This window comes from Malus domestica, chromosome 08, assembly GCF_042453785.1.
Source record: "Malus domestica chromosome 08, GDT2T_hap1".
NCBI classification, from domain to species: domain Eukaryota; kingdom Viridiplantae; phylum Streptophyta; class Magnoliopsida; order Rosales; family Rosaceae; genus Malus; species Malus domestica.
In genome coordinates, this window is record NC_091668.1 from 22,665,548 (window position 1) to 22,737,636 (window position 72,089).

Genomic DNA, 72,089 nt, shown 5'->3' on the forward strand with positions numbered 1-72,089 from the left:
TATGGTTATGGATAATCCCCGATGGTTAATTTTTGGTTATGGATATGGTTAAGTTTTGTGGTTATGGGGATGGATATAGCATTTCCGTCCCCAAACCGAACCGTTGCCATCTCTATTGACAATTGACCCATAGATAGGATCTCACTGGGCGATTATTCAATTTTATATTATTATATTTTTATAATGACGATTGAGTTTGGAATCTCTTTTGACATTGAAAAGATAAAAAATATCACAAAACTAAAAAAATGAAAACTGCTATGGTTAATCCGCCGCCCTCATGAGCAATCTCTAACCTTTCATGCATGTGAAGTGGAGTTTACCCGCATTAATATGCCAAAAATGCGTGAACGGTTGACTGTAACACAATTTAATCTTGAGTGGAGCAAATAAGAAGGGCAATCAAGGTGGAACACCTCTAAGAGCGACTGATCTGAGTGAAACATAGGGGTTCAAATCATTGACTAACACGTGATTATAAATTTAATTTTTATTAATTTTATCGTCATAAACTTAATATATATCAAACAATAATTAGAGTCATAAAAACGCCACACTCATTTTAAATGCGGAAAATTTTATCTCGACAACGAAGGACATTCCTAAATATGATGTCCTTCTCATAGATAAGACCTCCTCGACTAATTTCAACGAAACAGGTCAGGATTAATATCAATCAGCTGTCGCTATAAAGTAGTTGCAATGTTAAAATGCAATCAACAATATCCATACAAAATTGGGAGCTGAAGAGTGAGTACCTGGCATAATTCGTATGGATAGATTTAGAAAAAGAATATTATGATTAGTCATTTTGTGTGAAGAAACTCGGATAAAATACAATAGCTTTGACATTCTATAAAAATAACAGGTTTATAATTTAAGTGGTTATGACTTAGAGTACTGTTCTCTACCATCAATTGATGTTATTATTTTGCAAGGCTTTCGATTTCACGAGATGCCTACTCGATAGATGTTATTTTTAGATACGAGGTAATATTCCTCACAAAATAAGAGGTTTATAATTTAAGTGGTTAAGACTTATGAGTATGGTTCTCTGCCCTCAATTGACATTACGCTTGTTGTTCACACATCAACAATCCTTTTTATACTATTTTCCAAGGCTTTCGATTTCTTTAGTGTAGGCAGCTCTTGGTAGATGTTATTTCGATTTCTCTAGTGTAGGTTTTGCTCGCCCTCATTAATTCGTGTGCAACCGTATCCCTTTAAAAAATAAAACCTGATTAGTTTAATAGTTCCTTTGGAGAAGAATAGGGGAACCATTTGGAGAAGGCAGCAGCTGCTACTTTGGTGCTCTCTTTTGGCTGCTTCATTTGTGCTTTCGTTTGAGCAATCATTAATATTGATGCTACGTTCTATAGCTTTTGGGAAAGAAATTTGTTATATATTTTCGTCTTCACACAAATTAAGAATCAATCTAAACCAATATGCCATTGTCGATTAACCGACTTGATCGGTTTTAGACCCAGTTTAGTCGGTTTCGCTTTGCAATTTTAGCCCAACCGACGAGATTTGTTTGGTTTTGGTTTTGACCCAAAACCAACCCACGCCCACCCGTACTTTTAAGCACCACTACACAATTACATAAGGAGAAGACGGGTTGTTAAGGCTACACCATAGTTCAGGAGGGATGAAAAAAATTTACAATGAACCGATGTATAGGATGCACCTCTGCATTGGACGATTGGATTTGCACTATTAAATTTTGACAATCTCAATCTAGTTGTTAAAACACCAATACATTGTAAGAAAACCCGCTAATTTGATATTTTATTTGGCTTATTATATTAACACTCCACAAATTGTTGAATAAATCTCACATACTTAATACACCCCACATTTGTTTTTTTTAATTAAAAATTATCTTAATACATCCCACTTACTTCCCCATAATACCCTCACACCCCACATTCTTAATATACACCTTACATTTTTTATATGTACCCCATATTTTCTATACACCCCACATTTCTCAAATCTTATAAAGCTTTTAATTTGGACAAATAATGCCGACTAAAATTTTGACAAAAGATGCCGTCTAGGATTTAAAACATATGTGGGTTGTTTTCAATTCCACCATTAAAACCCATGTCGTCTATTTTTAATATTTGGCAGTAATTTTAGGTGTTTAATTCTTCATGTAATCCCTGTGATCCCTAAAAGATGAATACGAACATAGAAGCTTGAATATCGCATTCAAAGAAAAATTAAATAATTATCGATGTCGTCAAAATCACTAAAACAATAAATAATATGAAGTCTTACCTTATGTGAAGGTTCTTAAACATCAATTTCGTGTTTCATTCGTCAAAAATAAATTTTCTCAATCAACATGTTTGTAGTTTCATTGGTTGGAGTTTTGTTCAACAATGGAGAGTCGGAGGGGGTTTGATAGTTGAAGAAGATAAATAATGTGTTAAAAGTGATTTGGAGTGTATGTATAATTTTTTATTTATTTTTAACCTAATAAGGTCAAAATTGTGATTGCATAGTAGGATAAATAAGTCATTTAATATTAAATTTTAATGTGGGGTGCATTCAACATTTTGTAAGGTGCTAATATAAAAAGCCTTTTATTTTCATTAACAAATGTTATTCTTGGTCCTATATTATATTGGGAGGGTTACATGATGTTACAGATAGTACCGTGTTACATGCGCGTACGTATGTCCTCTTCTACAATCCTCCTCCTCCCTCTCCCTATTTCTAGTATTTTCCCTTCCATCTTGTGGCTTTAACTAGTTGACAACCTGAAAACCACAACCACCACCTCATTCTTTGGACTCCTTAAAAGCTAAATCCTTCTTTTTTCCAGTTGAAAGGACCAAACAAGGGGTTGAGGCTTTGAAGGCTCCGGCGAAAGAGGACGAGAGTCGAACTCTTGAGTGCGGGTGTGGAGGGTGAATGCGCTCCTCCACGCACCCTCTCTCTCTCTCTCTCACATGTGATGTTGATGATCACAAACGAGGACAAGCCTTGAAAAAGCATAAAAGTTTTGCTCTGGTGTTGGGGAAACAAAGCAAATCAATCTATCTGGCAGGTAAACAAAAAACTTACAACTCTCAAAAGCCACGATGTATATTTTTTGCTAAGAATAATTGTGTCCGTACAGAAACTTATCGAACTGCACGTCGTGGTGGTTGCTTTCTGCAATAAAGTCCATATCTTTGGTGGTGTTCTGGGGATTTGGGATTGTTTCTGAAGTGGGTTGGTGTCGAAATTATTTTGGAGTTGTCTAATGTGTTCGATTCGTCTTTTGTTGTTTTGTGTGACAGAGGAGGACAATATAATCTCAAAGCTTCCACAGAGAAGCTGCAGCAGATACAACTCTGGCCGACGAATCAGACAAGTTTTCTGGAGCTGGGGCAGGCGTTGGTGCTCACTTCTCTGGCCCTCAGCCCTGTTTCAGGTGGCCTCGATTGCAGGTGTGGTGGCTTCCGGTTGATTATGGTTAACCCTTGATCCAACCATCACTCTATGTACAGCTGCAGCATTCAATCAGACCTTTGGAATTGGAATGTGAGCTCAGTTGTGAAGATAACAGCAGGAAAATCCACATACTGAAATTCGGGTTTCGGTCCATCTTTGAGGATTCGGAGTTTTTCATATCGAAAATGGCAAAATTGAGTTGCTTTTCTGCAATTGTTAGGGGGAAGAAGAAGGTTAAGGTGAGAAAATCTTTTTGGTTTCTTTCTCATAATGTCGTGTTCGATTTGTGAATTGTGATGATCTGCTGATTTTTCGGTCACTTTTGTTTTCGATTTTAGGGAGATGAATCTACAAGAAGTGGTGAACTGCGCAAGGCAATTGAAACCCTGCACGTCAGGCTTCAACAGCAGCCTGTGAAATCGTTGGAGAGGGATGGGAAATCGAAGCCGGAAACTTTAGGAGTCCTAATACCTTATGGTGTTGAGAAGAAGTACTCTTCACCTTCTAGTGGCAATACAAGGAGCCCGAAAAGTCCTATCGGGTGTGTTGAAGCAGTAGAAGCAGCGGCTTATGAAGGGGAATACGAGCACGAAGAGAGCCCCATAGCCAGGGGAAACTCTTTTAATGATCACTCTGATCTGCAACTAGATGAAGCCAATTCAGGTGAAGTGACTCCATCAAGAAAGTTGGACTTATCCGAACCTGATTCGAGCACTCGAAGTGTTGATAGGGTTCAAAGTGGGCATCTTAGCGATCCCGGGGTTGGTAAGGCGGAGTTTTGGGCATCACCAAAGCTTACCAGATCATGCTCTAATTTGGAGACTCATAAGCAAGTGGTTAAAGAGATGTCCTCCAAGATGCCTGCTTTGAAGTCTCCGTCTTTCGAAGAACTGCAGGAAATGGCTGATAGTGTGAGGAAGGATGTCGATCCAGGCAGCCCTGGTTCTGTGTTAAGCCACTACAGTGCTGATAGAGTGATGCTGAAGAAGCATTCTTCAAGCCAAGTTCTGCCTTCGCGAAGTCGAAAATTGTGGTGGAAGCTGTTCCTTTGGAGCCACAGGAATCTGCACAGAACACGGGATGCCAAACCAAAGACACTTAGTCCCATTTCTGTGAACAAGCAAGGAGGGTACTCTTCAGATACACTCGAACCAAATCGAGCTATGCAGTTTGGCAAGACAGAATCACCACTATCATATGGTGGACAATCCTTGGACAAGGGGAAGAACATTGTAGATGACAACAAGAGCTGGGGTGGTTTTCACATTGGTGCATTGGACTTATGGCCTCAGAACCAGTGGGTTGCCTTCTCGACAGAACCCTCATCATCTTCAAGGGTGCAAGAGTGGGTGAAAGATCTCAGAATACAAACCTCCATTGAAAATAATGAAGATGACCACGAGGGAATTGTCTCCCCACAAACACCACCCACTCCTAAGACTCCAAAGTCTCCCATGACTCCTGAGACCGCTAGATCGAAAAGCGCCACTTACTTTAGCCGAGGTCTTGAAGAGGATACCTTACATGCTAATACTGTGATCCAGTCTCTAAATTCTTCCTCAACAGTGGCTCACATATCTGGTATGGGCATGAAAGCTATCCCCAACATTTCATGCTTCTGCAGCCTTCGGTCTGTCAACTTGTCGAACAACTTCATAGGTATACTTTGGTAGAAAAGAAATAAACTGTAAGAGTTAATACTTAAAACATACTGGTTCTTATAGCTAACCAAGTTGCCTGGCTACTTGTCCTTCTACTTTTGCAGCCAACATTACTCCAGGGTTGCTGCCGAAGAGTCTTCACACACTCGACTTGTCCAAAAACAGGCTCAGCACCACTGAAGGACTAAGAGACTTAACCCGATTGCGAGTACTTGATCTCAGTTACAACCGAATTTCTAGAATTGGACGTGGTAAGCTTAAATCCTTCTGATTTTCAACCCTCTAGTTGACATCAGAATACAAACTTTCCCTAGTAAAATGTATCATTCCGGTCACTGACTCGGTGGATTTTCATGATGCCAGGGTTATCAAGCTGTAGTGTATTGAAGGAGTTATATCTTACCGGGAACAAGATCAGTGATGTTGAGGGCCTGCATAGGCTACTGAAGCTAACAGTTCTGGACTTGAGCTTCAACAAGATCACAACAACAAAGGCGCTGGGCCAGCTGGTGGCTAACTACAACTCACTGCAGGCTATGAATCTATTGGGGAATCCAATCCAGAACAACATCGGCGATGAGCAACTACGCAAGACAGTTTGCAGTCTCCTCCCAAAGCTAGTGTACCTGAACAAGCAGTCCATCAAGCCACAGAGGGCAAGGGGGGTAGTCACAGACAGTGTTGCCAAAGCAGCACTTGGGAACAAAGGATGGAACCCTAGAAGAAAATCCAGCAAGAAGCTTAGCCAGAGAAGCGCATCGTTTAAAAATACTCATGCCTTGCCATCGAAGAAAAGCTCATCATTTCCTACCCACGGGCACAACACCGGGGCAAGTGTTGTACAGCAAAACCTAAGCAAGACGAAGAGCATGGTCAGAGTGTCATCTGAACTCCCCTCTTCATCGCATTAGAATTTCCAAAGTTAGGGGACTAGCAAATATTTTGACATAAAATTTCTAGGTGTGTTTCCCTTGCCTGATATTTTTGGTGTTTCTTCAAAAGCTGCTAGGGCTACAAAGGATCTGGTGGTTTTCATGTTTCAGTTTTCCATCGTTAATATATTCAGGCTGCTTTTTGTCCCAATTTCCGAATCTCTTTTAGCATGCGATCAGATATTCATAGGCTATATTTGAAACCAACACAGATGCAGCTACCTGAACCTACTACATGATACATCCAAAACAGCTAAAGAATTTGGAAAATGAATATCCGGTGCTGGATGCCAATCTCTAGTACCTGGTAGGCTGGTTGTTTTCGATAGTTTGTTCATCTTCTGTTGATAACAAATAATATCGACAATGTACCAAGCAGCTCTAGAAAGAGTTTTCGGATTTAAATGATGCAAGCAAGTTGGAAAAATCCTCGGATTTAAATGATGCAAGCAAGTTGGAAAAATCCCAAGCGGGGTGTTATTCCACATACTGTTTGTGAGCAATTTAAGTAGTCCTCAGTTTTCAAAAGAATAAGAAATAAGAGAGAGAAACAGAGCAGGGGTTTGTTATTGGAAAGGTGTCAAATTCCTAATCTCTTATCCATCGGTTGTTCCAAACACCGAAATGGAATTTTTATAACCATTCCGTTCTAGGATAGTCCTGGAAATGAACTGAATTCTTATTCCCACTCTAGCATTCCAAGCAATCAAACGAGGCCGTAAGATATAGGTAACAGTTGAAGAACATTCACAGAGCTTGGCACATTATTGAGAGACAGCTCAGACTAACAGTTGGGAGATGATCATTTAGGCCAGCATTATTTATGTCCCACCAAAGATAAATAATTGGATCACAATTTGATGTGGAAAGAATTGCAGGAAAACATCGTGATCATAATGCTTGCAAACAGAAACAAATCTTATCTTATGATGTATCAAATCTTTATGTAGGATTTGACTACTCAAACAACAACAACAACAACAAAGCCTTTTCCCACTAAGTGGGGTCGGCATATATGAATCCTAGAACGCCATTGCGCTCAGTTTTGTGTCATGTCCTCCGTTAGATCCAAGTACTCAAGTCTTTTCTTAGGGTCTCTTCCAAAGTTTTCCTAGGTCTTCCTCTACCCCTTCGGCCCTGAACCTCTGTCCCGTAGTCACATTTTCGAACCGGAGCGTCAGTAGGCCTTCTTTGCACATGTCCAAACCACCGGAACCGATTTTCTCTCATATTTCCTTCAATTTTGGCTACTCCTACTTTACCTCGGATAACCTCATTCCCAATCTTATCCTTTCTCGTGTGCCCATACATCCCACGAAGCATCCTCATCTCCGCTACACCCATTTTGTGTACGTTGATGCTTCACTGCCCAACATTCTGTGTCATACAACATCGTTGGCCTTATTGCCGTTCTATAAAATTTTCCCTTGAACTTCAGTGGCCTACGACGGTCACACAACACGCCGGATGCACTCTTACACTTCATCCATCCAGCTTGTATTCTATGGTTGAGATCTCCATCTAATTCTCCGTTCTCTTGCAAGATAGATCCTAGGTAGCGAAAACGGTCACTTTTTGTGATCTTCGCTAGATTGCTCCGGTCATTAGTGTGGATAAGTATATAAATGGATAGAGATAGGAAAGCAAACACAAGATGTATGTTGTTCACCCAGATTGGCTACGTCCACGGAATAGAGGAGTTCTCATTAATTGTGAAGGGTTTACACAAAAGCAAACACAAGATGTACGTGGTTCACCCAGATTGGCTACGTCCACGGAATAAAGGAGTTCTCATTAATTGTGAAGGGTTTACACAAGTACATAGGTTCAAGCTCTCCTTTAATGAGTACAAGTGAATGATTTAGTACAAATGACATTAGGAAATATTGTGGGAGAATGATCTCGTAGCCACGAAACTTCTAAGTACCGGAGTGTGGTATCGTCTTGACTTGCCTTCTCTGTCTCATAGGTAGATGTGGCATCTTCTCTGGAAGTACTCTTCCTCCATCCAGGGGTGGTATCTGTAACTGGTAGAGATGCACAAGGTAATGTATCAATTTCACTTGAAGCTTACTTGTAGTTTCATGTTTGGTCAAGCGCGATACAAACCATGTAGTAGGAGTCCCCCAAGTCGCCGAGCTAGGGGATCTGCTGAAAGAGGTGACAGACAAGGTAAGCAATCAGAGCTCCGGCTGATTGTTCACATTCTCCCTATCTTGCAGGCAGCATGAAGGATAAAGAGAAGAAAAATGAGGAGAGATGATATGGGATACTTTTGCTTTTGAAGAAGTAACTTTCCACAGGCTTATTCTTGAACTGGGCTGGAGGGTTTTCTGGTTTCCTCCAGAGTATAAGGCCGACTGAAGAATTTGAGGGTTAAAACAAGTCCATCAAATCTAGAGTACGTTCGACCCTGCTGATATGGGATACTTTTTCTTTTGACAGAGTAGTGGATGTATCGGCACGTGTGCTGTTACGCTTGTCTCCACATGCTTCCTTGTATCCTTCTCACTTGCCCTATTTGTTCCTCAGGCAGATGCGGTATCTTCCCTGGAAGCATAAGATTTTGAAGATGAGTACTCGAGAGCAATGCCAGGTAAGTAATCAGGTAAGGGGTTCCTGGCTGGAAGCTTGATTCCAAGTGCTGACTGATTGCTCTCTTTCTCCTTGTCTTGCAGGTAAGAACAAGGCCAAAGGAAAAGACAGGGAAAAAGCATGATATGGGATATTCTTGCTTTTAACCCTGATGATATGAGATATTCTTGCTCTAGTATAGCTTGTTTACAGAGGTATTATCGGGGGGAAAGAAAGCTGAATATTTCGAAAGGCTTCGTTGGGAGTGCCCTCTCAGATAAGAGAAAGGGTTGAGCATTTTTGCAGGTCTGCCTGTCCGTTAGGGATGGAGGTCGACATATATAGGAGTCTCCCTAACATCAAGTAATAATGCTATTCATTTACCCTGCTTGGTTATAGCACGATAGTGGGAGCTGTCAGCTTCACATGTTTTAACCCTGTCAGAGCACTTTGAAAAAGTGGTCTGTGGTATCTGGAAAGCTGATGTTGCGTGTGAAGATTACAGACAAGCTTTATCCAAGGAGATCCAGCTCTTGAAGTTGGGAAAGTGGTGCCTCTTCGATTTTCGAACAAGCAATCCTGTCGGGGATCTGGCTCTCGAGATTCGGAGAACGATGCCTCTTCGATTTTTGAGAAAGCAATCCTGCTGGGGGTCTGGCTCTCGAGATTCGGAGAGCGGTGTCTCTTCGATTTTTGAGAAAGTAATCATGTTGGGAGTCTGGCTCTCGAGATTCGAAGGGCGGTGCCTTTTCGATTTTGGAGCAAGCAATCTTGTTGGGAGTGTTTTCTCGAATGTGAGTAAAGGTTGGACGTGTTTGCTAGTCTACCTTGCCACGAAGCACAGAGGTTGACACACAGGGACTTTCCAATTATCCAGCAGTGGTACTGTTCCTTTACCCTCTCTTCGATTTTTGAGAAAGTAATCATATTGGGAGTCTGGCTCTCGAGATTCGGAAGCCGGTGCCTCTTCGATTTTGGAGCAAGCAATCTTGTTGAGAGTGTTTTCTCGAATGTGAGTAAAGGTTGGGCATGTTTGCTAGTCTACCTTGCCACGAAACACAAAGGTTGACACACAGGGACTTTCCAATTATCCAGCAGTGGTACTGTTCCTTTACCCTCTCTTCGATTTTTGAGAAAGTAATCATGTTGGGAGTCTGGCTCTCGAGATTCGGAGGGCGGTGCCTCTTCGATTTTGGAGCAAGCAATCTTGTTGGGAGTGTTTTCTCGAATGTGAGTACAGGTTGGGCATGTTTGCTAGTCTACCTTGCCACGAAGCACAGAGGTTGACACACCGGGACTTTCCAATTATCCAGCAGTGGTACTGTTCCTTTACCCTTGTGGGTAATAATATGGTAGCTAGACCTTCAAAATTTATGTGTTTAAACTTTGTTAGTGTTGTTTCTTTGCAATTCTTTTACCCTTCTTGGTCAGAGCGATGTAGTGGGAGCTGCAAGCTTCACGTGTCTTAACTTTGTCAGAGAACTTTGGCAAAGTTATCTGTGGTACCCATGAGCTACTGTTGCGTGTGGGAAGTGGGTGATTGAACAGTACGATTCATGTGCTTTCTACTTCGTCAGAAATTTTCGACAGAATGCCCATAGTTTCCGCAAAGCTGAGTGTGCGTGTGACAGATGCTGACAAGGCTGGAAAAGTAGGTGCCTCTTCGATTTCTGAGATCGGCCCTCGTGGTCTCTGAGCATCCCAGCTTTTGAGAAAGCAAACCTCTTCGATTTCTGAGATCGACCCTCGTGGTCTCTGAGCAGCCCAGCTTTTGAGAAAGCAAACGCCTCTTCGATTTCTGAAGCTTCGTCGAGTGCAGATTTTTATAGGGGCTGACATTAAGTTCCAAAGCACACTTGAATATCCACCAGTAGAAGCTCCATTCTTGCACTTCTAAGATCTTGATTTGTCCGACCTCTTCTCTCTTCAACACCTTTGAAAATGTCTGGCCCCTCCGACCGTCGTTTTGACTTGAACCTTGTTGAAGAGGCAGCCCCGCCTTCTCCAGACAACATATGGCGCCCATCCTTCGTCTCCCCTACTGGTCCTCTTACCGTTGGGGATTCCGTGATGAAGAATGATATAACCGCTGCGGTAGTGGCCAGGAACCTTCTCACTCCCAAAGATAACAGACTACTTTCCAAACGGTCTGATGAGTTGGCTGTTAAGGATTCTCTGGCTTTCAGTGTTCAGTATGCAGGTTCTGTGTCTAATATGGCCCAACGCCTATTTGCTCGAACCCGCCAAGTTGAATCATTGGCGGCTGAAGTGATGAGTCTCAAACAGGAGATTAGAGGGCTCAAGCATGAGAATAAACAGTTGCACCGGCTCGCACATGACTATGCTACAAACATGAAGAGGAAGCTTGACCAGATGAAGGAATCTGATGGTCAGGTTTTACTTGATCATCAGAGATTTGTGGGTTTGTTCCAAAGGCATTTATTGCCTTCGTCTTCTGGGGCTGTACCGCGTAATGAAGCTCCAAATGATCAACCTCTGATGCCTCCTCCTTCTAGGGTTTTGTCCAGTACTGAGGCTCCGAATGATCCTCCTCCGGTGCCTTCTCTTTTTGGGGCTCTACCGCCTGCTGAGACTTCTCCTAAGCAACCTTTGTGAAGGCTCCCTCTTGTTTGTTTATTTTGACTCAAGTATATGTACATATTTGTAACTTATCGGGGATATCAATAAATAAGCTTTCCTTCATTTCAACGTATTGTGTTAAATACACCAAAGCCTTCTTCGCTAAGTTCTTTGAATTTTCTTTTGTTGAAGCTTGTATGTTGAAGGTTTGTGAGTGGAGCATATAGGTTGAGGTAGTGTTCCCTTAATTTCCCGAGTGAGGAAAACTTCTTGGTTGGAGACTTGGAAAATCCAAGTCACTGAGTGGGATCGGCTATATGAATCTTAGAACGCCATTGTGTTCTGTCCTGTGTCATGTCCTCCGTTAGATCCAAGTACTCTAAGTCTTTTCTTAGGGTCTCTTCCAAAGTTTTCCTAGGTCTTCCTCTGCCCCTTCGGCCCTGAACCTCTGTCCCATAGTCGCATCTTCTAATCGGAGCGTCAGTAGGCCTTCTTTGCACATGTCCAAACCACCGTAACCGATTTTCTCTCATCTTTCCTTCAATTTCGGCTACTCCTACTTTACCCCGGATATCCTCATTCCTAATCTTATCCTTTCTCGTGTGCCCACACATCCAACGAAGCATCCTCATCTCCGCTACACCCATTTTGTGTACGTGTTGATGCTTCACCGCCCAACATTCTGTGACATACAGCATCGCCGGCCTTATTGCCGTCCTATAAAATTTTCCCTTGAGCTTCAGTGGCATACGGCGGTCACACAACACGCCGGATGCACTATTCCACTTAATAATTTGACATATCATTGGAGATTCTCGGATAATTCATAAACACAACAATACCCCAATTACCTGAGACTAGCATCCATGACAAAGCCCTGTTGGCTCTGTTGTTTTCAGTGTCTCTTCAAGGTCTGAAGGGATACAAAAACCTGTTGACATGACTATTGTACATCTTTGGCTTCACTTGGCTAAGAGATTCCAACTGCCAATCAATGCTACACCTCTCTATGAAGCTCATTTTCACCAATCATATAGTACCCGAAATCTAGTGGCAAAGCAATTACGGTAGAACTTGACGGCTATTGAAGTAAATCCTTGTTCGGTATTACCCGACTGCCCCAGTTCACATAATTCCCTGTTGAGCTTTTCGTATGATCAATGATCACTTTAACTCTAGGTCCAGTTGATCAACAAGAAATGAAGACTCCTGCTGCAACTCAAAGCTAAGAGGCGTAATTTTCACACACCTTCATCTCAAAATGCCAGTATATGGATTATCATTGATGATATATATATCCAAAAATCCACACAGTGCCCCAAGTTTCATATCACATGATTTCTCTTATGACTTCAAAAACCTAGAAACACAAGACACAGTCCTGTCAAGGACCAGCCAAGATCACTATGATGCATCTGAATTGCCGATTTTGTTGTAGCCCCAGGGTTCCTCAAGAATGCTACTCCCCCAGTACATTATACAACATAAAGTTTGGGCCTTTACCCAATTTTCCTTGAAGCTCAAGCAAAGAATGAACTCACTCAAATTTGCCTAAAACCCTCTCATCACCTCCATTGATCAATAAATCCCTATCCCTTTCCTTCATATCAGCATACTTGTACAACTTCTCATTGAAAACCACCTGCGGATCTTTCTCAATCAAAACCCCGTCTCGGTCATAAGCATCTTTCAAGAAAACAACCCAGTTCATCTGCGTCCCGGCCAGATAAAAAGTTCTGGGCTGCTTCAACAGCATCTGATAAGTATGCTTGGTCAAGCTAAACTCCTCCTTGAACTCCACAACATGGTGTATGGAAGCCCTCTTCTCCAATGTCAAGCTCAAAAACTCATGCAACACTCCCACCCGGTACTTCTCCGCTTCCAGACTCCAAAGGTCCAATCTTGATCCATCCGAATAAGGCGAAACCAACGGAGGAGAATTCAACATGTTCAATTTCCTCTCATCCTCTATCTCCAGGCCCAAATCCTTCCCATGCTTCACTGGAAACCGAAAAGCCCTCTTCACTCTCTCCTCATCCACCATAAACTCCCTCTCCAACGCGCTCACCGCCATCAACGGATCCCAATTCACCAATTCAAGCACTCTCTTCCCATCCTCCTCAACCACAATCCTGAAAAAATTAGGGTATTTCGAAACCCTGTCCCTAAAATCTTCAGGAATTCCAAAAATCGACCTGCAATGGTAGATTTTACTCAAAGGGATACGCTTGTTGGTGGACATCATGAGCAATTTACGAACCTTATTGACTCGGTCCGATTCCATGAGTCCATTATGAATCGCTCCTCTTCGAGCAGAGCTTCCATGAGGTCGGTGAATCCGATCCACATTTTGTTGTCGTCGTGGCGGTAGGTTTGGAAGATGAGGGGGTGGCGCTGGAGGGATCGGGCGACTTTTCGGCCGCGAGGGAAGCCGAGTTCGCGGTAGAGCTTGCCGGCGTCATCGAGGCGGAGGACGCGGTGGGGCTGCTTGGAGAGGAAGTCTTTCGATTTGGTGAGGAATCGGAAGTAAGCGTCGCGCTCGACAATGTGTTCGAAGTGGGGGATGAGGTTGGGTTGAGTCTGGACGAGCTTGGTTCGGGGGCTTTCGTCCTTCTTGCGCTTTTTTCTGAATTTTTTTGGGGTTTTGGTGATAAGAAAGGAGGTGGAGAACAGTGAGGTTTGGCGGAGGAGGAGGAGAGGGAGGAGGGAGGGCGGCGAGTGGTTAGCGTTTGGGAGGGGAGGTGAGGGTTTTGGGTTTTGGGTTTTGGGTTTTGGAAATGAGGAGGCGCCAAAACGCCATGGATGCTTTACCAGCTCAACTGAGAATCCGAGACTGAAATCTTGTGGGCTAAATGCAAATTAGAATTTAGCAACTCCATTGGTTTTCCTAAATCTTCCCTAAAATTTAGAATTTAAATAAACTTAAGAAACTTCAATATCGATTTCTCCATAATCCATAGTCAACGTATTTTGAATCTAATGAGTTATTTGATTCAATTCATCACCAAACGAGGCCAATAGGTACTTAACTCCAAATTTGAAATCTCTCTATAATTTTAAGCAAATTAGATTGTATCGATGGAACTCCCAAAATCAAATTGCATTGTACTTTACCAAGTTTTCAATGGAAAATAAGGACGAGATTTATTTTAGGAAGGCGGTCATGATCTTCGGAGAAATTATAGTAAAATAAATAATATGGGGTCTTATAAGTTTTGACACTTGATTGAGAAATACATAGATCTCAAAGTTTTTCGATCAGATATTTGAATTTGAGATCCACTATCAGAAAAGAAAGACGCCACTAAATGAAGAACTAATGCCATTTGCCACTCCTCAGAGATAAAACACAAAATGTGATTATATCAAACACATGTAAATATTGTAAAATAAGGACGAGATTTATTTTAGGAAGGCGGTCATGATCTTCGGAGAAATTATAGTAAAATAAATAATATGGGGTCTTATAAGTTTTGACACTTGATTGAGAAATATATAGATCTCAAAGTTTGAGGGTGCTTGACATATATAGATATCAAACACATGTAAATATTGTAGCCATATTCGTGATTTGTAAGCTTTGAAATGTAATTAAATCTACTATTGAGGTTGAGGGTGCTTGACATTAATGCATTGACAAGCATGTTTTATACACTATAACAAACTGACTGCATTTGTTTATGCTGTAATGATCTTCACAATCTTAATCATGTGGTTCTGTACAGTAACAACGAGAAATTACATGGAAGATTAAAAATATAATCTACACTCCTCTCTCTCACTTTGCTTCCGGACCTCAATACCATAAATAATTACATTGCCCTATGTCCTATGGCGGCCTTACGGCCGGCTCCATAGGCGTCGTGTTGTTTCTTTGGTTTCGTCTGTCCAAAAAATTTTGGTTCCCTCTCCTTTCAATGGCAGAGCTTTATGATGATTGAGTAAAATAAGTAAATGAATATGAATCGAGTGATATTACCACCGTGTATCTCAGGCTCCCCTTTGGAAACTGCTTTATTAGTTTGCTTGCTTCTTGAAGAAAGACTTTTGGCAGATGAGGAGCTTTTCATCGCTGTTGCTTTCGATTTCCACCACGCGTGCCTCCCATTTCAGCCCTGTCGTGAGAGCTCTCGCTGATTCGATGAGAGCAGCTTTGTCGTGGAATATCACCCAACCCTGCAAACAATCACTAATATCAGAAGAGTTCAAAATACAAACATAACGAAGCAAACAAAAAGCCATCCTACATAGCAACTGTAAGTGGTCTATTGTGTTTTGGTGGAACTCGAGTTAACTTTGTTGTTAATTTCCATAAACCTCGACGGTATAAGAAACTGTACAAAACAAGACAAAATTGTCTATGCCAGTTGCATCCTGACATGTAAACAGATATATACACATCTATAAGAACTGATGTGCGACTGTCCTAGAAAATCTTAAAAGTTATTCCATTCTTTAGGTTAAAGGCAAACTACCCGTACGGAAAATAAACCACGCTTGATTAGAAGACACACAAAACCAACAGCCATTATTTTTCTGTAAGAGATAAAACCAACCACCATTATCGGTACCACCAAACCAAATAAAACTTTCTTTGTTAATCTGAAGTATTATAGCTCCACAGATCCATATATGCAGTTTCTCTTTTGGATGTAACAAATCACCCACAAAACTTACATCTTGTTTAAATTGTAAACCTATGAATAATATGACTGACAAACTTTGAATAGCAATGAATTCAATCTCGAGTGCAAAAAGCCATAGGGAATTGTTATTGGCAATCCAAAATTCTCATCGTGCACTCCAAACTTTCTATCTTTAGAAAGAAATATACATATGTGAGGAGAGCACAATGAGATTTTTGTAAGGACTGGTAAAATAACCGTAGTAGATGAAATGTGATGAGAATTATTTAATATGGGTACCTCTGGACGAAGTAATCGATCAATCTCTGTGAATAGATCAAGAATGGTACATCTGCGCTGATGATCACTTTCAAGGGAAAGAAGTCCTGCTGCATGCACCATATCATAAGTTCTTGGGTATGTTGGAAAGGGTTCACACCTAGAAACAGATAAAATTTCTTGTTAAAACAAAAACCTACAAAGGAACAACGATGCAGCATTTACAACAAGTACAAATGACGATATGAGTCCAGCTTCCAGACTCCAGAACATGATGTAAAACATGCTGGAGGCAAATCAACTTTTCAACCATGATAATACCACTTTTATGTCAAATTCAATCCACTGGGCTCAATAATTCAACAGTTACAAATGTCCTCTCACAAACCAATAGCATGATGACATCCCTCAGTATGCACTGCTTTTTTTTTTTTTTCCAGATAACTCCGAAGTAACAAAAGTATTTTAATGCTGAATTATTTCCCCCATCAAGAATTTACCCATCAAACCTGTGTAAAGTCAGCATAATACAAAGAGCTAGAAGTCTTTTTTATGAAAGAAAATTCCGGTTTGGTTTTACGCCACAATTAACAAAAGGGAAGGATCACTAAGTTGCCTACTAAACATCCAGACAGAAAAATAAGTAATCTACGTTATATCCTATCCATGTGAAAGTAAACCGGTGGGCTCTTTTGAAGAAAAAAAAAAAAAGAATTCACTGCAACAAGACTTCAGATCCCAAGCAATTCTAAGCCGAGATGTGGTCTTTTGCAGGTGAAATTTGGTTAAGAGGTTCCAAGTTAAACATGATGCTTAAGAGTAATTGTAAGGAAAAAAATAAAAGGTCGTACCCAGTGCACAAGGCTCCCGCTTTACGCAGGGTCTGGGAGAGGTGAATGTCGGCTAGCCTTACCTCCATTTATGGAGAGGCTGCTCCCAAGTCGTAAGGAAAAAAATGTGAGAAAAAAAAAAAGTAGCTTTACCAATCATGCAGAACACCAACAAATCCCCTGTCTAGGATCAAGGGCAGATAATTGGGTCCATTTGTTGGGACCACATTCATGACCCATGCGGACTTTCCAGCTTCCAATAATGCAGAATTAAAACCACCAAAATGAGCATTCATGTCTAGTACGTTTCTAAGCATATTATAGGGCGGTGAAGGATCTTCATCTCCAGGTCTCTTTGGATGATCTGAGAATATCAATGGTGACAGAAGAGACCAATAATTCCGTACTGCCATTTTCCATGTCTCAGCATCCTCAGCAAGTTCTTCGGGATGTAATCCTGCACGAAAATTTCAATACACATGAATTATATGATTTTCACGAAAACAAATTAGGAGACAATAGACTAGTCAGTGGCTGAGCAATGTCTTTGTTTTCTCTACAAAATAGGCTATATCAAGAACATAACAAGTACCATATATGGCAAGTTCACTCTTGTTCGGATTAGCCCTAGAAGGCCAGGTTTTCCTCTCTTCAATAGGTATCCATCTGCGGCTTTGAGTTCCACTAATACAGGCTTTGAGTGGTCGATAATATGGAGATTCAACATCATGACCCTTGCTGCATATAGAGGGACCTGAACCTGGTTTCCTGAAGAAATAAGTAGATTGTACTACATATCAGTTTTGGCTCTTATTCTTGTGCACTAAAAGACCAAACACTTATGATCCCACATTCAAAAGAAAATCCATGTTAGTTTCCTTACCGTGAACTATAACAATTCCTTTTACTAGTCTTTTTCCATACAACTGTTTCATCTTGCTGCGATAACATCTCCCAGCAGAGATTTTCTGCAAAATCACGTACAAGGTTCCACCTTTTCTGATTCACTTTGTTACGACGAAATGTCTCGGCATTGGTAATAGGTGATGTCCAGACAAAGTATCCACCAGGTTTCAAAACTCTATCAACCTCAATCAAGAGGATCCCATCTGTAGCACATAACATAATTGTACATATGATTAATATACGGTAAACATGGACCCATCCAGATCAAGAAATTCAGAGTGAATACCAAGGTGCTCAAACTCACAGTCCAGATTCTGAGGTTATACAAGCAAAGGTTTGCGCATCACATCAACTTGTTTCTGTTACTGAAGACTTTTCTCCTATTAGTATATTAATGGTTGAGTGTGATGTTTTCAGCAATCCCACTTCTCAACAAAATTGCAAATCCAAAAACTTTGTCTAATTATATTTCTGAAAACTCTTTAATACAGAAAGAATTCTATTACAGAAAACAAGAACATAATGCAGACTGAACATTTAAACTATATGCACTTCATGGAGTACAATTAGAAGTAGTAGGTTAGTAGTGTTGGTTAAAAGGTCTGGTGTATGCAGGCACAAAAAGAAAACACTTGTTAATGAGGAGGAGCATTACCTTGTTGGTCCCAATCAATGCCACATCGTGCACAGTGCAACATATCAAAAGAGAGAGATGGATAAGGCAACTGTTTCAAAATAAAAGAACCAATCATTGCAGGAAGACCCCTTTCAAGAGTCATCTGAACTTGGCTTCCTGAAGCCTCATAGTTTGCAATGCACATAGTTAGGATCTGACTGGAAAAGAGATGTGCTCCGAAACTACCATAACCACATCCTATATCCAAGATGGTTCTCACCTGCAGAATTAATGTTGACAGTTTCATTCACCAATTCAAACATAAAAGCAGAGATTTAAATTCAGTGCAACCACCACACATCTTGACAATATGTACATAGACACAAGCGTCTACATACCATAGTCCATATGGCACATAACTGTGTTGCAGTGCATCCCAGAGAAAATACACTACAAGTGATCATAATATAACAACAGTATGCTCTATTTGTCTATGACATAATCAGATCATATATAAGATTTTCTGTAACGATCAATCATGAATCAAAAACCAATGGATATGACATGTACCCTTCTAGGTGGTATGTATGGGTTCATATGTACACGTATGGAACCAAAGCTAAAAAAGCAACTTGGTAGGATACCCTAAGGAGTTATAAAGTATTTGCAGTCTCTTTTGGAGTTAGCAATGTTAAACGTAAACGAGCTTGAAACAGTTTGAACTGGTTATTACCTAAGCTTTTGCAATTTTCATGCCAATGGTGATGTTTGACGTATTAACCCACATGTCAATTCCGACTACCACATAAAAAAAGGTGCTGATTCAATTCGTAAACTGAATATTCTGGACCGGGGGTTAGGCTAGGACCCCTTCTTGTTCAATATGATTAACATCATTAAAATAAAGATGTTAACCGCTTGGCCTAAATTCTACATAATATTCCTAACACCTTCTTGTTTAATATGATTATGTGCATTAAAATAAAGATGTCAACTGGCTTAACTAAACTTCTACCTAAATATAAGTGAAATAAACTACATGAAGGGAATCAATCAAGAGAAAGGAACAGGATAACAAATGATTCCATTGTTATGTGGGGTCGGTTCCAACAACTAATACACAAAAATTCCAATGCACTTACCCCAGCGTGTATGAAATTGGATTCATTTCTCAGTCCTATCATTTCTGCAATTTGGTGCGAGTAGTCTTCAACACCATCAAACATCAAGGAGGCTGAACGGAATGAAATTTGCTCTTCTTCCAACATCATCATCCTGTAAGCATATGGAAACTCAAAATTAATGCAAGACCAGGATAGGTTAATAGAATTAGAGCAAAGTTCGCTTACAAGACAAATCCCAGCTCACCTCTTCGTCAAGCTTCCAGAAGAAAGTACCTCCTGCGCTGTTATTTTCACATTCCCCACCCAGATGACATCTCTACCAGTAGGCCACCTAAGAGGAATCTTATAATTCACAGGTGGAAGAACCAAACAATTTTGCCTCATCCCATTCTCACAATGCCGGTCATACTCGTTGCCATCAGCAAGACCTAAGGCAAGATTCTCCGAAACATTGAAGCATGGAACATTATTTTCGTACTCCTGAGGACAAAACTCCAAGTCTCTCAACCTTGAAGAACCAAGAGAAAGCTCTCCAATATGCCACAGGTCAGAAACAAGTTGCTGTTGGAGTCGCCGGTATCCATGGTATATGTGACCTCTTGAAGTTGTTGAGATGGAGAGTGTCCACCAAAAGGATCCAGTAAGAGCTAGAATAACAATCAAAACTAAACTTAACTTCAACAGTAGCAGTGTTAACTTGTGCCGACTTCTGGGAGTACCAGCCATGAAGGGATCAGATGTAAAGCCATTTTCGGTATTTCCATGTTTGGAAGGAGAATTGTCCGGAAAAAGTACTCGAATGGGAAATTTAAATGCAAAACTATTGTTATCCGAAGAAGCTCTTCTGTCCAAATCTTCTTTATCTGTTTTATCTTTCATTTGGGAGTCAAAAAAATCATTGCTACTGCCAGACATCCGCGGCCCAGACGGACCTCGATGCAGAGGTCTAACCATTCTTTGATTTCAATCGATGCAGACCGCGGAACAAGAGTCTGTTGAAAGAAAAGATAAAATTAAAGATCATACACAACCAAAAGACATCCAGGAAAGCTCAAACAAGAGAAAAACAAGCTGAAAGGTGAAAAACAAAAGACAGAAACCCACAAATGTTCTTTAGTTAAATCCTAAGAAAATTGCAAAATTCATCATTCAACAAAGCTTTCTTTTTCTGGTGAGGTCATAACTTCATCAAATAAGCTTTAAAAAAAAGGAATGAATCAAAAGTATTCCCTGAGAAGTATGATCATTCCCTCACTAGATCCATTAACCAAGCTGCAAGACAGACCCCGTAAACGTTTCGATAGATTAAAGAGAAAAGGAAATCACTTTAACCAAGAATCAATTGGGAAGAATAAACCAGAAAAAAAAAAAAAAAAGGAAGACAGAACAATTAAGATTTGCAGAAATTAAGAGACAGAAAGCAGATGCATTTACATATAAACTAAAGATTTGGATCACTTCGCACACCCAAAAAAACCAAAAACTAAATCACCGTCAAGTACCCAAATGAACTAATAACAAAAGGGCAAGCATATTTATACTCAAATTTCAGTGTGTAAAAAAAAAGACCCAGGAGGACAAAGCGAGCAAAACCCATTTGAGATCAATCCACCGATAACAAAAACAGTGGTTACCCATTGTGCAGAAGGCGCCAAATGTAGCAAAAGTGAGAGAAGAAGTAGTTGCAGAAAAAACGGTACCTTTTTAATTAGGGAAAGAGAAGAGGGCAATGGATAAAGAGAAAGAAACAGAAAATAAGAGCCAAGAAATTGTTGGAAGGAAATCGGTCTGTTTATTGCCACAAACACTTGTGCTGCTCTGACTCCGATTTCATCCCTCTTCGCTCAAATGCTTAGCTCACAGAAAAAGAGGAGAGAGTAGAGAGAGAGGGAGGGAGAGGATTTTACACCGATCCAATCAGGAGGACAGAGCTCGTGAAAACTGAGTACTATGTAACATGAAAAGAGAAAATACACTACTATAGAGAGAGTATAAATATATATATAAATATTGATTGTATATGCTTAAGAAATTGTTTTAATATATGCAGAAAGAACACGCTATGTGTTACCATGCAGGAGAAGAAGTGCGCCGCTGCTGTAAATTCTTAATTCACACTTTTTGGGAGTCGCAAATGTGATATCAAATGCCCCAAATTCTTCCCAATTTGCCATTCATATTATTTTGGTCGCCAGTAGAGAGCCACATGGTCTTCCACGAAAGAGACCTCCTTCCGACTAGCTTCGATCTACATGAGTTGGTATCACCACTCACACTCACTAGTCTTTATCTCACCACTATAGAGGTGTTTGGTGAATTTGTTATACCGATATTTCGGAAGAAATTTCAAGGTTTTTTTTTTTGTTTTTGTACAAGTGAAATTTCGAGAAAGAAAATTTGTTATAAGATTTCAAAAACCTTGTGAATGTTGTTAATTATTTATTAAGCATACCCCTAATGAGTTTTCAGTATGTAGTATCCACTCAATTAACTATATTTATGTTATTTGAACTCTTTGACCAGACGGTGGTTTGTTTTCTTAAGTAGACTTTCTTTTGTCCTCACAAAGAATGTCTCGTTGCTTTATTATCACTTTATAACAATTTTAATGTAAAGATGTGAAATTAGAGAAATTTTTAGTTGTAACGGGAACACAAGTGGTATATCACGTGTTTTAATAGGAGTGGTGAGAAATTTTATTTTGTTAAGTTATTAACTTTTTAGCACACATATACCACTATTTGCATAGTGACACGTGGTGTACAATCCCGTGTACCGGTCACACTGAAAAATCTCTCGTGAAATTGAGAATGCAAAACAGACATTTTACAACTCCAGTGACATCTTTATTAGAATATTTCAAGAAGTAAAATTGGTTTGCTGTGAGCGTGAAAATGTACTGTCAAAGTATATTTTCATTTTGAAAAGCAAATACTCATTTTTACAATAAAATTTAAATTTTGGCTACAATACTCATATGTATTTAATATATTTAACTTTATTTAATATAGTAAAAGAACAATTTAAAACAGAATCCGGTTTGAGTTAACTTTTAAATCGTTGAACCATTTTTGAATATAATTTAACCTATTGAATCTTGGTAAAAAACCTATTATTTTAAACCAAAAACTCGTATTTTGTGTAATATTAAGGAATGAATCTCTAAGCCTATAAAAAAAATAAAAAAAAAATAAAAATTAGATTTTAATCCTTAAATAAAATGAAATTTAGATTAATTCTCGGTACAAGATAAAAAATTGAGTTTAGTCCATTGGTTCTATTTAAATGCCAACATTAATAATTCATATGATTTTTATTTTTATTTTTGGTAATTTCATGATTTTTCTTTTTCTAAATTTATACTAATTCATTATAATATTTCAGTATAGATATTTAAGTATATTAACTCATTATAAATATATTTTGGTGCAAACATTTAGGTACTCAAATTCACTATAATATAGTTAGGTACAGACATTTCGATTCATTATAATATAGTTCGGTACACATAAAAGTTCATAGATTTTGGTACAAACATAGTTCAGTACAAACATTGACGTACACTAATTCATTATAATATATTTTCGTATAGAGATTTCGGTACAAACAAGTCAATTTAATATATTTTGATATAGTCATTTTTGTACACATGTTTACATATTTTTTTTCCTTATGTGTCACTAATTTCTTTCCATGTTTTATCATTTAAGTTTATTTATAATTAGAAGAACTAAAATGTGCAAATTAATAGAATCAAAACTTTTATAATATGGAGATTTTAAATAAAAATACACATTAAATAACAAAAAAAAAGAATTTTAATAGAAATACACTTCAAAGGATTAAAATCAATATGTAATCTAACAAGGTTTTTTTTTTTTTTAATTTCAATTTTTTTTAAGGACTAATGTTCAAAAACTCTTAAAAAAATTATCTCCCCTATATCACTTTAACTCTTTGGCCTACCCTCACCAACCCTAATCCTAAACCTTTTTTTTTTTTTTAAGTAAATGATATTATCTACAATAAGAGGTAAGAGAGTAAGCTAAACCTCACAATAAGATAGCAATAATATGGTTCAACTTGGCCTTTGTTGAAAATCAAACTTAAAACCTCTCACTTATAAGTGAAGAAGAATATCACTATATCGTAATACTAAATCCCCTCTTACTTAGAAACTAAAACCCTTTATTTTTTCTTTATAACAAGAAAAATTCTCTTTAAAGGTGTGAGAGAATGGGCTTTCTGGGCTGCCCCACTCAATCTTTCAAAGAATTAAATTTAAACCTATGATTGAAAAAAGCAATTGGGGAATTTAGTTGCTGACTTCCTTTGTGTCTGTGTGTCTGTCTATGTGCAAAGGTAGATCTGAGGAGGAGAGACATTGTTTTTATGGATCTGCCAAGATATAAACTTTGACTTGCGGCTTATTTGCCGGACACTTCGGCTTGGTTACCCATTCTATATTTTTGTACTAAACAATCTTATAATTTACCCTCCCCACTCTGCACTTGCTTCACTTCTCACTACCTCCCACTCCGTTTAACAATTCAAAACCAAAGAAATACTTCAATAGCACGCTTTAAAAAGGCAGCTAGTATATTGTGGATTACGGGTTTTATACAATCATGCATTTACGGTCAGATATTTACATGCAAATGGTGATAAAGACAAATACGTATATTACCTTAGTCATAATTTCTGGAATTTTTGTAAAAGGAACAAAAAGCAAATATCACATGTGTTTGTTTGTACAGTGAAAATGCTTTTGGTTTGTGGGGTTAAAAATTGGCACAGTTGAGGACAGATTTTCAAATGTAATTCATGCAAAGCTAAAAGACAGATAATGCTTTAAGATAAGATTTACTAGCTAGGAAGAATCACATTCACAACAGTAAAAAATGTCACACTTTTTCTTTTAAAAGTTTTCACATGTTTTTTTTTTTTAAATTTATTATTCAATTGAATGAATTAAATAGAAGTATGTGAAAAACTAAAAAGAGTCTATGTTTATCTTTTAAATAGATAAATAAAAATGAGTTTAAATAAATTTAACATAATTATATTTTCGTGTTTGTTGACACAAAGTAAATTGATAAAATACATACCAAAATAAATAAATTCATAATAAAGTTGGAGAAAATAAACAAATAAATAAGTGAGCCCTTGTTTTTTTAGTAAAAATAATTTACACTAAGAAGATAGAGAGTTCGTTTACGTCACACAATAAGTAATCTAATTTGGTATCAAAGTTGTTATCCACGAAATCCACAAAATTTAAATCTAACACTTCTTACTTACAAGTAAAAAAAAAAATTATCAAAATGTAGTATTGAATAGCAAGTAAGCCCTTGTTTGACGAGGTAATGATACACTTTCGGTCAGAGAATCAGTTAAAGGGAAATCCTCTCTCCTACAGAAATGGAGCAATCTTTCTCCTCCTCGACATTTCACTACGATGACGTGGCATCCGGCAATTGGTTTAACCATGCACATTACCACACTGGATTGGAAGCCCTGAAATAAATTATACCATAGAACTGGACTTTTTTAATGGATTTTTTCTTAAAAAATTATTGAAGGGCTGACGGGGGACACATGCAAATTTTCATAAGATAAAGGGAGAAAAGCAAAGGGAGTGACGAGGAAAAGGGATCCGTTTTCATCCAATTCACTTAGTTTGGGATTCGGATTATTGAAATTTGATCTAACAGTTACAGTTATTATCACTTTTAACATGGCTCCTTATTTGTAGTTGTTGAATCAAATTTTAACGACCCGGTTTTCCGGACTAAGTGGATTAGGTGGAAAGGAATCAAAAAAGGATCAGTGGGACCCCGTTGCCGCGTTTATCTGTGTCGGTGGGACTGGAATGGTGAGGTGGCGGGTGGAGGTGGATTGGCGAGATGCGTGCGTGTCGCAGAGGATTGCAGCCTGGAGTCACAAGGGTGAGCGAGAGTTGTCCGGTAGTGGCGGTGGCGGTGGAGCGTAGACACGGGAGGTGAATAGGGTGGCTACCGGCTAGCCACGCTGTTAAAAACGAAAGCTTAGGTGAGGTGAGGCCAGAAAAACAAAAAACAGTAAATGGAAAGCTTCATTATTTCTGAGTCTGAGTGTGAGGGATGGCGCGTTTCTCTTCCCTTTTTTTTTTGTCACGGATTGAGTTATTTACCTGCGTCATCATCCTACCCATAACGGACCAGGGTTTTTGGAGTTATTAGTGGGAGGCTATCCACTCCATTATTAGGGCATATTACAAACCTCTTTAAGAATTTGTTACGAAGAGAGTCTTAAACCTCTTTAAGAATTTGTTACATAGAGAGTCTTAGTCTAATTTTTTGGCTTTTTCGATTGTATGTTAGTAGGATTTAGTTTGTAATGTTTCTTTATTTTCAAAGAACAAAATTAAATAACTAAGATGTATTGACGTGGCGAAATTTTAGTTTTTACTAAGGCAGTCATGTGTAGTTTGGATCAGTGAATGGAGAATAAGTTACATGACATGGGTATATCGGCAAGTAGTGTCCCGTGCTAATGAAATTAAGACGCATGTGGAAAAAAACAATTATACATGTCTTTATTTTATTAATATGAGACTTTACGAATATGTACTCGTGTTATATAAGTCATTTTTTCGCAAATGGAAACGATTTTGGATTGAAACAGATTAATTCACTTTGGTTCATCATTTATACAAAGTTCTTTCCATAGTGCTTTGTTTTTTTGCTAAATGACTGAAACAATTGCTTATGGCATCTTCATCAACTCAATTTTATTTGCACATATATTTATCGAAAGGTAACACAGGTTGCTGATTGGTCAATGATCTTGGTATTTGCAATTTCTGCCCAAAGTCGAGATTTGTCTTTTTGGCTTATATATTATTGCGCGAGTTTTGGCTTAATTCTCCCGTTTATATATATATATATATATTTTTTTTTTTTTTCCTTCTTGTTATTAATGAAATCTGTAAAGAGAGAACGAGCGGGTAATTTTCTTTCGGATAATGGGTCGTTACCTCACACGAGACCATAAACTATTACCTAATCTTTCTCTATTTTTATCCAAACAAATTAGAACTGGACATGTTGAAACATCTTTTGAGTTTTCTTTTGACACTCATTCTTGCAAAAAAATTTAAGAAACAAAATTATATCTAGCTTTTGATTGCCATTCATTTAATTTTTTTTTCCTTTTTTTGTTTTTTAATTTTTAACATTGAGAGCTTCTATGATAAGAATGTAGAACTACACAAGTTTTGGGAAGGGCCTCGCTAGACTTGCTGAAAGTGGTTTTGCCTCAAAAAGCACTTGAAGTGTCTCATGTAAGAAGCACCAATTATGTGTTTCTTGTAAGTACTTTTCTAAGATTCACTTATATTTTTACTTAGGATTGACTCTAAAAACACTTTAACCAAAAACATTTTTAGTTATTTTAAAAACACTTTCAAACAAAATTGTATTATTACTTACCACTACTAATGTTACAAATAATTTAGTTTGTGTTAGAAAAAACATTATTACTTTATATGGTGTGATATTGACAATGTAGACTATGATAGTAGGTTAGGTTAATTAGGTTAGGTTATCAACTTATCATCTATTAAGTATCTCTTCAAAGTTACATCGAGGCATCAACATTATAACTTTGTCTTTTATGCTACTTTTAACGTTGTCGGTTGAAACGGTGTTAGATTTATAAGTTGGGAATGCACTTGAAGTAGCGTAAGAGAAAGAGCAAAAGGAGATGTATCCACTTCTAGTTCTAGGTCGATAGTCATGAAACTAAAAAACATTGTGTAGTTACTACCAGATATCTGCATATAGTTTGTTGTATTGATGTTATTAAATTCCAACAAGATACAACGAACTATGCACTGGTCACTATGAGTTTAGCTCGATCGGTATCATCAATTTGTACTTCTTTATTGTATTTATTTTTTGGTTGACAAATGCAACCAGCACCAGTCCATTCTCGAACCCTACATATCCATGCATTTAGCATTATGGATGTCATGATTCAGTAATTATGATGCAATTGAAAAATAAAGATAAAAAAAATTAAAAATCGAGAAAGTAGGACGATAATAAGCTGGCCATTTCCCACCTTCCTCGATCCTCAATCCTCAATCGTCATCCTGAATTCCTCATGGCATGGCAGAAATATTGGGACCCTTGTCGTCCCATGTAAAATTTTCAGAGCTGTTGAGACTGAGAGCACCATATGCATGCTTGCCCTATATAATGCCTCCGTACCAAAATCTCAACATTTTCACCATACAATGTGGTCATCATTGATGAGTAAACTTATACAAGGCTGCGGCCTGCCAAGGTGGGGTGGGTGGGTTGTTCTGTTGCCACTAAACTTGCTCATGAGTAGAGTTCTTACTATTATTTTTTGACTTCTTTTTTTTTTGATGAAGATTATTTTTTGACATATATATAGTATGCCTAAATTCATAGAAATTTGGGTGGTTTTCATTAGTTAATTAATATGTCTGTTAAGTTGCATTTGTCATGCTTTATTTATTGAATTTCTGATATGGTAAAGATCGGATACTACTTACATGAGAAAATTTTCTCTTTAAAAAAAAATTACCATTTGACTAAGAGTTCATCTCTTAGAGCACTTTCACCCTTCCTTCCTTTTCTCTTTGGAAAATGAAAGTTTTTCTCTCAATTTTTCTATAAACAATAACAGGAGAAGTCAATATAGAAACTTTTCATCGGTTAGATAGATATTAACAAATTTTTAGAATCGGTCCATCAACTCAGAATTAATTAGTATTGATATTGTTCACAACTTTATTACACATACAATCCAATATGTATGGGATTTTACACCAAAAAAAAAAAAAAAAAAAAAAAACTCGATGAAATTAGTAGCAGTAGCATTCAATATAAATTGTGTATATGATTCGGTTAGGTTCCGATGTAGGAATTTTACATTCTTCAACACCCCTTCTCATATGGAACTAGTCTTTAGTGGGTTACACATGAAACCAACTCCATTTCATAACCATTTTTAATATAATTTAGGTTTAAGGATTTGATTCGAGTTTGTGATTGAGATTCATATTTTAATTCGTGGTCTCAATTTGAGGCTCTATTTGAATTTTTTCAATTCATAGTCCCAATTTGAGTTCAATATGGCTCATATAGTATGGAGGTTTTTTATTTTTTATTTTTTTTTATACTTTGGGTCAACACATGTTCTTCCTCCAAAACAAGAGGAATGCCTTGGCTCCTCAAAAGATGAGGGAAATTCCTTTTCAAACACTTCATGGTCGATTAAAGAACTTTTGTGTTTATTATAAAAAGCATGCATATTATAAATCATTATGTATTATATCATTTTAGCAAAAAAATTAATTAAACTAAGATTGTTTAATCAATTAACTATAACAAATAAATAGTTGGTTCGTAATACTTTTATGAGTTCCAAATTTCCAACCAACTACTTTTATACAATTTGATGGTTAAATGATCTCATATTTTCATTGATTTTTTACAGAAATAATCTTAACATAATAATATAAAATTTAGGGTTCTGATCATAAGCAGAAGGTTCTATAAATCGGCTGTTGAGAAATTCTCCTCATCTTTAAGGAGCCAATTGAACTCCCAAAACAAAGCAATCAATAGAAGACATGTCAGTCTACCACAGCTGATAATGAAAGAGAGACATTGATTGTGTAATGCTAAAATGGGACAATAACCCTAACTTAACTACTTTCAAGACTAAACACATATTACACTAACGCATAATGAGAAATGCTAAGTAATAAATGCAAAATACAAAACTCCCAACTAACACTGGAGCAAATAAATAGTCGGTTTGTAATGCTTTTATAGATTCCAACCAACTACGTACTTTTATACAATTCGATAACTAAATGATCTAATATTTTTATTGATTTTTTACATATATAATCTTAAAATAGTAATTGTAATATTTAAGAGTTCCAATCACAAGCATAAGGTTCTATAAATCGGTCACAATGTGTTTTGAAGGGAATTCTTCGTCATCTTTAAGGATTGAAATTGAACTCCCAAAACAATGCAATCAATACAAGACATGTCACAAAAAAGAACACTCTAACACAACACTCATAATAAAAGAGATACATTGATTGTGTAATGCAAAAAAGGAACAATAACACTAACTTAACTACTTTCAAGATTAAACACATAATACAATAGTGTATAATTTTGCTAAGTAATAATGCATTTGAAATTCCAAAATCCCCTTCCTAGATGAATGATGGTCCTAAATGAAGTTCCATCTTTTCCTACCAAAACAATAAAAAATGAAAAAAACCAGAAGCGTAAATCTTGTAGACTTGTAAATGAAGAGGGTTATAATATAATAGCATTCACATACAGGTTTATGGTTAAGTACCAACCCTAAAAGTAGATCTTAATTATAGTGGATCTTGATCCCCTGTTTGACTCTAATGATTTTAATTAACTAATGTCATTTGAAAGAAGAATTATAATATACATGGGAGGATGGCGCTTCAGTTCTATGAGTATTTAGGTCAAAACATTTCACGTGATGTCTCGGTGTGTTTCCACCTTTGCAAATCATCAACCATTTGACTTAGTACTATGCACACACTGAAACAATAAAACAATTAATGACCATGCATAATTATCTCCTAGATTAGCATTAATCGAAAAAATAATCAGCTATAGCAGGGGCAAGAAATTTTTTGGTGTGCTGAAAGCACTGGTAGGTACTTCAAATATTATAATATAATTAATTAAAAATTAAAAAAATATTTTAACAAATTATATTATGACACTTTATATACAAGACCATATTATCAACTAAAAATCTATCTGACAGGACCATCAAATAATTGCAGTAGGTTTTAGTCAACTAATAAAAAAGTCAACAGTCAAACATACATTAACAATTGTAATATCATAATACCAAGTTGTATATACATTTGTTTCCATTATATATTAAATTAATATAATTAGAGGAATGATTAATTAGTGAGAGCAGTGCTCCTCGTACGTCGATGTCAAAGAGGTGAACGAAGAAACTTAAAACGCGCTTTTGTGGAATTTGTGAGTGTTGTTTATTGTTAAATAAAAGATAATTATTGTTAGTGTATAATGTCAAGGGAGGCTTTTTCTGGGTCTTGTGATCTTATCAACCCATCTGTATAGCACTAGCATGTTAGCCACAGGATTTAGCTTATATAAAACTGTGTATTTTATATAAGGACCTAATTAATACACTTGTCATGCTTGAGATTCACTCAAGAATTTGACATATTTGAAAGGTAGCTTCTGTTCCAAGTTATGGGCTAGGGTTTTTGTTTTTTTACTTGATTGGAACTTCTATGTGAGATGGACCTGTGCATTATGTGACACATATTGTTTATCGTTTTGTCTTATTTTATCTATAAAGTATCAAAAAGTGTGTCAATTTTGTTTATATAAATAACATGTTAGGAAAATTAAAACGTCATTGACTATAGTTTAACCACCGGGATATATATCACATTCTGACCTTGGTGGCCTCACATCAGAAATCACCTCATCTCATTTTACACTACATGGCTTTGAACCCCAACTTGTCTTTCACATGTTTCAATACAAAACCCAACACCATCGCCTCACCTCACTCCGACTTTCATACTTTGATGAATACTCCCATGACCCTACTTCTAATAATCCCACTCGCATCACCCCAATACAAACTTATGGGAAAACTGGTCCTTATCATGCCTAGTTATATCATGTCGACTATGATGTTTTTGGGAGCAATATTCGTTTGTTAGAGCATCTCTAGTCGGAACGTATACGTAAATGATGATTTATATATATCACATATACATTTCTAGTTTACATATATTAACAATTATATTGACGATTAGATGCATATATTGTAGCCATAAAGAACTATAAATGTAATTTTTACAAATAAAATTCAATTTTTATTTTTTTTAATCAGAGATCGATGTAACCCCTGCCCTAAATAAATCAAACTAAACCCCAGTAAAGTTTCGAATGTTTCACTTTAAAAACCATAGAAATCGCACAAAACTAATGACACATAGCTATTAAAAATGCCAATCATGCATGGCAATATGGGATGTCGGCTGGATTAAGTTAAACGTGCACGTTCAGGACCCCGCAGTGCATGTGATGTCTTTAAATAAGGGCACTTTGATTTTCTATCTTAGTGATTTGGCTAAAGACATAACCCCCATGCACTGCTTAAATTTGGTTATGCATAATTCAAGTAGCATGTTAGCATGTGACCTCTCCACATCACTTCTTGCCTGCTTCATATGTTAGCTATGTAGGTTCGTTTCCCTTGATATAGTTCCATCATCTATGAAAACAAAAGCCCTGCAGTGACAAATTACTCTATTTAAGATACAACCACTTTTTAATGGGTAAATTGAGAGGTTAGAGACTTAAGGTTATGTTGTCAGACAAATGCTTATATTCAATACAGTAAATTTATACTTTCATCCTGCCTAATATTGATCTAATCAATAGTATTCGTCTATATATTTATAAACCCCTTAGGTTGAATCAAATTTCAATTGGGTCATCAATTATTTTTCAAGATTTATGTGAAATTGAAAGCAGCATGAGTGCTTTACATTTAGTTTTGTATCCTAGTGTTTGTTCAATTTTGACATAGAAGAACTCATGCTTCTTTGCTGGGTATCTGAGATTTAGGGAAACTTGGAGAGAGGAGAAGGAAAGAGAGCGGCAGGAAGACCAAGGGAAAAAGGAAGAAAGAGGCAACACCCGGTTTTTCTTGGAATAAGTTAAAAAAAAATTAAACACAATCTTTAGCTACACGATGCATCAACTTTGCATGAATGGCCACGATGATGTGGTTAGGAGGATCCAGATAAAAAGATTCGAAGAGGATCTGGATCGGTTTTAAAACATTATGGGTGTTCTAAGAAAATAACTGTTTTCCTTAAGAAATTGAGCAAATTGTAGCAATGGCCTCTTAACTTTAATCAAATTAGAGCAATGGTCCCTTAATTAAAAATCTATTACCATTGGTCCCTCAACTCATCAAAACGTGTAACTATGGTTCTTTTCGTCAACTTCGTCAAAATTTTGTCAAAATGAGTTACGTTGGAAGGATAATTGCTACAATTGGGTTAAAGTTGAGGGATCATTTCTCCAGTTGGATTAAAGTTGAATGATCATTTCTCCAGTTGGATAAAAGTTGAGGGACCATTGGTAATGAATTTTTAGTTGAGGGAACTGAGTTAAAATTGAGAGACCATTGTTACAATTTTCTCTAAGAAATTACTAATCTTTCATGGTAAATTTATATATGGGTACAAGACTCTTTTCATTTTAAATTCAATTAATGATATCCGGATACGAAACTTGAATGTACAAACACCCACTTAATTTAATTAGTGCAAGAAGCCATGAAAGATAAAAATAGTAAAGCCAGGTGGAACTTATAATTAACTTTGGCAGAACACTTTCACGACTCACCAACAGAAAAAAAAAGGTTAAAAAGAAAGAAAGATGTAGTATAGAGTTGAGTAATAGATAAAACTAAAATGAGTACTATTTTTCCTTGATGTACAATAGAAAACATTCTCATCACTGAAAACTGCCCAAGTGAAGAGAGAAAGAGTGCATCTTTGCTCATCCTTCTTGTGGTGCCGCTCATCTTTTTTTATTGTGGTTAGATTAGTTTGGTTTAATTGAGTTAAGATACAAATTATGAAATTTAAGCGAATATAATGACAATCAATTTTTTTTTGGGGGGGGGGAGGATTGAGAGGGTTGAGCATCACCCTCGCTTTAGTAGAGAGTGAGCAAAAATGCACTAAAAGAAAAGGTATATGATCAATATATCCTTCTATGTTTTTTTTTTTTGACAAGAGGGATAGTCCTTCATTAACAAGAACAACCAATTACAAAAGATTCCAGATGTGTATATTTTCCAGTGTTCAAGTTATTGATATGAAGATAATTCGCACAAATGCAAATAATTTTGGCAAGAAATACGTAACAACTCAATAAATGTCAATTACAAACCTAAAGTGCAGTTTTTATCAAGAAAAATGATTTATGTATACTCTTTTTATTTCACTTACTTTTATTTTATTTTAAGTATTAAATTGAACAAATTAAAATAAAAAAAACCCAACTATTATAATTACGCAGAAACTAAAAAAGAAAACTATGCAGAAATCAAGCCACTACATACATAACAAGGAATTATAGCTCAGTCTAATCTCTTGGTTAGTGACCACTGACCACACCGCAGGTTCCACCGTATTGTGTGTATACCATCGAATTGACAGTCAAATCAAACCAAGACCCATGGGCAAAAGGACACTATATTAAACATCACATTAGACGAAACCTTTGCCACCATATAATTTTAAGCCAAGCCATGCCAATTTCACAATACCATTTTCATTGACTGTCATGGAAAAAACCTATTGACTTAAAAAAAATCTAACTGAGTAGAAAATGATACAATGCAAGTTGAACATGTTTTTCATACTAAAGATGATCTATTTCTGTTTTATGCCACTAAGTTATTGCATATATTGCGTGACATTTTGTTGTGATGCATGACATATACCTAAGTTATAATACTTATGTAAGTACTAAATTCTATATATATCTATATACCCCCGCATAAACTTTATAAACCTAGCACATAGTCCACCGTTAACATCACAGATATTATTCAACTTAATCACCTATTACTAGGTGTTGAGTTTTATGACAAAAGGCATCTGTAATACTATGAATGGAAGCTTTCAATATATTAATTGTATATTATTTTGTCATATGCCAATGTGTAATTTATTTCCCAACATATACACTTTATTATATGAGTAAATATGATACGTGCACCATATTAAGTGATGCCATGCGGTGTATGAGATGATGTTTTCTTATTTTATTTTATTTTATACAAACTCGACCTATTTATTTGCACGCAAACTAATTACCCAGGAGACGATTTGGTTCGAGGATCTCCCAGGCATCATGGTAGATTTGCTACATGAAGGAGAGGTATGAACCTATGCGACAAAAATTTATCTACGACTTTTTTCCTTGGATGTGGGTCGAAAGCCCGGACATAGTTGAGTCCAATATCTATCATCTTCTATATATTTTCGTTATCTTAATAAATATCGTACATAACTACCAAAAAAGAAGAAGAAGCAATAATCAACCTTTATTCCTTATCCTGTTGAAATTGCTCCCGGATAGCCGGACCGGCCGGCCACAAGTTCATTGATTTGGCACTCTACTTACTAGACTACTAGTACGTGACTTATCAGTCACGTTACTCATTTCATAGTATTTATTTACTCTCTGCCTAGTACATTTATGACGTGCTTTAAATTGATATTGCAATTCAAAATTTGAAACCAAATATGAAGCTGCGTGGCTAGAACAAGGATATCAGAATATCTTCCCATTTCAAATCTTTTCTGCATTAACTGCATAACAAGATTTCAGACTTTGAGCTCACAATTGTCAATAATCTCTCGTGCATGCATGGCTCCCATTTCCGTGTTCGCACAAGGAGGATCAATTGGCATTGATGAAACTATCTACATACTGCATTATTTATTTGCCCAAACAACAATTTTATTCATTTGAATCTAGTTTTGATTTTTTGGTCTAAGCCACAAAAAGTTCACTTCCGTTTTATGCTAGGGCAATTTAGAATACAATTACTAGAAAAAGGGCAACAATCAAAGAGCAAACGTGGCTGTTGCTCTGGTAGCTATTGCTTAAAGTGTGATAAAGAATCAAAACATGTGATAAAAAATCAAAAGTTGTCACTCTTTAGACAGTTTATGGCGTTTCTAGAAATAGCTAGGCCAACAACAACCATACTTGCTCCGTTGTTGTTGTTGTCCATTTTTCTTGTATTGTACAATACCATTAACATTATGGTGGTTTTGTAATAAACATAAGATAGTCATGAGTTTAAAGTAGAAAATCTTTTTATATGTCAATAAGCGTTTATCTAATATCTAATCACAACATTACAGATAGTCACATATTTTATATAACCAACGACCTAAAAGTTTCTTGTATATATATAATATATAATATTACTGTATCTCATAACTAAATCAAATCAAAGATGTTTAATCTTTTGCACTCGAAATCTTGAGTTCAAATTCTTCATTCCCCAATATTGCTTGTATAAAAAAAAAAGTCTAAGGCGTGAACCCAAAAGAAATTGATATATCAAATCAATACTAGATCCATCACTGACAGCCTGAAAAAAGAAAGTAGCAATAGGAGCAACGAGATTTCTAATCATTTGTAGGAATCAAAAGAAATTTTGGAAAAAAAATAATTAATAGGTTCGTGCATGCATGTTAAATATGATTCGTTATTCGTTTTCTTAAGCCCACTTTAGCCATTTGATTGCCCCCACTCTTTTAATTTCTTGTAGTTGTAGGTCCATATATCATGCACACAGCTTCTGATCTCCAAAGTTGTCCCGGCTAATTGCTTAAGATGGACTCATATACTAATTTTAGAATTCCTTACTCATCTAAAATTTTCTTAAACGAAATAAAGATCAAATTGCATTGATGTGTGTGTGTGTATATATATTTATTGAAAGAGTAAGATATTCATTCATTGATGTGGTAAACGAAAATACAGCAGATATGGTGCCTTTATTGTGGGAGTTGATGAAACCTTGTACGAAAAAAAGCTTGTAACCTCAAGTCCAAACGGTAAATGCGTTCAAATATGAGCTACAAATTTCTTGCAACGTATTTATGTGTTTACTAAAAACATTTCGCCACCAATTTTGCCCTTCACAATTTATAAATGAGATCGCTCCCAATCTCATTTATTTGTTAATACCAGGTAGTAAAATGCTTGAATATCACCTAGTGATCAAAATTAAAGAAAACTTTGAAATTAGTAATTATTGTGTAACAATGGTGTAAAACAAATGGTAAATTGCTAATGTTATCAAAATTTTGGACTTGTTTTAATTAAAACAATCCAATCACATCCCCTTGCCAAAATAAGTTGTTTGATAGTTGGAGATTGATGGATCTAATAAATTGTTTAACAGAATAATAATATCATCAAGTTGGTGGAGAAGGACAGGCAGCCAGAATTATGGATTTAGGACCACTGCCACTGTTTAATGATATGAAATTATGAATGATCCACCTCTGATACTGGATGCAATAATGCTCGACTAACTTCCAAAATTGACTGCCTTTGTGGGGTTTAATTTCAGGTGCGAACAAGTACAAATATCAAGTTTTAAGCTACTTAATTAGTACTACGGTCTAATAATATTTATCTTTATTTGTAAGTGAGAGGTTCCAAAATTGACTGCCTCTATGGGGTTTAATTTCAAGTGCAAACAAGTAAAAATATTAGGTTTTAAGCCACTTATAAAAAAATATAAGGTTTTAGGAAAAGCCAAAAAGTTGATTTATAAAAAAATATTGGGATGTATTACGATCTAATAGTATTTATCTTTATTTGTATATGAGATGTTACAAAATTAGCTGCCTCTGTGGGGTCAGATGCATACAAGTAAAAATATTAGGTTTTAAGCCACTTATAAAAAAAATATTAGGTTTTAGGAAAAGCCAAAAAGTTGATTTATAAAAAAGTATTGGGGTGAGAGAGGCTCGAACTCTCGACCTCAGGATCACTCAGAAGCTATGAGACCTACGCGCTAGCCAACTGCGCCACCACCCCAATTGTTAAGCACAAGCCCAAAAAATTTTCTTAACGGATGCACCAAGATTGCGGGCTACAAGCTATCGGCCCAATTTGTTTAAAAGATGGTCTTGACTCGTGAGTCCATAAGGTTAGTGTATGGACCTTCTCACTGTTCTCCTTCAAAATTTCTTTCACCATTTCACTCATTGGTTCATATGTTAGGGATCTTTTGTCGGAGAACAACTTGTACGGCACATGTACACTATTACAGTGGCCTCTTGTGCCAATAACAAAAGGATACATGGAGAGAAACTAACACATGTCCTTATATTATTGACATGTGACGCTACCATAACTGTGTACTTGTGCCATATAAGTCATTTCCCTTCTGTTGACGAATTTTAGAGAGATTGGTAAGACACCCTTTATATGAGAATTTAATGATTCCAACCGTCTGTTTCCTCTTAGTTGTGCGACAAATACTTAACATAGTTGCTTGTCTAGGCTTGGTCATGTTGTGTGTCTGGTGACAATCAATCGCACAATAAGCCTAGGACCTATGCTTATGAATGTATCTCATTGTTTGACGCTTGTCAGCTTGATGTTGATGATCAGGCTACCTCTTTGGGCCTCCTTTTTGTTAGAGCTTCGGCCTAAGTTAATTGAGCTCATTCAGTCGACTTTGATGAAATTTTGTATCACCGATGAGCTACACATCAACAAGAACGAGAGACCAAAGCATGCCAACAGTGTTCATCCTGAGCCAGAATCGAACTCCCCGCAATATTATTATTTTTTATTTCTGAGCCAGGATCGAAAAAAATAAAAATACTAGTGCACAATTTGGTACTGAAAGTATAATTTTGAAGAACCAAATTTACTAATTCTGTTTAGGGAGGCTTCAGTCAAATGAGCTTTGATGGATTGTTGTCATCTAAAATCACGTGGGCCAAATTTGGCGGGGGTCCAAATTTGAAAACGAAAGGGAAAGGCCGGTGAACCATGAACCCAAAGGGGAACCTAGTTGAGAATCGAGATCGTCGAGTGAAGGATCCTAACGTGGAACCGCCGCGAGAAGTTCCATGCAATTCGTAGCAGTAACATGGTTGTTATTCCCATCGATCTATATCTCATAAGTTCCCAGGAGTCCTCAAGCTTACATTTATTGTTTGCAGAAACCTTCTAAACACTTCACCAAATTATACGATGATTACTACGTACGTGGAAAAAATTCACCTTGATAAAGTGTCAATAGGTGCGGTATTTATATCCAATGAACTAAATTAACATTTTATAAAGTTTCAAAACCTCATGAAGCAAGAATTTGAAATTATAAACTGAATTTCCATTATTGGTGTCAAAACTCGGATGGAGTCTGGATTTGGTTCAACACGTATTTGTCTTGAGTGTTGATTTCGGTCTCGGCGCCACGGAATGGTTTGAGAGAAAGAGAAAATAGGCGTACCAATGTTGGAGGTTGCCAACAGACTATGTTTGTGTTTGAATGTGTATAAAAGTTGCGCGTCAATCTGACTTCTTAACCAAATGATTATGCATCGAATGGGATGCTGGTTTGGTTAAGTTATTTTTTGTGCCTCGAGCGAATGAGGACTTAAAATTTAGTGTCACTTCGTGTATGCTTCCCTAAAAAGTAAATGAAAGCGAGGTAGAAACTAAAGCAAGAAACAAAAAGTAATCATTTCATGATGAAGTCAAGATTACAAACGTTTACAAAATTAAAATCTAGGCCAATGCGCCGAGCTACATGACTTGAAATGTAAATTAACATGAAATGTAAAGAAAGCAATGAGAACTGATTGGTGCATTATTTATCATATTTTCATATTAATTATCCCTAAGTTTTGTTAAGGAATTGATTATAAAAGAGCCTTATTACTTTCCTTTTCTCAGTTTCAGCCATTCTGCGTACTTAGAACGTTTTTGGTGATAATTCGACCTTCCAGAGGATTTTTGATGCAAGTCCAATTGGAGAAGGAAGCTAAGAGGCTAAAGCTCGTTGTGTCCAAATTTCATAATTTTCCATGGAGCCATTCGTTCCAGTTTTACAAATCAATCCCGCATAAGTTGTTTTCCCGTCAGAATTGTGCAGCTGTGGGAGAATGAAAATTTGAAGGCTTTCCCGATTTTTCCTAGTGGCGTGCGATATATACGTGGAAAGTTAAGAGATAAAGATACATTTCACATATTTTTACAGAACTTTCCAGAAGAGAAATCGACCTCAAACTTGGCGCGCAAGACAGATGACGTGTTTCCCAAGCCAAGAATGATTATTTCCTAGTTTGTGTCATTAATTGTTTTGGAGTTTGTTTTATTTTGGAGAGTTTCTCCCAGACCTTTTAGGGTTTTTCTAGTATAAATAAGGTGTCCTAAGCTCTCTCTACAGACGACCCCTGAACCCATATCACCCTACATCATATACCATTCACCATCTCCGCAATTTGTGAAGAAGAGCTTAGGGACGTGCTTTGCCATGGACTCCGGGTTCTATCTTTCTTTTATTTTTATTTCAATGTGTAACGAAGTTATTTTCTAAGTTTTATGATGAAGCCATGACATGAATATTTCGGAAGTATCTTGTTGATTATTATCTGATTGCATGCCATGTTTAGTCCTTAATCTTTGTGCCTATTCTATTCTAGTTTCGAACGTTCTTGTGATTGGGCATCTCATTGTGAACTTGTTTCTAGATAATTAGATAAATCTAAGACGATGACCAATCAATTAGGTTTATTGGAACTAAGATTAAGAAGAGTAGACAAACTAGTGAGGATGACCAATATCAAACTAGTCCTACTTGGTTGACATAATTCTTCAGTGCTTAATGTGTTTAATTGTATGCCTAACCAATAGGATATAGTTATCACGTATAGACACACGAGTTGATACCTGACCATGGATTAATTCATACCTAAGACAGAACAACCTTAAATACATGGTAATTGAATAGTAATCAGCTTGAAGAAAAGGGAATAGGATTGTTATTGGTGGATTCATGACCTTAGGCTTTCATCACATTACTTCCTTTTAAACTTTCATTCGTTGTGTGTTTTCATTATTCACATTCCTGGTTTAATTTTAAATTGAAGTTTTAATTATTTTTCATTCATTTGTTTCCTAGTTAAGTTAAGTTTCACGTAATCAGCTGGTTGAATTGGTATTAAAAGCAATCCTTGTGGGATCGACTTCGTATTTGCATTTATTTCTACAATTGATTCGTGCGCTTGCGAGTTTAATTTGGTTTAAATTAATCTATTATTTAGGTTAGTTTAAATATACATCAAGACTAGCAAGATTCAGGCCATGAAGGGCAAGATAATGCAAGAGAAGTCCATCGAGATCACTCGTATTAGATTAGACTTAGTACAAAATTACGCCTTGGAAAGGGAATTCAAGGTGGTTGGAATGACACATCTGATAAGCTCACATTTATACATATTTTATATCAAATGCACTTGTCTTTTCTTAGTTAGTTCCTTATATTTTCAAGCAATGAAGAGAAAAGAGCACAAGTGGGATTTCAAATAGCAAATTCGTCAAAAACTGCTTGTGCAGATCAGCTGACTTTGGTAGTGAGTTGCGAACAGCTCAGAATGAATCAGAGAATGAGCCTTATTTATCATGATGGTGAATTGAATTGTCATGATGGTGAAGAGAATGAGCCAAATTCGTCAAAAACCACAAGTTTCAATACTGATTGGCTCTAATTAGAATTGAATTGTCATGATGGTGATAACCATAAAACATTTTGAAAGTTATGAAAAGGAATGAAAAGAAGCTAAGCGTGGAAGGAGGGAACAAAGCAGCAAGGGGAGATTATATTTCTTTTGGTTTTTCTAATCTCTTGAAACTTATGAATTTCTTTTGTTTCTTAATTATGTATAACTAAATTTCTAGAAGTTAGGGGCTGTAATGAAGCCCTAAATATGATTGCAAGTTTGTTTTGACAATTTGTTTGATTTTTTTATTTTATGAATGGATGAAAATTAGTTCACTACCTATGTCAGGGATGAATTCTTTATGTGTTTTCTATGGATGCATACTTATTAAACATATCTAGGATTCGAATTCTATGAATATATGTGTGTCTGCCCTTACCAAATTAGGACCTACATGTGTTCTAGAGTAGTACTTGTTAATTGTGATTAACAGTGATAACTCAAACTCTTTGAATGCTTAATGATTTTTACTTGTTAAATCTATGAATACGCCATTTTAGATTGCATGCTAGGAACTAAGTTAAGTTGAAAACACAATTCTCTTAACATTCTACGTAATAAAGAGTAATAGATTATGTTCTAACATTGAACCAACATGAGCGTCTTCATTTGGAAACAAAGGAATTTGAATGAAACATAACACGCTTGCTTTAAGAGAGGATATCAATTCCCCTAACTTGTTTTCTTAATTTGTGAACTAAAATTTATTTTCATTATTTTATTTTTGTTTCTGCCTTGTTTTTGTTGGATTGAATTAAAATAGCAAACCAACTCCTAAAATCTTGAAAATTTGTGTGAGTGTACCTTTGTGTGTCTAGTGTCCGAATATAAATTTCATTGAGTTTAGATAAGCGTAAATTAGTCTAATAATTAGTTTTCAGTGGCTGATCAGTAGGAACAACAACCCATTTTTGTGGTAATTTAAGTGGTTAGGTAAGACAATCTTCTGCGAGAAAGACCCTTATTTTTATATGCTACAATTGACAAATCTTTATGTTGATAAGGAAAATCAATAGGACATCTGTGTGCTACTTTGTGGTGTACTTTTAATCTTATCAACATCAACCAAATCATACCACAAGGTGATAGAGTTGTAAAAAATTTTAGATATCGTATGCAATGTTTGATTCAAATGAAGGCATTGAATTGTGTTGATGCATAAAACCGGAGGTCTTGGTACAACGTAAATCCAACCGTGAATCTGCATGAAATGTAAATAACATAAGATGTATCGTGGTTCACCCCAAGGTTTGGGCTACGTCCATACTGAATATGTATTTATTTGAGGGAGAGAGAGAGAGAGGAGGAGGAGCTCTGTAATGTGTAAGCTTTGAGAGGGGGTGAGAGGCTTAAGGTTTGTGAGGGTGAGGAGGCCATTTTATAGAATAAGGGCTCCTCCCCTAATTACATATTTGCCCCTTTCTTTATTACATAATTACATTTAAGTCCCCCGAGTATTTATACGAGGTCTAAATACGAGGCCCTAAATATGGTATAAACAGTAGTCTCCCAAATTTTCAGTCAAGAGAGTCTTTTGGCTGGAGACTTGAAATTCAGTCCATGTGTGTGCCGAAGTAACTGGATGCTGTCTTAAACTGATGCTCGATATGAGGCAATGCTCAATCTGAAATGACGCTTAACTAGAAGTAGCACATGCTGCGAGGCTGCTCGGCTCGTGGCTTATGTTGCCTTGGTTGGCTCGGCTTGCGGCGTTTGAAGGTAAGGGAGTCCCTTTTATAGAATAAGGGCTCGCTCCTCAATACATGAATGATGGGCTAGAGTTGATGCTTTCTAATGATGGTGAGGGAGTCCCTTTTATAGAATAAGGGCTCGTTCCTCAATACATAAATGATGGGTTAGGAGTGATGCTCGTGGCGAGGCGGTTGCTCAGCTGGCGGCGTTGTTCTCTAATGATGGTGAGGGAGTCATTTTTATAAAATAAGGGCTTGCTCCTTAGTACATGAATAATGGGTGTTCTCTAATGAAAGTGAGGGAGTCCCTTTTATAGAATAAGGGCTCACTCCTCAGTACATGAATAATGTGCTAGAGTTGATGCTCTCTAATGACAGTGAAGGAGTCCATTTTATAAAATAAGGGCTCGCTTCTCAATACATAAGTGATGGGCTAAGTCCCCCATTTTTCATGAGGCCCAGTTGAGGCCCAATATATGGTACATAATGTAGTCCCCCAAGTCTTCGGTCAATAGAGCCTGTTGGCTGGAGACTTCAAATTGAATCCGTGTATGAGCCTAAATGGTGGTTGTTCGGAGGCGGTATTGGTATACCCTGCACTGAAGCTTTGTAGGTGAAGCTTTGCTAGTGAAGCTTTGAAGCTAGAGCTCTGTAAATGAAGCTTTTGAAGCTAGAGCTTGTGTAAATGAAGCTTTTGAAGCTAGAGCTTTGTAAATGAAGTTTTTGAAGCTAGAGCTCTGTAAATGAAGCTTTTGAAGCTAGAGCTTTGTAAATGAAGCTTTTGAAGCTAGAGCTCTGTAAATGAAGCTTTTGAAGCTGTTTGACATGAGTGATGCTCATGAATGTTTATGTTGGTTGACATGAGTGATGCTCATGGATGTTGTCATGAGTGATTGCTCATGAATGTTAACATGAGTGATGCTCATGAATGTTGACATGAATGATGGTCATGAATGTTTACGTATGATTGTCATGAGTGATGCTCATGAATGTTTATGTATGAATGACATGAGTAATGCTCATGTATAATTTCGAGTACTGGGCGTACTTTTGATCACCTGGTTAGTGGTAATAGCAGCGGGTTGCCGAATAATTGTGGAGTATTGGGTGTACTTTTGATGACTTGGTTGGTGGTAATAGCGGCGGGTTGCCGAATAATTGTGGAGTACTGGGCGTACTTTTGATGACTTGGTTGATGCTATTTTAGGCTTATGGGCCTTCGCCCTCTACACAACATGACTAGCCCATTTATTTTGGGTTGTGCCCTTTTTTTATTTTATTTTATTTTTTTTACCTTCTGATGAGATTTATACAGATATCTCCGAAAGATACGAAAAATAAATTACATCATTCAAAAATAAGGAAAGTAAACATCATTCTGATGGGGTGTTTATTCCTTGATTTTGCTTTTCTGCTTCTCTTTTGCCTTTCCCACTGCGTCTTTGTCTCTATCTCTTAGCGAAACCGGAGGATTAACTCCATTTGCTTTTTTTTTTTTGGACAGCCTGGTCATGCCCATCACTCATTCTTTTTCTTTTTCTTTTTCTTTTTTCCTTTACCTTTTTTCCTTTTCTGCTGACCCCCATGTGCTCCTGTTGAGCATTTTTCATTGCAGTCCGATCTCACCACCGACAGACTTGAGGTTCCTCGAAGGCCTCCAGTTGAAGGAACAAGTTCTGAAACACGAAAACATCGATTTGTATAATAATAATCAATCTGTAGCAGCAGCAGCAGCAGCGCCTACAACTTCCACAACTTAGCTCTGAACCCGTTGTTTTGCCCAAGAAACCCACCCTGCTCCAAGTTCAAACCCAACAGCATACTCAGCCCCTTCCCAACTCCTCTTCCTTTGTACCCACCACCACCACCTGAGGACCCAGCAAAACCCATCTGCAGCGCCATGGGCATGGACCTCACTTCTGTACTCTCTGTTCTTGCGGTTGTATCGATGGCGGGTTCGGGAACCTTTTGAGCAACGGTATCATCTGCATTAACGAAATACTGCTTAACAACCGAATAGGACGAATTGTCTTGTAATGGATTAGGATATGTGGGGAGATCGGGGATGTAATTAACTAAGTGAGGAACATCTTTGAGGACGTAGCCACCTGAGCTGATGGCTATTTTAGGCTCGGAGTTGTCGAAAATTGCCATGCTGCCACTGGAGCGGTCGTTCACTCGGGAAGTGGAGGGGCTGGAGGTGAGAGGGGAAGCCGAGAAGTACGAGGATGATCGAGAGTTGCAGGGTAAGAGTTACTAGGGTCGAAGCAGCAGACCCTGGGCCTAGAAATGGAAACGGGCGAAGGTGATAGAGAGGGTGATGGAGAGCTAACGGAGTTGTTGGACTGAATCAGTCGAGAAGAAATGAGCATGGTGAGCAAGAGGGCAAACAAAAGTTTTCTAGGATTTGCTGCTGCTTGCATTTAATTAGATCTTGCCCATCCCCAACAGAATTCCCTCGGACACTATCACAGCGAGAGGGAGAGCTAAAGCTTAAGAAACAATAGCAATTACAAAGATGGAGAAATCAGATCAGATCTCTGGATATTGGTAATGGGAAGGACCCAAACGTGTATGATTCCAAGTGGCTGTGACTTTGGTGCTGCAGCGGTGTAATGGTACGATGGGTTTTGCAGTGACTGTGCAGGTGTTTGGTTCTTGGTTTCTGCAGATTCACGATGGAGGTGAAAAAAATGAAAGAGAACCGACACAACTTTTCGTATCGTTTCCCACAGACGGCGCCAGATATTGATGCATAAAACCGGAGGTCTTGGTACAACGTAAATCCGACCGTGAATCTGCATGAAATGTAAATAACACAAGATGTATCGTGGTTCACTCCAAGGTTTAGGCTACGTCCATACTGAGTATGTATTTATCTGAGGGAGAGGGAGAGAGGAGGATGAGCTCTGTAATGTGTGAGCTTTGAGAGGGGGTGAGAGGCTTAGGGTTTGTGAGGGTGAGGAGGCCCTTTTATAGAATAAGGGCTCCTCCCCTAATTACATATTTGCCCCTTTCTTTATTACATAATTACATTTAAGTCCCCCGAATATTTATACGAGGTCTAAATACGAGGCCCTAAATATGGTATAAACAAGTTGACGAGCTAAGAGAGTTTTACGGAAAAGGAAATGAGCCCTGAGATGAGTTGGGATGAAGTGAAGCGGTTGTCCAGTCTTGAGATAGATCCCAATTGGGCTCCAAAGTTGGTGAGCCGGAATCATGTTGATTTAAATGACATTAAATTCGAAAAATGATGTTGACAAAAAAAAAAGAAAAAAAAAAAGAAAACAAAGAGAAATTGTAGAGGGTAAAATAGGCATGAAACAAAATGACAAATGAGCACTATAACAATTTATTGACCTGATTAGCTCATTATGGTATCTTCTAACATTAAACGACATTCAAAAGATAAAATGGGGTTTTTTTCTCTCTCTAAAGTATCCTAACGCAGGTTGAAATCAACTTTTCTATTTTATTATCATGTATGTATGTGTGTTAATAATATATAGCTGTTATAGACACTTAAAAAAAGTCCATGCATTTTTTCAAGTAAAATTTATCTTTTTTTTTTTTTTCGGGTTGACAACAAGGTATAAGCCCGAAATAAAATGAAAGATTACATAAGAATATCACGAGGCCACGAGACCCTATTTATATCTACAACTAGTAATTGATGATAAGAGGACGAGCTTGCTAAAAAAAGATTGAACCCAAACTGCATGACAAACCCAAACATACCAAATCATCAATGTGGAGCAAAAAATAATCACAAGGCGATACGTGGATTTTTGGGTGAAGATGACAAATTTACCCTTGAGGCATACCGGGTCTCCTACACGCAAGCAGTGGAGAATCATCCATCAACCAAATCAAGAGTACTCAAAATTGGTAACAAGTTCAGATTTGTCTCATCCATCCTCATTCCATAACCTTCAAAACTTTCCATACAAATTAGATTAATTAGGCTAATTAATGGATTAATTCGATTAATCCATTAATCACCAAATTAATCACCATTTTCATACAAAATCCTCTAAGGGCCGGCCACCTCATGCCCTATATGTAGGACCCTATTTCTTCTAAAAAGCTAAGTTGATACTCTTGCAAAACTCCCAAAAATCATTTAAACACTTTTTCTCTCTAAATTCTAACTTTGGCATCGGAGGTTCATCGGCCAAAGCCCCCCATTCATCGTGGGTACGTGAGGTTCTTGGCCTTGACCAAAGGTGTTGATTGTTTTGTAGGTGCAATTTTGTCAAAGAAGGAGAAGGCAAAAATTTGCATCCATAAATTGGTGCTTTTATTGAGAGTTGAAATCCATACTCGTAGAAAACTCTCGCATAAAAAGGTTTTTTTCCCTATTTTTTAGCCCATTTGAATATTTTTCATACGTTCTTATTATTAGAATTTTTTAATTTGCAAAGGTTTTTGATAAAACGTGAAAATTTCATAAGTGAAAATTCTAATACTTAAGAAATAAGATCGCGGAGATCCATGGGGCAAAATGCGGTTGTAAGCAGAGTGGCACCACCACTACAAGGTTTCACCATGGCCTAAGCCATGCTATCCAAGCTTGCACGGGCCCGAGCCCAAGCCTCGCATTTGCATGCACAACGCATTGAGCAGCCTGCTCCCGCGACCCAACCTGCTTCCACTGAGCAGCCCATTCCTGTGGCCTAGCCTACTCCCACGACCCAGCCTGCTTCTGCCAAGCAACCCACTCCTTTGGCCCAGCCTACTTCCGCGGCCCAACCTGCCCCTGTGACCTCCCAAGCAGCCCAAGTCGGCTGAAGACTATCTCAACCATTCGAACCTACCATCAAGTCGGGAGTATTTTCACCACATTTCTTCGCGGATTTGACATTTCCCAACTTAAATCTTGCACCCGGAGTCTACCACACTTCCATTACTCAAGTAGGCACATTCCTTTCAAGCTCTTCTAATCTAAATGGCGAACAACACTTGTCTCAACAAGTTATAGAGTTGACGAGCGCCCTTGCACAACAGACAACCTTGGTGAATCAACTCTTGCAACACACCGAGATCCAACGTGCCTCAGACGAGGTGTCCCGAAGTGGGACAAGGGCAGACGAACCTCTCCACCAGCGTCTCGGTAAAAGTCCCTTAACTAGCCACGTTCCAAGCGTTCTGGCAATTTACGCTCCCGCCTGGTTCCTTGGGATAGTGTATACTCTTGTCTTAGTACGCAGAGGAGCATGCATTCGCAATCAAGCCCACAGATGAGCATACGTTCACGGTTGAGGTCACACTCCGATTATCAACATGGACAACTTTCTAGGCGAAATGTTCATTCACAACTAGGCTCGCAAGGAGTATTCTCCACCTCACATTAGAGTAAGCAGCACGAAAGACGGAGAGAAGCAGTCACTCAATCCGACTCAAGTTCAACTGGCAGTCTGCGAACACCTCGTTCACCTACCAGGTACATGCCATATGCACCGCAGCCGCAACATAGATGAGTTGAGCATAAGCAATAGCGGCCTAGACCTATAGGTCAAGATTGGAAGCAGCTGAAAGTTTCACTGCCCCAACAGAGGCAAATTCAAGAAGAAGTTGAGAGACTCATAACCGAACGATTGCATAATTTCCAACATAACAAGGCTATTGATGATGCACTTCGACGAGACATAACTAACATAAGCATATCACCATTCACAAATGAGATCGAACGGATAGATCCACCTCGCGGGTTCACTATGCCTCACTTCATTCCGTACAAGGGAGACGACGATCTAGATCGACATCTCAAGCACTACCGCAGTACCATAATCTTCTACAGGAGCAACGATGCGCTTATGTGCAAAATTTTTGCCACAACTCTACAAGGCAAGGTGCAAAACTGGTTTCACACTCTGCCACCCCAGTCGATCCGGAGTTTCAACAAACTTTCCTTTATTTTCACTAAGGAGTATTCTTCTAATCGCTCAATTAAAAGGACATCCGACCATCTCTTCAAAATCGTAAAAGACCCTTGGGAGACAATTCGCGACTATGTCAAGAGATTCAAAGCGGAGAAGGCCAAGATTGTTGGTTGCAACGAAGACATAGCAACGGCAGCATTTAGAAATGGACTTCCCACTGAACATCCTTTATTCAAAAAACTGATCATAGGAGAAGAACTAACCCTAGCAGCTTCACATGCTTTGGCAGAAAAGCATGCACTATAGGACAAGGCCAAGCAGTCTAACAAAAACGAGTTGGAAAAGAAGCACATGGAACGTTCCCCAACCAAAGAAGACTCAGCGCTTGAAACATTCACTAAATTCACAGTTCTAATCGGCCAAATTCTCTGCAAGCTCAAGAACGAACCTTGGTTCGAACTGCCGCCACCCATGAAAGGTGATCTTACCAGGCTGGATTATACAAAGTATTGCGCATTTCATCAAGGACCAGGCTACACTACCAACGGTTGCTTGAATTGGAAGCAGTATCTTGAGAAGCTGACAAATGAGGGCCGATGCGACGAGTATCCTGACAAGTCAACGAAACAGCCAACACAAGCAGGGGAAGTCTCTATCACCCCCTAAACCTCGTTTGGTTTTTTTTCCAAATAAGTTTGAAGTCTCAAGCAGTTCGACGGACAAAGCTTCACAAGCCGAAGATTATCTAGTTTGTTATGCAGTTTCTGCCTTCCAACACAGTTGATTTATTTCTTTATTCTCAATGAAGATTCAAGAAGTTATTCACAAGCATGGCTCAACTGCTGTCCACAACGATTGCTAAAAACTCATACGGGTTCGCTCTTTAGTGCGAGAGGACAAACTAATTGCTCTCCAGTGCGAGAGGGTAAGCCAATTCCCCGACACCCAAAAGGGTTTGCTCTCCAGTGCGATATGGTAAACCAATTTCCTGACACCCAAAAGTGTCTACTTTCCAATGCGAGAGGATAAACTAATTGCTCTCCCGAGAGGGTAAACTAATTCCCTGACACCCAAAAGGGTCTGCTCTCCAGTGCGAGAGGATAAACAAATTGCTCTCCAGTGCAAGAGGGTAAACCAATTCCTTGACACTAAAAAAGGTCTGCTCTCCAGTACGAGAGGATAAACTAATTGTTCTGCAGTGCGAGAGGGTAAACCAATTCCCCGACACCCAAAAGGGCCTGCTGTCCAGTACGAGAGGATAAACTAATTGCTCTCCAGTGCGATAAGGTAAACTAATTCCTCGACACCCTATGGGTTTGCTCTCCAGTGAAAGAAGGCCATATAGTTTAAAAGATCGAATGCTTAAAGATCAACTAGGCAACAAATGGTTAGGGGGTAGCAGCCACTTTTACACTTAACAGTTCACTTATCCAACACTTCATCTTCAGCAACTCCGATCTTGGTAGCCTCATCTGTGACTGCTCGATCTATGGCAGTTGAAAAATCAAACTCAACCAGTTTCCTCATTTTCAGCATGTAGCCCAAACAATGGCCCATTCTATGCTAATTCCTCGGCCCATGCCGGACCAATCCTTGGTTTCAATCAAGCCGAGCTACTCAAACAATGGCCCTGCCACATCACTTTCTTGGCCTATGCCAAGCCAACTTCTGGCCCCTACCAGCTGACGTGTCGTACCACCCTGATGACTGCCCTGTGGCAGCACCACCCAAAAAGAAGACAAGAAGAATTAAGTTTTTATTACACTGGTGCGGCACGGAGAAGACGAAGAAAGCAGCGAAAGACGATCCTTTGCACGGGCAAGATGTAGAAGATTGCTAGAGGAGGGGGAACAAATATCCTCTAAACTCTCTCTCTTATAGGGTAGAATAAATCACTCTCCAAAGTTGATTTAATAACCCACTTAAGGTGGACTTAAATAGGCTTTGAGAGAAATTTATTTCCCTTTCCTAGAAGGATCTAATTTCATATTAAAAAGGGAATCTACATCAAAACAAGAAGCAATCTTAAGTTTCCTAGAGCAAGAAGATCTCTACACCTGCTGTCTTTTCCTACGAGCAGCCCAACAGGTGTAGGGGCATTTGTGGAGCCAAAAATAATCACAATGCGACACGTGGATTTTTGGGTGAAGATGACAAATTTACCCTTGAGGCATACCGGGTCTCCTACACGCGAGTAGTGGAGAATCATCCATCAACCAAATCAGGAGTACCCAAAATAGGTAAAAATTTCAAATTTGTCTCATCCATTCTCATTCCATAACCTTCAAAACTTTCCATACAAATTAGATTAACTAGGCTAATTAATGGATTAATTCCTAATTAATCCATTAATCACCAAATTAATCACCAAATTAAATTAATCACCATTTTCACACAAAATCCTCTAAGGGCTGGCCACCTCATTCCCTATATATAGGACCCTATTTCTTCTAAAAAGCTAAGTTGATACTCTTGCAAAACTCCCAAAAATCCTCTAAACACTTTTTCTCTCTAAATTCTAACTTTGGCATCAAAGGTTCTTCGGCCAAAGCCCCCATTCATTGTGGGCGTGTGAGGTTCTTGGTATTGACCAAAGGTGTTAATTGTTTTGTAGGTGCAATTTTGTCAAAGAAGGAGAAGGCGAAAATTTGCATCCACAATCAACAACAAAATTCTTTTCATAAAAGTGAGTAATGATGACTTATTTGAAGCGCCAATAACCCAAAATATTATTAGAAATGTAAGAAAATTATATAATTAGTGTCCAATTATTTTTTCTTTAAGAGGTCAAAATTTTATTAATTTTATTTCATTTACTTTTAATTCACACATTTTTCATGAATGAGTATTATAGCCTGATTCTGACTTCATTTAATTCTTTTTTTCTTAAATTTATTTTGACTGATAGTGTTAATGGTTTAGAAAGTTTAATGTTTGGGAAAAGAAAATCGGTGGAGATTGAACCGACATCACGATGTATAAGCATTATTGCTTTGCGTCGTTACGGCACACCATTCTCTACATTATTAATGAATCACTACTATATTTAACAATAAAATATACAAATTGGTACCTTTTTTTACCAAGTAATAATCATGAATGTGTATGAAAGAGCTCAATTGATTTTTTTTTTGCCCGGGTTTTACCCAAGTGTCTACCCTTCTGGCTAGCGACTATTCTTTTGATTCTTCTTCTATCAGTGTTTGCGCTAAGTGAAAACAAATTGTGAAAAGTGGTAATGATACTTAAAGTAGTAGTGTTTGTCATTTTCTACCGACTCTAGATCACAAGCTTGACAATAATGATACTTAAAAATGCAGTATCGTGTTAAAGAGCAATGCTACACTATGTAAAAAAATGCATGCACTTACTTTGACGCGTAGCGAAGAAAAACCGCTATTGTTTAGGTGAAGAACTTGAATGAGGATCATTTCTGGATCATCTTTGTGAGGATTTCGGGAATTCTGCAATCACATCCGTTGCGGCTAGTTTTCGTCAAGTATTGTTTATATTTAATTTTAAATAAAAATATTTACAATAATTTATGGCTGCACAATGTATGATAAACATATGTGATTGAAGGATTTCTGAAATTTTCACAAAGAGAATTCGGAGATGATCCTCATATGAAGAACTTTGCAAACCGTAATTAGGTGTTTGCGTTAGAATTCAAATAATGAGAAGATGAGTTGGCAAAAGATCCTTAAAATGTGAAAAAGAAAGAAAAAGTTCAAAGACACAAATAATTTAGCTTTCGAATCATGTCAAGAAATCTTGTCATGCACACATACCAAGAAAAGGGTCTTCCTTTTGTGGTATAGGAAAAATCTACATGTAACACGCATGAGTACACGTAGGCCTGGCAAACGGGTCGCGTCTGTCGTGTTCGTGTCGTTTTCGTGTAACACCTGTTATTTTAACGGGTCGTGTCGTGTCACACCTGTTATCTTAACGGGTCCTTAACAGGTCAGGTCACTTTACCCAATGGATAAAGTGACCCGACCCGTTATGACCCGTTAAGAAAAATATAAATTTTCTTAAATTTGTACATACCACACATTACCATATAAATATTACTTCAAAACATTAAAACATATTTGTCATTTAAGTACTACATGTACACTCGAAAATAAGAGCCTAATAAAAAAACAAGTTTGACGGTTGTGATCTCGAAGCATATATAAACAAGTTTGTGATTTTTGGCATATGTGATTTCGAAGCATATACAAAAAAGTTTGACGGTTGGGTCGTTAAAATTAGTTTCATAGAATTCGTATCCCATCAAAACGATATATTCACTAACACTTAAAGTTTATTTATACTTTCATTAAATATAACATAAGATTTTGTGGTATTCATTTGTGTAAATATTTTAAATTGACGATCAAATTCATTCATTGTATTCGTATAGGGTCAAGGAGTGTAGTTGTAAAAAATCATCAAAATCGGAGTTAAAATAACCGTTAAATCGTGATTTTTTTTTTATAACTGTCGAAAAGTTTTGTCTAATTACTTGATCTCTGAATGTTTGTTTTTTGTGATTTTTGGTGTATGCGATCTCGAAGTATATACAAACAAGTTTGACGGTTGGATCATTAAAATTAGTTTCATAGAATTCGTATCCCATCAAAACGATAGATTCACTAACACTTGAGTTTATTTATACTTTCATTAAGTATAACATAAGATTTTGTGGTATCCACTTGTGTAAATATTATAAATTGACGATCAAATTCATTCATTTTATTCGTATAGTTTCAATGAGTGTAGTTGTAAAAAATAATCAAAATCGGAGTTAAAATAACCGTTAAATCGTGATTTTTTGTTTTATAACCGTCGAAAAGTTTTGTCTCATTACTTGATCTCTGAATGTTTGTTTTTTGTGATTTTTGGTGTATGCGATCTCGAAGCATATACAAACATGTTTGACGGTTGGATCGTTGAAATTAGTTTCATAGAATTCGTATCCCATCAAAACGATAGATTCACTAACATTTAGAGTTTATTTACACTTTCATTAAGTATAACATAAGATTTTGTGGCATCCACTAGTGTAAATATTTTAAATTGAAAATCGAATTCATTCATTGTATTCATATAGGGTCAATGAGTGTAGTTGTAAAAAATCATCAAAATCGGAGTTAAAATAACCGTTAAATCGTCATTTTTTGTTTTATAACCGTCAAAAAGTTTTGTCTCATTACTTGATCTCTGAATGTTTATTTTTTGTGATTTTTGGCGTATGCGATCTCGAAGCATATACAAACAAGTTTGTCGGTTGGATCGTTAAAATTAGTTTCATAGAATTCGTATGCCATCAAAGCGATAGATTCACTAACACTTAGAGTTTATTTATACTTTCATCAAGTATAACATAAGATATTGTGGTATCCACTTATGTAAATATTTTAAATTGATGATCAAATTCATTCATTGTATTCGTATAGGGTAAAGGAGTGTAGTTGTAAAAAATCATCAAAATCGGAGTTAAATAACCGTTAAATCGTGATTTTTTGTTTTATAACCGTAAAAAAGGTTTGTCTCATTACTTAATCTCTGAATGTTTTTTTCTTGTGATTTTTGGCGTATGCGATCTCGAAATATATACAAACAAGTTTGACGGTTGGATCGTTAAAATTAGTTTCATATAATTCGTATCCAATCAAAACGATAGATTCACTAACACTTAGAGTTTATTTATACTTTCATTAAGTATAACATAAGATTTTGTGGTATCCACTTTTGTAAATATTTTAAATTGACGATCAAATTCATTCATTGTATTCATATAGGGTCAAGGAGTGTAGTTGTAAAAAATCATCAAAATCGGAGTTAAAATAACCGTTAAATCGTGATTTTTTGTTTTATAACCGTCGAAAAGTTTTGTCTCATTACTTGATCTCTGAATGTTTGTTTTTTGTGATTTTTGGTGTATGCGATCTCGAAGCATATATAAACAAGTTTGACGGTTGGATTGTTGAAATTAGTTTCATAGAATTTGTATCCCATCAAAACAATAGATTCACTAACATTTAGAGTTTATTTATACTTTCATTAAGTATAACATAAGATTTTGTGATATCCACTAGTGTAAATATTTTAAATTGAAAATCGAATTGATTCATTGTATTCATATAGGGTCAATGAGTGTAGTTGTGAAAAATCATCAAAATCGGAGTTACAATAACCGTTAAATCGTCATTTTTTGTTTTATAACCGTCGAAAAGTTTTGTCTCATTACTTGATCTCTGAATGTTTTTTTTTTTTGTGATTTTTGGTATATGCGATCTCGAAGCATATATAAACAAGTTTGACGGTTGGATCGTTGAAATTAGTTTCATAGAATTCGTATCTCATCAAAACGATAGATTCACTAACACTTAAAGTTTATTTATACTTTCATTAAGTATAACATAAGATTTTGTGGCATCCACTAGTGTAAATATTTTAAATTGAAAATCGAATTCATTCATTGTATTCATATAAGGTCAAAGAGTGTAGCTGTAAAAATCATCAAAATCGGAGTTAAAATAACCGTTAAACCGTGATTTTTTGTTTTAAAACCGTCGAAAAGTGTTATCCCGTTACTTGATCTCTGAATGTTTTTTTTTGCGATTTTTTGCTGATGCGATCTCGAAGCATATACAAATGAGTTTAACGGTTGGATCGTTGAAATTAGTTTCGTGTATCCCATAAAGTTCAATGGTGTATATATATATATATATATATATATATATATTATGTAGATTTAAATCTATTTATTTTGTACCTATAATTATTATAGTTTCTAAGGGTATAAAATTTAATTTAAAACTTAATATATATATATATATATATATATAATTATTATACATAATATTTTGGGGGTATAATTATTATAGTATATATAATTATTATAGTTAATTTAATATATATATATATATATATAATTATTATAGTTTTAAACTTTTTAGGGGTATAAAATTGTTAAATTAATATATATAATTATTATAGTATTTTTTAGGGTTTTAAAATTATTAAATTAATATTCTACTTATCGTGTATCGTGTTACCAACGTGTATACCCGAACCAACATGTTATCTTAACAGGTGCTTACCGGGTTACCCGATAACACCCGATTCGTTATCGTGTCGACCCAAACACCTGTTAATTTCGTGTCGTGTCGTGTCGGGTTATCGGGTCGTGTTAGGAATTGCCAGGCCTAAGTACACGGCTGCTTTTTCTCTTCTTTTTATCGGCAAAAAATGCAAATTAGTGTTTGCACGAATAAGAGCTGAGGTAGCCCACCAGAGCGAGGGAGAGTGCACTGCAGGTTTAAATAGCCATTGAATGGTGCAGGCAAAGAGGGTCGGTCACCCGAAACTATATTCAGAGAGAGATCTAGAGAGAGACGATGGAAATCCCACGTGGAGAGGAATGTCATATACATATATAATGTGTGTGTGTGTATATGTATAGTGCCAGGTCACGGACTTGTATAGTTCTATTCGTGAAAACTTAGAGGTTCTTCTCATAGCTGTCTCCCCCTCGTCCCTAACGGTGGCAACAAACTAGATTATTACTCCTTCTGCCCCACTCTCTCTCTTGCTCATTGTGCGTGCGTGCGTGCTCTGTGTTCTTTGTGGTCATGGGCCTCACCATCAAAAAGTCCCTTGCAGAGCTAATAGCGTTCTTTTTATACGTGATATGCATATATAGCTATTTACTTAACAGAGTTCTTAATATTGAAGAAGAAACTTGAATTAAGGACTTTAAGGATGAATATTCTTAACCAACTCACTGAGGTATGAACTCCTCACTTTGCTTAATAGTGTTATCTTGACCATGTATTTTTGGTGTGGTGGTACTTTTCTGTCGAAATTGGAAGTGTCTCAAATTCAAATTGCATATTAATCAAAAGAAGAATAACATAGTTTTGACACTCTTATTATTTATTTTTATATTGTAAGACTGTTAATTTAGATCACATATTCATTAAGAATCACCCCATAGTTTGCAATGAGTACATGGCTGTCATATTTACTAGTCCAAACTCATAGTTCTGACAATGAAATCATCTTATGTTGTCAAACAACAACAAAAGAACATTTCAAATATTTAAAACAAATTTTTCGTTGCTTGGCAATATAAAATATTTGTAAAATTAGGAATTTGGACTATTAATAATTTAATTTTAAAATCGATGTTTTGTTCAATTTCATAACATGGAAAAAGAACATTACCCCATCCACTGTACAGTCGTTGTCCCAAGCTTTTGTAAGGGTTGGTAGCATCCCCTCCTATTTAAAGCTTCAATAAGAACCAATAAAGTTTGATAAAAGAAAATTGATGCCAAGCCTTACAAGTTTACAACATGGAAATCAAGAAAATGAGTTGGATCCTCTCTACTCACTAATGCATAATTAAGTTGTTTTTTTGTTTATCACAAGTTACTTTTTCAATTATGGTTCTAAACGATTAATTACAATTTTCTTTTCTTCAGAACGTTTGATTATATAGAATCTAGTATGACTGTATATATAATTCAGAATCATAGTGCAACAATATAAACCTAATTTATATGATAACATTACACTGCATACCACATAGAATTAATTAATCAAAGCTTTACGACGTGGAAATCAGGATCATGTAATCCCAAGTTGGAATGTTTATGAATCCTTCAAAAGAGACCTTATGGCTCGCATGGCCATTAGCTTATGGACAAGATAATGGTCTTCCATTTGCGCGCGCGCGCGCGCACACACACACTAATGCAAAAAAGAGCATGAACCTTTTGTTTAATTAAAAATTATTGACAGGGATTGGGATTGGGAATGATTCGATGCTAAACACCGGATAGATTTTGATTTTACTTGGCAAGCTAGCTAGCTGCCGCCCATAGCTTGCAATGCACATGATTTTTTATATGAAGCCATGGTTATGTAATCCTAGCTACTGTTTGTTTTCAGTTCTTTTCTTGTTTGGAAGTTGGCTTTATAAACAGCTTATGATTAGACAGTTAAGAACATGGGGTCATGTGGGAATATTTGATTTAGCATTTTGAAGCAGTTGATCAATCTTAAAATAAAGCTCAAATCTTAATCTTTGTGAAGCTAAAATTAGCTGTTCTTTTGACCATAAACCAGCTAATGTAACATAAGAACATGTGCAGAGTAAAACAACATAGGTGATCTTGGAGAAAACCAATTGTCAATTTTCCACATACCAAGAATTGTGGTCCATTGCTTAAACCAAAAAAAAAAAAATAAAAAAAAAAGAGATCAAAAGAACCAAGACATTCAGTGTTTGATTGAATTTTATTTTTTTTTCTCATCAAATTATTAAGATTAAGATTAATTTGTGAAAATTTTAAAATTTAAGATTGATCAAGTCTTAATAAATAATTAAGATTGATCAGTTCCTAGTATGTTTGTAATTTAAACTAAATAACTAAGAATGAATTTAGTCTAAACCTTAAACCCTCTATATATGACAAGAAAATTTAAAACCCTACACTTTAAAGTCTAAACCATTATGAGTTATTGACACACATTAGTTAGTATTATTACATTATTTGGTGAACAAATTTAGTTAGTTGTAGTTTGTAAAATACATCCACTGAATCATTTGTCGACGCAAAGTGGCAACTCGATGATGATCGAATGGTCTAATGGCCTAGCTAGCAGACCCACAATGAGTACAAATGTTGAGGGCATCTCATACCCACACCTTGTATCAAGAGAGAACACAAAGTACAGGAAGTATATTAGAGAGAAAAAAAAAAGGCCTAATTGGATAAATGGTCCATATGGTGACAAAGTAATCGGAAGATAGCTCTCGTGGTAAAAAAATTAAGATTTAAACCCTCGTGGTGCTAGTCCGTTAGCAAATTTAGTCCAAAAGTAATTTTTCTGTTAAATGTTTATTAATTAAAGGGTAAACATGTACTTTAACTTGTGCACCTTCTTTTTCCTCCGCAGCTGCATCCTGTAAACTGAGAAGAAGTAAATCACAGACAGAAATCTTAGAGAGAGAAGTCGAGAAAGAACATTAGAGAGAGAGAAAGATATTTCTTATTTTCTTAACACTGAAGATATTACAGTAGTAGAGTATTTATACTTCATCCTTCTTACAATTGCCTATTCTCAACAACCATAACTAACTCTCTTAATCTGTTTACAAGTGTCACAATCCTATTTGTACATTATCTCTATCAAAGTTCAATGTCTCGACTTTCTGTCGACGATTACAACGAGATTTTGGAAGGCGTCTTCCTAAATCAAACCGTCATGAACCCATCTTCCTCATCTCTCTGCTCCACTGCAATCACCATTTCCATGTCTGTCGCTAGAACATTCATGTTCATATGCTGCTCCGCGTGCAGCAGCCAAGCAATCATCGGAACCCCCACAACCACTGCTTCCAGGATCGAGTTCCATCTGCGAAAAGTCATGAACCCACCAACCGATTCCTTCTTCAACACCACCACCTACGGCGCCCATGACTTCACTACCATCCCCCTGTCTTTGGTCCTCTCCAAGAACCCTTCTGGCAAAACGCCCTCCAAATTAAAGTCGTCTACTCCAAGGACTTGCTTTGTTAGAACACACCTCACAAATAGTGGTACAAATAGTTGGTATAGCATTTTAAAAAATAAATGGAGGGGGAGGGGTCACTTGCACAGAGCCCCATATCGCCAGAAGGGGAGAAAAACTAGGATTGGCACTGGCCTGCTCCTTCCCAACACCCCCAAATCGAACCCACTCGTGTCGAAGAAGACCCATCGACATAGCCATCACCGGCCATGGCTGCGATCTTAGCTCGGAACCCACTCCAAGGACCTGCTTTGTTCGAAAATCTTGCTATAATCGTGGATAGAAAGTCGAGACATTGAACTTGGATGCAGCTGCGGACGAAGAAGATGGTGCACAAGTTAAAGTACATGTTTACCCTTTAATTAACAGACATTTAACGAAAAAATTACTTTTGGACTAAATTTGCTAACGGATTACTATCACGAGAGTTTAAATCCTAATTTTTTTTACCACAAGGACTATTTTCCGACTATCTTATCACCACATGGACCATTTATCCGATTAGGCAAAAAAAAATTGTAGTAGTGGAATTATAATTTGGTTGGAGGGTGGGAGGGTTTATTAATGCAGAGACAGAGAGGACACACTTAGTGCATCAGTCACCCAGAGCTGTCATTCGGTATTACAAAGCCACACCCTCCCTCCCTCCCTCTCCTAATTCACAACCAGCAAATCAGAGTTTGCAGCTGTCGGATTCTCTTTCTCTCTCTCTCTCTCTCTCTCTCTCACACACACACACACACACACAACCAACTTCTCCATTTCAAACTACCCATCAAATATTTGACAGCAATACAACCAACAAAAGCAAACATTTTAAACCAATCCAAAACCCTTTTAATTTTCCATGTGTATTCAATGATTTTCTTCCTGTAAAAATTGAAAATATGGAATAAATATTTGGAGGTGGAGACACATATAGAGCTAGCAGAGGAGCACAGAAGATCAACAAAAATATGAGGTGGAAGATACTAACAGTGCTCTTCTTCTTAGTCAAATATTCTTTAACTATATGAGTTCATCCAGCTGCAAAAACAAGTTAAAAGATCATCTTATTACAGAAGCAGAAGCTGTGAGATTTTGATTGTTTAGATGCCATGGCGCATTCACATTATCGATCGCAGTTCGGGGACACAACGTTTACAAAAGTGTTTGTCGGAGGGTTAGCTTGGGAGACACCAACTGATGAAATGCGCAGATATTTTGAGCAGTTTGGGGAGATTCTTGAAGCGGTTATTATTGACGACAAAAATACTAGAAAATCTAAAGGCTACGGATTCGTAAGTCTAATGTTGATACGTATATACTGTGTTCGAAGATCGCTGTGTATTCTTTCCTTTTTCTTGTTTCTGAATTAGGGTTTTAATAATTATGAGTAGGTGACATTTCGTGATCCTGAATCCACAAGGAGGGCTTGCACTAATCCAAACCCGGTAATCGGCGGAAGAAGAGCAAATTGTAACATTGCTTCACTGGGACGTCCACGACCTTCTCCCCCGAGAGGTACATTGTGCATTTTGGATGAATTTGAGCTCGTATGTTCGATTCTCGTCTCATTGAATATTGCTAGAAATTTGATAAAATACTTAATTTGGAGGTACATTTTTATGGTTCATACAGGAAGAAACCAAGGCGCCACTCCATACCCGGGGAATGCACAACAGGCTACACAGTCCTACGGCAGAGTGCCCCCTTTACCGCCACCACTACCGCCATCGGCTCCTATAATATATCCATCTTACAGGTAATTAGTGTTGCATGTATATTTTTGGGGCTGTGTTAAAAGAGAAATGGTCCATGCATTGAAATAAAAAAGTGAGTAGCTAGATAGACGTTGTGTCGGTATTTTTTTAATGTTACATTAAATATTACCTGGCTACAGTTGCATGACAACCCTTCAACCATATAGTTTATGGTACATTAGTGATATTAACCAAAATTATCCACAAGTGATTCTTGTGAAAGAGAAAATTGATTTCGAGACCTCGGATATAAAAAAGAATGACTTAACTAACTACTACACATTCAGAGATTAATTGGTGAAAATTACTTGTATTATCTTTGCAAAATTGTTTTGTTCAAATCTTCAGCAAAGTAATTCAAACAATTTATGTTTGACTTTTGGATGGAAAAAGAAGGGTAAGAGAAGGGTTAAGCAATGTCGTAGTCATGGTGGTCCTCAGTTAATTACTTTAGTGCACATATTTAGAGACCCCCTTTTTGCCGTTATGTATTTATTTATTTATTTTCTGTATTTATATTGTAAGATTAATGGAAAGACAATTGGGGGATGATGACACGTATAATAGTGCTTACACTTGTATATTTTTTATCTGTTCTCGTGGTCAATCTTTGTCTTGATCAGTCAAGTTGAGGGGGTGGTGGTGCTTCCTAAGTCTTTTGTGTTTTCGAATTTTTGTAGAATCTATTTATGTGGCACCCAAAATCGGTTGATAGGGATTCACTTCACTAGCAAAACTAAGTCAGAGATTGTATTAATTAGGTTACTTCTGATTCACTTGAACTCAATTTATTAATTCTTGTTAGTAGATTTTGTCATTTTCGAATTATGCAACTATCACATTTAAGAACATGTACGTATAATTAGAAAGAAAGATTTGGGATAAATAGGTAGGGTGATGGGTATAAGTAAACTAAGTTTAGTGTTTGAGACCTTTCGATGTAGAAAAAACAAAAGGGTTTTTGTATGGCACCCTATTGATAGTCTCATTCTAAGCAAATTTTTGCTCATCCTAACTCATCAATCTCATTGAATATTGATTTGCAGCTACCCAACCTACACTCCTGCAGATTATGGGTACCATCAAGTGAGTCTCTCTCTCTCTCTCTCTCTCTCTCTCTCTCTCTCTCTCTCTCTCTCTCTCTCTCTCCCCATTTGCAACAATTTGATCACATTATTGAATGGTTACAATAATATTGCAGCATGCTATGTACAACCCACAAGTGCATCAACAACCTCAGTACTACCCTCAAGTGTATGGATCATCACCATCTTCACCAATGGGCACTCCATATTACTATCATGGCTATTCTTTTCAATCTCCAAGTCCAAGGGGAACATTTTCTTCACCCCAGGCGCATCGTATGCTCGCCCCCTCCTATCTCTACTATCCTACGCACAACATGGAGCCCTCCTCCAGCTCCTATCCTAATCCTCCACTCCTACAACCACCCGCCACCTCAAGGCATAATCCTCCTAATGTTACCTTTCCTTCACCTGGTAATTAACTAGTTTCTCTCATTTTATTTATTTTTATTGCATGCGAAGTGAAGGTATAATCCAAACTAAATTAGAGAAAATAAATATTATAACTTTGTTGATAAAACAAGTGGTAAATTGTCCTAGTAGCTAGGTTCTTTCATTTCAACTCACTACATTTCGGGTTCAAACTTTCTCCTTCTTTCTTCTTCTTTTATGGTAGATTAGTGTAAATATCATTTGTAATAAAAAAAAAAAAGGTTGTGGATAGCTAGAAACTAATCCCAATACATATATAGGAAGTTTTATTTAGGTTCCCTAGGGATTTGTCTATTTGGGGAGAGGAACTAGTGGGGCAAGGGGGGGAAGTGCAACCCATGTGAGTGAGCTGGCTGCTGCATGGCTTGTGTGATGACCAGAAGAAAAAGGTCAAATATTGGAAAGTCATGACAGAGAAGCATATCGTACATGTAAACTAACAGTGACTGCATGTAGCTTCAGCCTCAGAATTATGGTTCATTATTCTCAAGATATGGTGGAGTCAAGTGGTTGTTTAGAGAGGTCCGGGCATGTTAGATACTTCCAATCATGAGTCAGGGAAATTAAGACGTGGGGATAGGAGGGAAGCTAAGTTAATTTTACAGAGAAAAAAATATCATCGTAAGTATATATACAATTATATTTATGCTCAAGGCGGTTTCTGAGTTTTTGGTAGCTCATAGTGAAAAATTACAATGCAACTTTTTCGACGCGTTGTCTTCACCAGAAAAAAAAACATATAGATTTGATTTCTTTGTATTTTTCGTTTCTTAGCTTAAACTTTCAAGAGCCAAAATTAGGGTTAGGGAAACCACCCCCCGATCCGACACCCCACCCCTGCTATTGTGCCAATATATTTTTTAGTTTCGGCCTACACACAAAAGTTCGTGTCACTAATTAAAAAGAACATCAGATTAACATTATATTAAAAATTTTGGATGATTTTGTTGGTATCCAAATAAATCATCATACACCCTAGATTTATAGAAACACTAAAGACAATTTGTAGATAAAAGAATGCAGTATGACATATTTGATGTTGTTTAAATTTGTCTTTGACAAGAGGAGAACTTAAAACCTCTAATTTATAAGTAAAAAAAAATGTCACTAGATCATAGTACTATATGACATATTTGGAGTTTAGATAAAAATACTTAATTTTTTTCTTCATAATGAATATATAACAAATAAAAAGTTTCGGGCCCTTGGTGTTGGAGCCCTAGGAAATGACACCTAGCGCCTTTTTATGCGTTGCTATACGTTTTCTAATTTACAACTAACTTTTTATAGACTTACGTGTAATATTGTTATCTTGTCAGACGTATTATGTTGCTAATTATAACATCAATTATGTCATATTGGTTTAAAGTTTGATAACAAAATTTGTTTTGCAAAATTTATTTTGCAAAATAGTTACTATATGTCATGTCATGCTGTTTAATAAAACGTTGCTATACGTTTTCTAATTTACAACTAACTTTTTATACACTTACGTGTAATATTGTTATTTTGTCAGACGTATTATGTTGCTAATTATAACATCAATTAATTATGTCGTATTGGTTTAAAGTTTGATAACAAAATTTGTTTTGCAAAATAGTTACCATATCATGTCATGCTGTTTAATAAACGTTTTCTATATTTTACACACACACACACACACCACTATTTACATCTAGGGAATAAGAAAATAAATTTGTATTGAACTCGACTCGTCATTTATGAGATTTGAACATAAATCTTTTCACTTATTAATAAAAAAGAATGCTATTAAGCCTTAATTCTAAGTGACTTTTCTTGCCGATGTTCGAAAAATGTATCCAATTTATAAATGGCCGTGGATCGCTAGTGGTTGAGTGGTGGTTATGGTTGGAAGATTTTTTAGTCATTTTTCATGGTGGCCATAGAGTTTGTAAGTGTCATAACCCCACCCTTTGAAACCCCACATATATAAGCACATATTTTTCTGTCGGACGCTGTCTCATTTCATAAGACATCCATGACATGTCATGTTGAAATTATGGACCATTCTAGCTAATATATATATACTGACGTACATCATACAGTTTTTCTACTTAACGCCAACCCAATTTAGGGTTTAGTTTTAGGTTACAATAAGCAATCACCATGATCTTCTTACCTAGGCTTGATTAGGTTACGCTTGATCAGATAAAATTGTGTTTGCCTGTGTATATACTTCGTATATTTTAATATGAGAGTGTGCTCATGGAAATATATGAATTGGTATTGTTGGTTTCAGATTCGCGGAATCCACAACATGCCTCAACAGAAACAGAACCTGGAGTTGTTACTTCAGAATGCACTCCAGATGCCTAAAAGGACTCGTTGATAAATACATGATCTGATGAAAAACATTCAATTGTATAAACTTTATGATTAAAATTTATTATGTTCCTTATCACTCGATCCTTACGTTCTGCTGTCAGTCATTCGTAAGATTCTTTTTGGGTTGAAATCTGTAACATTAGGTGACTACTGCTTCAAGATTTCTTGTGCTCAGCACAGATATTACAAGAAAGAGATGATCAACTAATCATTCACATTTTACTCTCAACTATTTTCATTTACTTTGTTCATTTCAAGTGTACTGTTTCTGTTCATTTCAAGTGTACTGTTTCTCTAATATATATATGAGGCAGCTCGGCAACCACAAGTTAGTGATTCTCCACTCTTCTTGTTGGTCATTCTCTACTCCTCTTGTGTAAAAAGATAAAATAAAATTTAATGAGAAGAGTACTAAAGCTCACTGGAGGATGTCAATAACAACTCCCAAAAAGTAAATAACAATATACAAAATGCATAACAATAAGCAAGACCTCGAATAAATATAGTGATGACAACAAACAAAGAAAGACCTACTATTAGCCTACAAAGGAAAATCAGGTTGGAACTAGTTAGAACTCTCAAGTTTAGTGTCTCCCAAATTATTTACTAGTTAGAACTCTCTCAAGTTCAATGAGATCAAAATCAAATAACCCTCATGTTGGAAAAAAGTTATGAAAAATTGCTATATATTTTATTATAAATTATTAAATAATACACAATAAAATCAAATGCAAGAAGAACCAGGAATAGAAGAACCTTAAGAGATCGAGGCTAGAATTTGATTCTATAGCCTTAAGACAAGATTGCCCCTCAGTGGTGCCTTAAGGTTTGTGTTGGCAAATGTCTCCCAAGATACAACGATCTTTCTCTTTGCGGAAGTAGCACTTCAATCCACAAAGAACAGCGAACCAAAAGTTTTTAAAACTCTCCCTTTGTTGAACACTAAACTACTCTAATTTCTATATGATTTCTGAATGCAAAGTATATAAAATGTTTGACTTGGTGGTCTATTTATAGGCTTTGACATGCCTTCTTCCAAAGAAGGCGTCTGTTTTCAAAAGGACAAAGGATGCATCCCTTTGTTCAAATAGTGATAGCCCAACTATATGAAATGGCTGGGGAAAACCATTCGTGTATTCAAGTGGTTCAAACCAAAAGGGACTGAATGATACATCACATGTATCAGACTTTTAGTCTAACTGGTGTGTCATTTCAGATATACTGTTATACTCTTATTTTAAATTCAAACAAGAGTAGTCGGTCTAATCCATCCCATAGCAACTTTCATGACAACACAAAATCAAATTGAACAGTTGCCTAGGCTACCCTACGTAGCAATTAAGACTTGCTCAGTTTTAACACTTTAATTTTCATACATTTAAAATATTTAATATTTAAATATTAATAATAACTAATATTCTAATATTAAATTTTTTTTAACAATCCCCACATGAATGAAAATTAATAAAATTTAATGCAAATGCAGATGCAGACACTTAGAGAGAGTTTAATTGGACAAATACCATATGGGGAGAGGTAGCTTTTGGCTTTGAACCTTCCTTAGTGAAATATTATTGGATTTACTAGCTAATCAGTGAATGCGATGTCTTGAACTGCTCAGCCGTTGATATAAACCAAGACAATAATATTCACATGGTATTCCTCCGAACACATATCGTTCTACGGTTGTGTTCATTTTGGCCCTGAACAATTCCCGGTAATCCTAAGTGCTTTAGAGAATTCAGCCTTATAATTCTCATAGAAACGGTCACTTTTCACACTCATGTAGGTGATATCCCATTAAGAGTATCCTGCACAATACCCCACTTGTTATTTCCAAGTATAGGAATCATTAAAAGCAAAACTTATCCTAAACACGCTGCAGATAACACTGTTTCATCATAAGACATGGGTAGGAGATTATCTCTGCAGTGCTTCCACTGAATCATCCACAATTCGGTTGCCCCTTTGAACCTAGATCTTGGGATCTCCAGTCAGCTAGGTTGGGTTGCCATTATGGCGATTCTTAGGATATAGGCTTTAAACCCATTCCCCTCGATGATTTATAAACTTGCTCTCTAGTCAAACCTTTAGTAAACGGATCCGCTATATTTTCTTTTGACCTTATGTTATCAATGGTAATTATACCACTTGAGAGAAGTTGCCTAACGGTATTATGTCTACTACGTATGTGTCGAGACTTACCGTTGTACATATGATTTTATGCCCTTCCAATCGCTGATTGGCTATCACAATGTATACATATGGCGGGCACCGGCTTCAGCCAATTGGGAATATCCTTTAAGAAATTACGAAGCCATTCAGTTTCTTCCCCTACTTTGTCTAAAACAATGAACTCAGATTCCATAGTGGAGCTAGCTATACACGTTTGTTTAGAGGATTTCCATGAGATGGCTCTGCCACCTAGAGTAAACACATATCCACTCGTGGACTTCGAGTCTTGTGTATCAGATATCCAGTTAGCATCACAATAGCCTTCAAGTACTGCTGGATATCTTGTGAAGTGCAATCCATAGTTCTGTGTAAATTTCAAATAACCAAGAACCCTTGCAATTACCTTCCAATGATCCTTTTCAGGATTACTCGTATATCTACTCAATCTGTTAACTGAATATGCAATGTCTGGACATGTACAGTTTGTAATGTACATCAGACTACCAATTATTTGTGCATATTTACTTTGAGATATACATTGACCAACATTCTTTGATAAATGCAAATTGACATCATATGGTGTTTTTGTAGGACTACTTACATAATTACTAAATTTTGTAAGTATTTTCTCAATATAATGTGATTGAGATAAAATTAGTCCTTCAGGCGTTCTAGAAATCTTGATTTCTAGTATAACATATGCAACTCCCATATCTTTCATATCAAACTTACTAGCCAACATTCTTTTGGTAGATTTAATAATCTCATAATTACTACCAATAATTAGCATATCATCGACATATAGACACACAATGACATATCCCTCTTGTGTGCTTTTAGTGTAAACACATTTGTCACACTCATTTATTTTAAATCCATTTGACAAAATTGCAGTGTCAAACTTATGGTGCCATTGCTTAGGTGCTTGTTTTAAACCATAAAGTGATTTAACAAGTCTACATACCTTTCTCTCTTAGCCATGCACTATGAAACCTTTAGGTCGTTCCATATAAATTTCCTTGTCCAAGTCACCATTTAGAAAAGCAGTCTTGACATCCATTTGATGAATCTCAAGATTATGAATTGTTGCAATAGCAATCAACATACGGATGGATGTTATCCTTGTGACTGGCGAATATGTATCAAAATAGTCTAAGCCTTCTCTTTGCTTATAACCTTTGGCGACAAGTCTTGCCTTGTACTTGTCAATAGATCCATCTGCTTTCATCTTCCTTTTGAAAATCCATTTATAACCTAAAGGTTTATTTCCAGGAGGAAGATCCACCAATTCCCATGTATGATTTTGCATGATGGATTCAATTTCAGCATTAATAGCCTCTTTCCAAAATGGAGTTTCTGGAGAGGTTATAGCTTCCTTATACATTTGAGGCTCATTTTCTAATAAGTAAGTAAGAAAATCAGGTCCAAAATACGTTGATATCTTAGCCTTCTTACTACGTCTTGGTTCAATATCTTGTACATGTTCTCGGTCTATAGAATTATCATTACTTTCTTTATGACTGCTATTAAAGTCATCATAAATTCTTTTCAAAGAACTTTGTTCTTGTGCAATTTTCCATGGAAATACGTTTTCAAAGAATGTAGCATTCCTTGATTCAAATATTGTATTAACATGTACTTCGGGATTATCCGATTTATGTACAAGAAATAGATATGCACCACTATTTATGGCATAACCAATGAAAACAAAATCAATGGTTTTAGGTCCTACTTTAATCTTTCCATGGAAGCATAAGATGTTGAAGATGAGTACTCGAGAGCAATGCTAGGTAAGTAATCAGGCAAGGGGTTCTAGGTAGTTAGTTCCTGACTGGAAGTTTGATTCCAAGTGCTGACTGATTGCTCTCTTTCTCCTTGTCTTGCAGGTAAGAACAAGGCCAAAGGAAAAGATAGGGAAAAAGCATGATATGAGATACTCTTGTTTTAACCCTGATGATATTAGATACTCCTGCTCTGGTGTGGCTTGTTTGCAGAGGTATTATAGGGAGGAAAATAAGTTGAGTATTTCGAGAGACTCTGCTGAGAGTGCCCTCTCGGATGTGAAGAAAAGTTGAGCATTTTTTTTATATTTACAGGTCTGCCTGGCTGTGGAGGATGAAGGTCAACATATATAGGAGTCTCCCTAATAACAAGTAGTAGTGCTATTCCTTTACCCTTCTTGGTCATAGCAATGTAGTGGGAGTTGCAAACTTCACATGTTTTAACTTTGTCAGAGCACTTTGAAAAAATGGTCTGTGGTATCTAGAAAGCTGATGTTGCGTGTGAAGATTGCAGACAAGCTTTATCCAAGGAAATCTGGCTCTCGAAGTTCAGAGAGTGATGCCTCTTCTATTTTCGAACAAGCAATCCTGTTAGGGATCTGGCTCTCGAGATTCAGAGAACGGTGCCTCTTTGATTTTTGAGAAAGCAATCCTGTTGAGAGTCTGACTCTTGAGATTCAAAGAGCAGTGTCTCTTCGATTTTTGAGAAAGTAATCCTGTTGGGAGTCTGGCTTTCGAGATACGGAGAGCGGTGCCTCTTTGATTTTTGAGCACGTAATCCTGTTGGAAGTCTGGCTTTCGAGATTCGAAGAGCGGTGCCTTTTTGATTTTTGAGAAAGCAATCCTATTGGGAGTCTGACTTTTGAGATTCGGAAAACAGTGTCTCTTAGATTTTTGAGAAAGTAATCCTGTTGGGAGTTTGGCTCTCGAGATTCGAAGAGCGGTGCCTCTTTGATTTTTGAGCAAGCAATCTTGTTGGGAGTGTTTTCTCGAATTGTGAGTAAAGGTTGGGCATTTTTGCCATTCTGCCTTGCCACAGAGCATGGAGGTTGACACACATTGGGACTTTCTAGTTATCAAGCAGTGATGCTGTTCCTTTACCTTTGTGGGTAATAGTAGGGTAGCTGGACCTTCAAAATTTATGTGTTTAAACTTTGTCAGAGATCTTTGGAAAAGTTATCCGTGGTATTCGAGGAGCTGATGTTGCGTGTGAAAAGTGGTGCCTCTTCGGAATCTAGAGAGTGGTGCCTCTTCGATTTTTGAACCAACGGCCCTGTTGCCCTTTCTTTTATAAGGGAGCCAATTGTGTGCAAGAAGTACATTCAGAGAGTTGTTGCTTGTAGGAATTTTTCCCTTACTTTAGAGATTTATTGCACCTCATTTATTCTTCATCATTTCTGAGAATGTCTGGTCCATCTGACCGTCGTTTTGACTTGAACTTTGGTGAAGAGGCAGCCATGCCTTCTCAAGACAACATATGGCGCCTATCCTTTTTATCCCCTACTGGTCCTCTTACTGTTGGGGACTATGTGATAAAGAATGATATGACCGCTGCGGTGGTGGCCAAGAACCTTCTTACTCCTAAAGATAACAGACTACTTTTCAAACAGTCTGATGAGTTGGCTGTTAAGGATTCTCTGGCTCTTGTGTTCAGTGTGCAGGTTCTGTGTCTAATATGGCCCAATGCCTATTTGCTCGAACCCGCTAAGTTGAATCATTGGCGGTTGAAGTGATAAGTCTCAAACAAGAGATCAGATGGCTCAAGTATGAGAATAAACAATTGCACAGGCTTGTACATGACTATGCTACAAATATGAAGAGGAAGCTCGACTAGCTGCAGGAATCTGATGGTCAGATTTTACTTGATCATCAGAGGTTTGTAAGTTTGTTCTAAAGGCATTTATTGCCTTCGTCTTCTAGGGCTGTACAGCGTAATGAAGCTCCAAATGATCAACCTTCGGTGCCTCATTCTTCTGGGGTTTTGCCTAGTATTGAGACTCCGAATAATCACCCTCTGGTGCCTCCTCTTTCTGGGGCTCTACCGACTGCTGAGACTTCTCCTGCCTTTGTGAATGCCCCCTCTTGTTTGTTTATTTTGATTCATGTATGTGTGCATATTTGTAACTTATCGGAGATATTAATAAACAAGCTTTGCTTCATTTCAACGTATTGTGTTAAATACACCAAGGCCTTCTTTACTAAGTTCTTTGAATTTTTCCTTTTGTTGAATCTTGTATGTTGAAGCTTTGTGAGTGAAGCATGTAGGTTGAGATAGTGCTCCCTTAATTTCCCAAGTGAGGAAAACTTCTCGGTTGGAGACTTGAAAAAATCCAAATCACTGAGTGGTCATGAGACTTCTGAGTATCAAGGTGCAGTAGCATATGGTAGGAGTCCCCCAAATCTCCAGTCGAGGGAGTTGACGAAGGAGGTGTCTTGCTAGTAGCTAAGTTTCCAAAGTAACAAAACTTCACCATTTTCCTTTCTAAGTGGTAGCCTAAAACTCCTCCTTCATATATGTTTGTTATGAAAGTTGTTAGGCCCAAAGAAGAGGAGGCTAGGCAATTTTTTTTTTGAATTTTCAAATTTTTGAATTTTCGAATTTCTGAAAAAATATATATATATTTTAAGCTTTATAGGTGAAGCTTTGTAGGTGAAGCTTTGAGGTTGAAGCTTTATTGGATACTATGAATTGATTTTGCTTCACACTATCTTGATCAAGAGTGTGTGAAGTTTTTGTAGGTGAAGCTTTTGTGTTGAAGCTTTGTAGGTGAAACTTTTGTGGGTGAAGCTTTTGTGGGTCAAGTTTTTGTGGGTCAAGCTTTTGTGGGTGAAGCTTTTGTAGGTGAAGCTTTTGTGGGTCAAGCTTTTGTATGTGAAGCTTTTGTGGGTCAAGCTTTTGGGTTAAGCTTTTATGGGTGAAGCTTTTGTGGGTAAAGCTTTTGTGTTGAAGCTTTGTAGGTGAAGCTTTGAAGTTGAAGCTTTGTAGGTGAAGCTTTGGAGTTGAAGCTTTGTAAGTGAAGCTTTGGAGTTGAAGCTTTGTAGGTGAAGCTTTGGAGTTGAAGCTTTTGTTGGGTACCATGAATTGATTTTGCTTCACATTATCTTGATCAAGATAGTGTGAAGCTTTTGAGAATTTGTAGTTGTCCTCCATTGATGAAGCTTTTGTTGGTGAAGCTTTTGTGGTGAACCTTTGTTGGGTACCATGAATTGATTTTGCTTCACACTATCTTGATCAAGATAATGTGAAGCTTTTGAGAATTTGTAGTTGTCCTCCATTAATGAAGCTTTTGTTGATGAAGCTTTGTAGGTGAAGCTTTGAAGTTGAAGCTTTGTAGGTGAATCTTTGGAGTTGAAGCTTTGT

The 72,089-nt window shown here is 37.0% G+C and overlaps 4 protein-coding genes and 1 non-coding gene across 7 annotated transcripts; 2 read left to right on the plus strand and 3 right to left on the minus strand.

The window, feature by feature from the left end:
- The first annotated feature begins 2,589 nt into the window (after window positions 1-2,589).
- On the plus strand, window positions 2,590-6,191 carry LOC103446572 (uncharacterized). The gene is made up of 5 exons (XM_008385704.4): window positions 2,590-3,058; window positions 3,294-3,686; window positions 3,786-5,106; window positions 5,213-5,359; window positions 5,472-6,191. Exons 2-5 carry the CDS (start codon window positions 3,633-3,635, stop codon window positions 6,017-6,019), a joined length of 2,070 nt encoding a protein of 689 aa, XP_008383926.1. The 5' UTR covers window positions 2,590-3,058; window positions 3,294-3,632; the 3' UTR covers window positions 6,020-6,191.
- Window positions 6,192-11,977: 5,786 nt separating this feature from the next.
- On the minus strand, window positions 11,978-14,520 carry LOC103446636 (protein WHAT'S THIS FACTOR 1 homolog, chloroplastic). Its single transcript, XM_008385771.3, is given in 3 exon segments — window positions 11,978-13,480; window positions 13,483-14,042; window positions 14,432-14,520. Coding segments are annotated over 3 exon segments (1,398 nt in total). The 3' UTR covers window positions 11,978-12,731.
- A 277-nt stretch (window positions 14,521-14,797) lies between these two features.
- Window positions 14,798-22,078, minus strand: LOC103446571 (probable pectin methyltransferase QUA2). Of its 2 annotated transcripts, none has more exons than XM_008385703.4 (9): window positions 21,646-22,078; window positions 19,819-20,566; window positions 19,593-19,725; window positions 18,490-18,730; window positions 17,812-18,037; window positions 17,521-17,696; window positions 17,082-17,385; window positions 16,120-16,258; window positions 14,798-15,370 (listed from the first exon to the last, which is right to left on the minus strand). In XM_008385703.4, the coding sequence occupies exons 2-9, from the start codon at window positions 20,526-20,528 to the stop codon at window positions 15,212-15,214; spliced, it is 2,088 nt and encodes a 695-aa protein (XP_008383925.1). In that variant the 5' UTR covers window positions 20,529-20,566; window positions 21,646-22,078; the 3' UTR covers window positions 14,798-15,211. The 2 variants fall into 2 exon arrangements, with proteins under 2 accessions (XP_008383925.1, XP_008383924.1); XM_008385702.4 differs by having other exon boundaries at window positions 21,275-21,713.
- A 15,149-nt stretch (window positions 22,079-37,227) lies between these two features.
- Window positions 37,228-37,312, minus strand: TRNAM-CAU (transfer RNA methionine (anticodon CAU)). The gene is given in 2 exon segments: window positions 37,228-37,263; window positions 37,275-37,312. It is a non-coding gene; the product is annotated as a tRNA-Met (tRNA).
- A 22,415-nt stretch (window positions 37,313-59,727) lies between these two features.
- On the plus strand, window positions 59,728-65,001 carry LOC103412490 (uncharacterized). 2 transcript variants are annotated; one of them, XM_008351042.4, is made up of 7 exons: window positions 59,946-60,128; window positions 60,229-60,447; window positions 60,547-60,670; window positions 60,788-60,911; window positions 61,956-61,995; window positions 62,111-62,408; window positions 64,687-65,001. In XM_008351042.4, the coding sequence occupies exons 2-7, from the start codon at window positions 60,265-60,267 to the stop codon at window positions 64,761-64,763; spliced, it is 846 nt and encodes a 281-aa protein (XP_008349264.1). In that variant the 5' UTR covers window positions 59,946-60,128; window positions 60,229-60,264; the 3' UTR covers window positions 64,764-65,001. The 2 variants fall into 2 exon arrangements, with proteins under 2 accessions (XP_070683354.1, XP_008349264.1); XM_070827253.1 differs by having other exon boundaries at window positions 59,728-60,447.
- Window positions 65,002-72,089: the final 7,088 nt, after the last annotated feature.

Bases quoted from the DNA above. Each gene is read 5' to 3' on its own strand.
- LOC103446572 (XM_008385704.4), top strand. From the start codon at position 3,633: ATGGCAAAATTGAGTTGCTTTTCTGCAATTGTTAGGGGGAAGAAGAAG. The intron at 3,687-3,785 runs GTGAGAAAATCT...TTTCGATTTTAG, and splicing joins GGGGGAAGAAGAAGGTTAAG to GGAGATGAATCTACAAGAAG. The intron at 5,107-5,212 runs GTATACTTTGGT...CTACTTTTGCAG, and splicing joins CTTGTCGAACAACTTCATAG to CCAACATTACTCCAGGGTTG.
- LOC103412490 (XM_070827253.1), top strand. From the start codon at position 60,265: ATGGCGCATTCACATTATCGATCGCAGTTCGGGGACACAACGTTTACA. The intron at 60,448-60,546 runs GTAAGTCTAATG...AATTATGAGTAG, and splicing joins AATCTAAAGGCTACGGATTC to GTGACATTTCGTGATCCTGA. The intron at 62,409-64,686 runs GTAATTAACTAG...TGTTGGTTTCAG, and splicing joins TGTTACCTTTCCTTCACCTG to ATTCGCGGAATCCACAACAT.
- LOC103446571 (XM_008385703.4), bottom strand. From the start codon at position 20,528: ATGGTTAGACCTCTGCATCGAGGTCCGTCTGGGCCGCGGATGTCTGGC. The intron at 17,386-17,520 runs GTACTTGTTATG...ATTTTCGTGCAG, and splicing joins GAGTGAACTTGCCATATATG to GATTACATCCCGAAGAACTT. The intron at 16,259-17,081 runs GTAAAGCTACTT...ATCTGTTTCTAG, and splicing joins GTTGGTGTTCTGCATGATTG to GTGTGAACCCTTTCCAACAT.